The sequence below is a fragment of the Rhamphochromis longiceps genome, linkage group LG1 (assembly GCF_057381845.1).
Source record: "Rhamphochromis longiceps isolate RC_006_pf linkage group LG1, R_longiceps_female_GT1.1, whole genome shotgun sequence".
Classification (NCBI taxonomy): Eukaryota; Metazoa; Chordata; class Actinopteri; order Cichliformes; family Cichlidae; genus Rhamphochromis; species Rhamphochromis longiceps.
The window spans coordinates 11,775,527-11,847,615 of NC_140557.1; the positions used below are offsets into that span (position 1 = coordinate 11,775,527).

Here is a 72,089-nt window from a genome sequence, read left to right on the forward strand (position 1 = left end):
TGAAATGTCATTTAGATATGAATGTATGAAAAATATAGATAGTGCTCAAACTTACAGAGCACCCACTACTAGCGTATGCAAAAAGGTATTCATAATTCGTACATTTCCCTTGGGAATAAGATGTTGATACAGCTAGCTTTTTATAGCTCTGTGCAAGGTGGTAAATTCAGTCTGGAGACAGCAGAGATAAGTCTGTCAGCTGCAAGATTTACATTTTACATGCTCTTAATGTCCTGGTTTGACTGCAAGGATGCCAGAAACTCTTGCCAGATTGCCAAACACCAGGCCAGAAAAGGGCCCACACAGCTACTTTACAGCTGGCCTTCTAGGCTTTATAGTCCATGGTGATGCACTGAGGACACAAGCAAAAGAGAACATTGATTGGCCAGCTGGACAAGGCCAAGATGCCATAACTTCAAACTTCCGACTGATTGATTTTTATCCAAGTTGCATTACAAGCCTATTGCTTCCTTAGGATCAATTTTAATAGAAAAGCAGTAGATCTTTGTTTATAATGCAGCTTGGCAGGTCACCAGTTGTGCTACATCACTTATTCCGCTTTATTTAACATTTTTTTTTAAATGTATAAAATTTAAATTATTTAATAATTTCAAATTAGTATCTATAAAGAGGGCCAGATGTATTTTCAACATAACAAATTTTTGTATTGATTTTGACTCTGTACATTAGCAATCATACAATCAGGTTTGATTGAAATGCAGACTTTGCTCTTTAATTCAGCAGGTTTAACTAAAGATTTGCATTAACTGCTTTGGAATTGGAGCCATTTTACAAGGCTCAAAAATAATAGGACATTTGACTGACAAGCAATTTTATGGCCAGGTGAATCATATTCTATTATAATTCAGAGTTCATTCTAAGTTTTGAACTTGCACATGGTAGCTGTTGACTGGAATTCTGAAAATGACATCCAAAAAAGATGCTAATGCAAGTGATCGCAAGTGGTTGTCACTGGTCTAAAATTAAAATGAAACCTATCAGAGCTATAGCAAAAACATTAGGATTGGTTAAATCAGTTAAGAGAGGGAATGCACTCGTCAGCTTATTAACAACAACATACCCGAAAGAGCGCAGGAGACAGCTAAAATGGATTGCAGAATTCTGTCCTTGGTCAAGAAAAATCCTTCTCGAAATCTAGTCAAGACAAAAAAAATTATCAAGAAGATACGCGTTTCATTGTCACAGTCTGCAATCAAGAGAAGCCTTCATTTATGTAAGTGCAAAGGGTTTACAAGTTGCAAACCACTGGTTAGACTCGAGAACAGGAAGGGCAGATTAGACTTTGCTAAGAGGGGATCTTTGTACAGATGAAACCAAGATCAACTTGTACCCAAATGATATGGATAGAAAAGTATGAAGAAACTGAAAGGGTTAGAGTTTGGAACAGTTTGTGATCTGAAGTACAACCTCATAACATAAAACCTCGTCATTAAACATGGGGGAGGCAATGTTATGGCATGTATTGCTGCCACTGGAACCGGCTCAGTGGTGTTTATTGATAATGTAACTTACTGATAGAAGTAGCAGGATGAACTGGAATTCTGAATATGACATCCAAAAAACATGCTAATGCAAATGATTGCAAGTGGTTATCAATTAAAATGAAACTTATCAGAGCTATAGCAAAAACATTAGGACTGGCTAAATCAGCAATCTGATGATGTGACTTGCTGATAGAAGTAGCCCGATGAATGCTAAGACCCATCCAATTTTACAGCTCAAGAAACGTTGGTAAAAACATTTTTACTGTTTTGTGTGTTTTATTCACCTTTGTAATCTAACAGTAACTAGTTTTTTTGTCCAGTAAATATAACAATAATTGCATGGTATTATAAGAGTAGTAATGAGCTTTAATGAGTTATGACTGTAAAGTATGGCAGGCCAACAAAATAATTGGCTAAGCCTAAAAAAAAATCAAAAAAAAAAAATCTGTGTGCTTAATTATGGACTAAACTTACACGAAAGCACTGAAGTTGTAATTAATTTTGTTTATTCCTTCAGTTTCCTTCTAGCACCTTATTTAATAAAATCCCTCAGCTATTAATCTTTTGACATACCTCTGAGCTACTTTGTGCACTCATGGTGGCTCACTGACAAACCAAGCCTGACATTTGACTAATTGCAGTCATTTCAGAGTGATCACTGCTATAATGTATTGGAAATGCACAGCAGCGTAACACAACATGCAGGCACTTCTCTCTGTCTGGTGACCCACTTTATAGTTTGAGTAAAGGGGAAGCTGTTAAAATGCTAAAAGATTCTTCTCATTAAGTACAGTTGTAATTATTGCAATCAGAGCCTTTTTACAAGGTCCACTCTCATTTTTGCAAACAGAATGCAGGAATCAGTCTATGGTACATGGTCGTGTAGCACAGCTGAACTGTAGCTTTCTCCCCCTCCCTTCTGCTCCACAATGGAACAGCAAAAGAATGACTCTTACCTGTCCTTGCCACCTTTAAAATATCTGCGTTTTTGATGAAGACCTCAGTTAGAGCCTCCTGGGCTAGAGCGGAGAGCTCATTACAGCCAGAGGAGTGGAGGATAGCGGAGAGAATGAACAGAGGGACGTAATTGCGTGTGTTAGTGTGAGAGAGAAGGAGAGAGAGTATAGGGTGTGGACTGTGGAGAAAGTACTAAATATGAGAGACTGGGAAAGCCCTTTGTAAGGTGAAATAAGGGGCACTTGGGGACTTGCCGTATACATTGCACCTGTCTTATCATCATTTGACTCTTATTTGTTGGTCTTGCAGTGCTAAACTGTCAGCAATTCCCTGCCTTCTTGGCCTTTACCTGTAAGATCTCATGGAAATGCTGACAGACTGCCAAACCAGAGCTGTCTAGAAAAGGCTGCTGCTGCTTTTACTTGACTTCCATGCGCTGTCAGAATTAGATCTATATGCACAGACCTGCACTTAGGTAGTATTTCAGACTGACACTCAATTAACAATGGATTTCTCTAAATTATTCTTTCCTTCCCGTAGTTTAGTAAGAACTTGGTAATATCTGTTTTGTGTTCATGGGGGTTCCCTGTAACATGCATCTCCCATTCCCGCAGTGTGTCAGTAATGTTTCCTGTAATTATATATTTTTCTGGACCAATTCAATTGTCTCTTGATGTATTCCTCGCTCAGCTGAGCATGTCATTACACACATCATTTGTGTGCAATTTAATGCAGTATGCAACAAGGTTATATTTCTATGGTGGTTCAATTTGAGGGCTCTTAGTTTTTCAGCCACAATCATTTCTCTCTGTCTTTTTTTTTTCTTCTTTCAACTGGCTTTCAAAAAATTGCCTCCGCAATGATTCTGCACTCCTGCCTTGCTCGGTCATGCCACATTTTAAATTCACATTGGAAGATATTCCAATTATCAGTCAGGTAATGTGATGAAAATGGTAACTTTCTGTCTTTAGCCTGGGTGTGCTGATCAATTATTATCAAGTGCATTACATAATGAAATTATATCCATCTGTTTGGTATTTCTCTTTCCCCAGATGGAGCAGTTGTAGGAATGATCATTTTTCGTTGGCTTTTGACTCTGTGCAGTAACAGGAAAACTAAATACACCCTTTAAGCTTCAATCCGGTTGTTCAGTGATGACGCGACGAATCCTACTTCCGGGTCTAAAGTAGTCTGCGTTTAATATGGCTTTTGTGTTGTTAACATGTTTAATGTTATGTATTTTCTTCTATTTGATCTCAAAAAGCTCCTAAAACAGTCAGTGATCCCTGTTGACCTCCCTCGGCTTTTATTACCGCTAATCATTTATTTAAGCTCAGTTTTTAAAACCTTAGGATGTAACTACAGCCCAGCCCATGCAGCAGTATATGAATGACTAACCTCGTATTATGGATGGATTATCTCAGTTGTTCTCCTGGCTGAAGTTTGGTCCTTTTACAGCATCCTGCCATGCGATTACATTTGTTCCTGACCACCGAGAACACTCATGTTAACTTTTATCGAGTGGAAAACAAGTTAGCTTGTTTATATTATGCTAACATAGCTGTGTCGCTAGCGGTCACGTAGCACATCATTATACACCAGCTAGCCCAACTTCAGTAACCCTACAAACGTCACTGCTGTTTAGTTTTCTGTCTTCATTTATGTTGGAAGTGATAGCAGAGCTGTACGTTTTAATTTGTTTCCAAAACCCTGCAGTCAGGACATGCTATATTGTATTTAGATAGAAGCTAGCGAGCTAACTTCCTGCTAACTTCTAACTCTGTTAAATGTCATAAATTCCATTTTCATGGATGCCTGGATGTTAAACTCAATTGTTACACCTGGTAGAGCAGAACGCTGATCATTTTATTAAAGATGAAAGACTTTAGACAGTTTTTCAACTCTCAGTAATGCCATAGTGATCGTTTGATATATGGACCTGCAGCGGAGTTTAGACCCAGACACGGCTAGTGACGTCAGACTGAACAACCGGATAGGAATTAGGAGGTTAAGTAGCTGCCAGATACTGTTAATTAAATGCACTTGATTTAGTCTTTAATAACTGACTAAACACATTTAAAATATGTGTGTCTGTTATAAAAGCAGTTTAATTGTCTGGACTATTCAGGTGGGGAAAAAGCCTTTTCTCTGGAAAACTGAACGATAACTTCAGTTTTCAAAGTTGCATTTGAACAAACCACAAAACTTTAGGAATTACTAACGGTGGGTATGCACAACTCTATGCGTAAATTGTCTGCACGAGTGTTTCACAGAAAAATGTGTTTTTAAATATTTTTGCGTAATTATGCTTAATTTTGCTTTTTGGTCATCATTTACAGTTTTGCAAGGAATCATAACACGCGAAATGCTCAGAATTACAATAAAAAATGCACGTAGGGAAAACAAAATACTAAACGGAAAGGAGTAGGCTTTAACCTCCCTCTGTCCATTTTTATCCGCTTATCCGGGACCAGGTTGTGAGGGCAGCAGCATAAGCCCAGAAGCCCAAATGACCCTCTCCCCAGCAACTTCCTGAAGCTTATCTGGTGGAACATCAAACACTTCTCTTTAACGATAAGCTCTCTCTTTACCATCTCTTTATCTTGCTTGACTAGTGTGCAGCATTTACATTGCAGCCTCAGTCAGTTTAAACATATTCTGTTATTCCATATCTCATTTCATTGTATCTTACATGTAAAAATGACTGTCATTGCTAGATGTTGTTATCTATGGTATAATATTTTGGCTTCATCGCATTGATGCTTGAGAATCTGGATTTTTTTTTTCGTTTTTCTTTTCTTTTTTTTAATTGCATGTAGTTTCTCATGTGGAGCTAACAGAGATAACAGACTACATGACCCTTGTCCTTTACCTATATTCTTCTTTTTCTTTTAGTCTGTTAGTGTTTTTCATATCATCTTTGATTCAATTTTTTAAAACTTGAGATTGAGTGTCTAAGGGGAAATGATATTCAGAACTCCTGTTATTTTTAGTCTGAAAGTTTCTATTTATTCATTTTGTTTTGTTTCCATTCCTGTGGAGATACTTTGGAAACTTGTGCCTCTTCTGACTTCCTCCTTGGACCTCAGACAATATTATTGAATTTTCTACCGCCAGACTGTCTCCTTATTACTTGCCTTAGATGTGCAGTCTTCTTTCTTACAACATCATCACCAGTTTCTCAGCTTTACCAGGAGGTATGCATGTATGCATTTCCTTATATAGAGAAATTGGGTAAGGCCAGCATGCGGATAGTTAGCAAATTGTATGGAAATTCCACAGGTTATTGGTTCCAACAATTCAGATTTGCTAACATACCCATGGTGGTGAGAACAAAATGTCCTCAATGTCCTGTGGACGTGCAAGAGATGTTTGGCTGCACCTCTCTTTCAAAAACCAAACCACAACAGATTAGCAAACATACCTCATTTCAACTGTCAGTAGGTGGAGGGGAGATGATCATTTGGGCTTGTTTTTCAGCCACAGGGCCTTGGGTGCCTTGCAATCAGTGGGTTGACCATGAACTCCTCTGTATAGCAAAGTATTCTAGAATGAAACATGAGGCCATCTGTCCCACAACTACAACTTAGTCAAATTGGATTGTGCAACAGGAAGATGAGCACAGCACAAAATCTACAACAGAATGGTTAAAAAAAAAAAAGAGAATCAAGGTGTTGCAGTGGCCCATTAAAAGTCCAGACCTCAACCAAATTGAAATGCCGTGGTGGGATCTAAAGGGACCGGTACATACTGTAAACAAATGCCCACAAACCTCAGTTAACTGACGCAATGTTGTAACTCCATCCTGTAAAAATAACTGTTGCATTAGACAAGTAATTTTACTTTTTTCCATATCGCAGATGATAAAAGGACAATTTGCCACCCAAAATTAAGAGTGATAGCGGCAATATGTAATTTGATTTCCTGTCAAGTTTGTTTCTAGGGTGCACATTAATATAGTGTTTCCTACCCATAGTCTAGTACAAACTCTAGAATTTATTGGGTATCTTTACTTGATCAAGGCCATATAGTTATCGTCTCTTTGACCTAGAATAATAATTGGGCTCCTTTGACCTTCCATTGTTTTTTATTACATATATATCATCCTGATAAATCATAATGGCATGGTGTATGCAAAAGTGACTCTCATTAACTTTAATTACAGTGTGCCAAGTCATCTGAAGGCACTGTTTCGTCCCAAGAATCACCCAGATCCTCCCTCATGGCCACAGGCCCTGTCCTTCATCACCTGTGAAGGTGTATCTTATCTATTACTCCTGAATGGCTATTCATTAATCATTCCCTGATTCCAATCAGATGGTACTTGATGGTTAACATGGCTTTGTTTGGCCATCCTTCAGATGGTGGTATTGGTTTTTGGTTGACCATGGCACTATAGATCCTGCAGCCTATTGCTACTGGTACTTCTGTGTGCATAAGAGCAGCATTCCCCTATATATGTAGAAAACTGAGCCATGTAACTATGTGCAAACTGTTCGTCAGGAGTGTTGTGTTCTTAGCCTGACTTTGATATCCAAGTGTTTTAAATATTGGTTGGAGACCATAATCCTCTACTCACTGACAAAAAAACTTTCTACTAGTTTGACCAGAAACTGAGATGCAAAATTACCATCCCATCTCTTTGTCAATCACTAGAAGATGCTTGATGTGACTAATTGCCACAAATAGAAAATGGTGTGTGCAATGGAAGGAGATTGCAGGTAAAGAAAAAAAAAGAGGGAGATACAATAGAAATAGTTTGCTCTTGTGGCAGGATATCAATGGCACAAAGATGAAACAAATCAACCTTAGGTAGCCCCGGCTGTTAGCCAATCCATAGTAATCAGTGAGACTGCATTGAGCTCTCCGCTTCACGGACCCTTACCAATCAGCAGAGAAAACACAGATCTGTCATCTGTTTTCCTGTGCTCACTGATGGAGACAAAGGCCAGTGAGAGTAAAGTGTGGTAATTATTAGGGGTGCAACGATACACAAAATCCACGGTTCGGTTCGGTTCGATACTTTGGTGTCACGGTTTGATGTTTTTTCGATACAAAAAAATGTTCATGCCTTTTTAATTTGTCATTTATTAAAATTATAAATATAGATTTTTAACTTGAAAGTACCGTTTTAAATTTAATGTTGCTGAAACAACAAAATAATAATAATTTTAAAAAATCCATCTGATCGAGAAATCACTCATCTTTGGAAAAGAGAATTTATTACAGAGAAATGGCTCTTTCCAAAATAAAAGCTATACTATCCGCTTCTTCTGGGCTATATTCTCAGCAGCATATTAAACATATCAGGTCCCCATAAGGACAATCATGTGCTAACGGCTGTCTAAATGACTCGGGTAAAGTTTGTAGCATGCGTGCTTTTTGTTTTTGTCTGCTTTCACTTGTCTTTGCACTAAGATGATGTCAGCGTAAATGTGCAGTCATATTCGTTGTGTTCCCACTAGTGCTGTCAGCGTTAATCTCGTTAAAATGACATTAACGCCATAACGCGGCAAATCTCCGTTAACGAGTTACTGCGGATCGCCCCGTGCGTGGGGCTGGACGGCGTCAACACGTTAACAAGCTAACTGTGCTAATGCACTAGTTCCCACCAATTGAGCATTGCGTGGCACATCCGAAATACTGTTTTACTTTTGTCCATGACACACTTACCATCAGGGTCATGCTTCACATGAAAACCAAGATAGTTCCAAAGGCCAGATCTGAATGAGGGTGGGGGAGGTTCAATGTCGGGTAGCGTTGAGGCAGTTGCCATGTTGCAACGAGCTTAGCTTCTGTCTTGCTAGCTTGTGCTGTGCTCAGTGGATCTGCACTCGACAGTGCAGCCTCGGCGGAGTAGTCGAACGCAGATAACACAGGCAGCATCGTCAGAAGAAAAGCTGATAAAGTAAATAAAATTATCTTGTATTGTTCGATACATATGCGTACCGAACCGAAAGCACTGTATCGAACGGTTCAATAGGGGTGCAACGGCCTAGTAATTATATATGAAGGGTGGGTAAGGAAACTGTGGCCCATGTATATTTCTGCCATAATGACCTTTTAAAGTCTTTTGTTCCCCACATTATTTGTCAGTCATTCAACAGTGTCCCGCTGGCTATCATTAGAAAATTGATTAGGGATTTGAACTAATGCATGCCCACTGCTAATGTCATAATGCAGATGGCATGACTCACTTCAGCCTTGTTAAGGAGATTTTGTCTAATCTTGTCTTATGGACTAGTCTGGCCAAATGACTTCCAGAGGGATGTGCTGTGTCTATTTGTATTGATCCCCATTAATTGCTATGACAGGGAAATATAAAATTGTATGTTAGGTGTAATTCAGAAAATACCATGCATCTCCTCAGAGAGTGTGTAGACATAAAGGCAATGAAGATACAGACAGAGACGCACATGCACACACACATTCACAAACACACATCTGTTTTTGTGTCTGGTGGCATCATGAAATGAACTTCCTGGTAGGCAGATGATTTGGCATCAGTGTGCTCAGGTTTTCATAACCTTTGGATGCCTCCCACCCTTGTCCTACAGAGAACCGAGGACAAAGCTCTGTCCTATTAGAGATGAATAATGAGCCTGTTGGCAAAAGAGACGTTGCTAATGTTTTGCCCAAAACTCTAAAATCTGTCCCCAATGATAATGTATTCTATGCCTGTGCCAAACAGGTCTATATTTGAAAAAGTGATTTCATTGCAGATATGACTTATAAAACCTGTAGAGTGGAAACGGATTGTAATATCTGGCAGGTGTGTAGGCATCAAAATAAGGGCTTAGTTTGTTTTCCTGTAATTGATGTCTTTCCTGTGTGGTGGCATAGCTTTGTTTGTTTATGCTAATAAACAACACCAACTTGGGAATGTGGAATAATTCTTTATAAAGTCTTTAGGGTAATCCTTTGAATACAAAGCTTATTTACTTCATATTTTTTGCAATATTTCATGTTTGTTTTTTTTTATTAAGTGGAATAAGAGAGTGTATGGTAGAATAGTATACTGCAAGCAGAGTCTTCCTACCGTGAAAGGTTATGGTCATCAGAGGCAAAAAGGTCAGCTTCATGGGAGACAAAGAGGGTTTTCCTATAAAGACTGCAACATTTAACTTTTTCTTTTGAAACTCCAAGTCAGGGACCATACTCACAAAGCTGTTCCCCAGGGTAGATTATTGCTTTGTAGAAGAAAATCTTTGAACGTTAACGGTCTCTGTTTTTTCACCATCAACTCTCACTCTTGGACACACAGTTTTTGAAATGTCAGTTCTTTAGGGCAACAGTTCTAATTTTTGTTTCGCTTAGTGTAAGTAAATAGATCTGACTGTGAGTTTTTGTTCAGAGATCCCAGGAGAGTGGCATGCATGCTCAGCAGAGAGACTTCTCACTGCAACCTCCCTCGAACATATTGATCAGGAATGCTTATTGGCGTCAGCCCTGTGAATAAAATGCTGCTCTATTGAGTTCAGTTCCCCACTGGGCAACTGAATGAAGAGACAAAAACCTTTAGCACTTTTTTGTGGACTGCTATTCAGCTCAAATCCTAAGCCTAATGACGTCACCGGTAGGAAGAGAAAAATTGAAAATGGCACCTTTGTAAACTGCACCTTTTGAAATGACAATGTATATATCTGTTTTTCTTTTCTTTTCCCCCCTTTCTGTCAGTTTTATGTTATGTGTTGCAGCTTCTCCAGCAGATCGAGAAGAGCGCCGGATTTGGTGTTTATAAAATCAAGGGCAGATAAATAGTGTTGTTCTCCGGCTCTTCACTCAGAATCATTTGTTGACATCAGTGAGAAGAAGAGGCTTGACATGTGCATCCAGATACATATCCCTGCTGGAATCAACCATCCCATTAACATTTAAAACCCTGGAACATGAAAAATGACAGTGTTTATACAGATTCAGAGTACAGAATGAGCAACCTTCTGTATCCACATTATAGCAATTTTTAAGTTATAGTGTGGTGTGAGGAGTGGGAAATAAACTTTTCATATTTTTATTCTTGTGATTTTAAGCACTTAAATGTTGTGGGAAAAATGATTGTTTTTTTAATCTCTGAAATCATTTGAAATAATCCAACATGTTGAGTCCACTCAGTATGTGTTTTAAAATTAGAACCTTTTGATCTGCCTCTAACTTTTCACCCTTTTGATCTGTTTGACTTCAATTCATCGTGTTTTCCCTGAGCCTCAGAATGACTTTATGTAGTCAAGTGATTTCCCATATATCATTTATTTATTTAGTAATTAATTTATTTGTGTATTAATCTATGAGCTATGTATTTAATATTAAATAATGCACAGTCCTTCATGAGATTTTACGATAAACTTCGGGCTTTCTCAGTGGTCCTTTGTTTTCTGTTTGGTTGGAATATAGGGCAGTACAGTTTGGGTGCTCTTGTCAGAGACAGTTTGTGTGCTGCTATTTCGTAACAGTTTTTTGCGGCAGCCGGGGTTTAAGAGACCTTTCCTGGGTAGTGTGTGAGCTCCTGTCGTCCCCTTCACAGGTGAGGAGACATAAGAAGGGTCCAGACAGTTATGGAGGAGTGAGTGCTCAGAGGAAGAACGTTTGGGGGCAACTGAGCTGGCCAGGAGGCTGGGCTCAGTATCGCTATCTGGTGTAGCATAGCCACTCTTATCCTCTTGTAACTCCTCTTGCTCCTCCTCTTCATCATCGTCACAGCACAATGCATGGTACAGAATTTTGTCACTGAAGCGGACTCTTTCTCTTGTGCCAGAGGTACGGGAAGTCTTGTGGCTGTGCGTGGAGCTGCTGGCCTCCTCGCTCGATGAATCTGGAGTAATAATGCGTGGCCCATTGGGGATGGGCAGCCCGCCATTCATCTGAGAGTAGACAGACGCAGTGGTGGGGGGTGGGGTGGGGGTTTGTGTTTGGGTGAGGTTGGTCCCACGACCCATCTCCTGCTGTGGATCTCCTGGTTGCCCGCAAGATCTGCGAGCGGCTGCACCAGCAGCCTCCAGATAACTGCAGAACTCCCAGCTGTCAGAAAGGACATCTGCATTGAGGAAGTCCAATCGGAAGGCCTCTCCCAAGCCCCGCTCACTGCTGGACGTGCTGCTGGCTGTGGCCACGGTCCAGTCATCTGGCTCCAGGTCAAAGTCAAAGTCAGACGTTAGTTTATCGATTTGACCCACCACCTGTGAAAGAGAATAAACAGTTTTAGGTAAAAGATTTTTTAACCTTAACAGCCACAAAGATCCAATCATAAATCTCTGAACAATGGTTCATATATTTAAGAATTGCTACTAAATTTTTTATGTTGTGCCAAGATTTCCAGAGAATGAATCAATAGCCAACTGTAGTGACTTTTACCTCATGACCTCAAGTTAATGATAAACTTCTCTAAAGCTAATGGATTAGTTTAAGCAATATCTGGTGCAATTATGTCTCTCTTAGATTGAATTGCATTTACTTTCCTAACTCCTGTTTTGGAATCAAGATCTAATTCTACTTCTTGTTAGTTTACGACCAAGCGCTTACAAAAATTCAACTTGACCTTTACTTTATGTTTAGTCCTATAGTAAGTAGCATAAAGTGCATTTTACCTCCAATATGTCCTGTTATCATTTACCTCCAAAGGCCTCTGTGTCCAAAGGTAAGCTTACGAAGGCAAAATAATTAGGATAAAAGCTAAAAGTTACATTTCTGAAAAAATGATGCGTAATAATGTATATTAAGCTTTATATACATAGCAAAAAGTGCACGTATCACCTGTTCTGTTTTGGCTGGACTTTTATATGCTAACATAATTAGAACACATTGCATGTGCACTTTTGCCATTTTTGCATATTTATGTCATGAATGCATATTGAAAAAGAAATATTTTTGCACTTGTAGGAAAAAATGCAACGAGGGGATAATGGTCTTACTTTTTGCAGACACAGTACATGAATAGACCGACTCCAATTATATGAAATCTCTAGATGTTTCGCATGCCCCTGAATTGCCCCCCACTGGGAAGTTTAACAAAAGCCAACATTTACGCAGTTTGCCTTTACAGCTTGCCATTACTCTCTTTTGATCCATAAATCTATAATTGTTTGTTCATAGTTTGGAAATTGTCTTTATTTCCACCAAGCTTTTCCTCAGACAGGTGTTAAAAAATTTGCTTCATGTTATATTAAGACAAAATTAAACAATCCTTTGGAATGAGCCTGTAGCATGAAAGAGACTTGAGACAGAAAAGGCACCACGTGCACCAAAGAATCCTCTCAGACCAAGCTGTGTATCCTAAATCCAGTAGCTGATTCATTTTAAAATGAGATAAACCTTCTTAGACCTATAGCTTTACAGTATGAACCCCTAATCCAGTGCTTTTGATGCCTGCACTTTGATGTTAATTGTAGTGCTATGGTAATGCCCATGTCAAACAAAATAAACTCAAATGTTCACCTGCTGCACAGAAATGTACCACAAAAGCATTTCATTTATTGTTACCTCAAAATTAACCTCAATGCCATTGTCATCAGCAGCAGTGTTGAGTGTTTGATGAATAGAAAGCACTTCAGTGGAAATCATGCTGGTTTGCTGACAGCACCTAAAATCCGAGCCCTCTATACTTGACATTTTAGCACCTTTAATCAGCATGTTCTGCTCTCAACAACAATCTATTGTGAAATGAAAACACTCAGCATTCATGTAGCTTGTAAATGATACATTTCCCCAAACTATTCAGCAATTAAGCACAGTGTTTTGAACTCAGAAAACTTTTTTTTAGAATGTGTACACCTCGATTTGCCCTGTAATTGCTGCCGAACAGCAGAGAAAGTGTAGTTTCACCCTGAGATTTGTTGAATATGATCTGTTTTCGCCCCCCCATAATTATTTGCAGTGCTTGCTTCTTTCTGACTCTTATGACTACAAAATGAGTATGCTTGTATCAAAAACTCCAAGTCTTATCTCTGTATGTGGAATTGCTATTGTAATTCATTCTTTGTCCAACTTTAAAAGCTGTAAATTCAAACTTGCTGCTCGTGTGCTCAATAAAAAGCTTAGGAATAAAACTGAATCAATCTTCCATCCTAAATTTGGCTCAAGCATGGTTAGATTCTCCTTGCTGCTGTTTTATCTCAATCCTGAATTTTTCTTGGTGCTGATAAGTCAAAGCACCTGCATTTTGAATCTGGCTGCATACCTCTGCACGCACAGCATTGGCTCATCTGTCAATGAGCTTCTCTGCAGATCTGCCAGTTATGGCATCGTGCACCTCATGAGTACCTGGACTGTGCTTTTCCACTGGCATGCTGCCCGGAGTGAACTAGGCTGTATGAATCCTCTAATCCTTGAATTACTCCACCTGTTTGCTGTGTGATTTGCAGACTTTTACTCATGGAGCTGTTAATGTAAGATGTTTTCAGGGCCAGAGGAGTCTGAATAGCTTTGTTTACTTGATTGCAAAACCTAATTTAATCAGTGTGTTAAAAGAATAGCTATCAGATGTATTTCTCAACCCTGCTATTAAACCCGAATTTATTATTGTTTGGTTAGTAGTTATTGCCATGAGCAACAAGTCATTTTTATATATCTTCTAATTTGCGTTTAAACAGATGGAGCACTTACAGCATACCGTGGTAAGTTCAGAGAAAGGTAACAGGTAATGCACAAATCGAGATCCTAGTTGCCAAATACATAGTGTTTGCTGTACCTCTGCAGTGACCCTGAACCTGCTTATTTTCTATTTTAAAAGGCATTCCTGCATGCTTCAACTGTTTAGCGTGACCTCTCCCTGCAGTATGTAGTGGGCTAATTTAGCTTGATAACAGTTTCAGCCTGAAGGATCTGCTGATTCTTTTTGTTACAATGCTGCACATGCTCAATGCAACAACAAAGAAGTCTAGTCTCTGCTTTTTTTCCTCCAGAGTGTGTGATGAAGGATCTATGGATGGAATTGGATGAGAAGATTCTTTTAGCACAAAGGATGAATGAACACATAAGGAACAAGTTATTAACACTGTGCACAATGTGTTGGAAATAGCAGATGCATTATGAGAATGCATTACGAAGTAATTATGAAACGTGTAACACGGAACTTTATCTCATGTGGACATCACTGCACGTGGGTTATTAATCATATACTGGAAAAATAAATAAATAAATGAAAGCATTCCAGAGATCATGTACACAAACAAGCTATAACCCCCCCCCACCCCCCCCCCCCCACCCCCCCATGTGCGTATGGTTTTTATTGTCTGAAACATAGGCCTACAAGGTAAATAGTTGTTAGCTCATAAGGTGCTTATATTGAGTTCTCTTTTGTTTTTATTTCCTCCAAAAATGTAAAAATTCTGGAAGCTTAAAGTTGTGATAATCCTCTGGAGTCAGGCTGTGTATCCCCAACAGACTTCACGGCACATTCATACTACAAAGTTTATGATGCGGTGATGGCATATCCTTGTGACTGAAAAGACTCCATTTGCAACACAGTTAAGCAGTAATGTGTAGTATAAGCATGGATATAAAGTGCTGGGGATTAGACTTTAACTTCAGTCTATAATTTTCTCTCCATGCCTCTGCTGACAACTTCACTTACTTGCTTTACTGTAAAGGCTGTCTTATAGAAGCTATTAAAAAGTATGATGACTATAACAATAACTATGATTTTCTGTGTGGGAATGGTAAGCAGAACATGATTTGTTTATTTTAGATTAACGGTTGCCCAGGAAGAATCGCACACACAAACTGAGTAATAAATGGCATTGTAAATTTTTTTTCTGTTTCATTGCACACTATCAGCCAGCAGTCACAAGTCAATTGAGAGCATATCACCTGATCAACAGAGAGTTGAGTCATTTCAAAGCTCTTTGAGGTGCTTTAAAAGAGAGGCTGCCTCAGTAGCATCAGGTGAGGTTTTATTACTGTACCTCAACACCTGTCTGAAATGATGGTCTGGGTAATTGAGGGTCAGACTGAAAGAGGGCACCCTCCAGCCTTGTCTGTAACAGAAAGGCAGAGTGACGGAAAAGACAGGCAAGGATTATCTAGCACAGATTTGTGTAAAAACTATTAATGAAGCCCCCCCTCAGGAGTGGTGATTTTTCTGTAATATTCAGCACCACCTGGTCTCTTGATTTATTTATTGTAGCTGGGCACCTGATTTCTTTCTCCCAAAGTGAGTGTCTTTTCTCTCTTACGGCTAATTAAAATTGTACCAGAACATTAGTACTGTAACATTTTTTCCCAGATCTGATGTTTAATATGTTGTTGAAAATTTCAGACAGAGGTCAAAATCAGCAAATGTGAAAATTTAGGTGTGAAATTGCCTCTGATGAGGAGGGTATATTTACCACATGTTCTAATCACTCAGTTGGTCTTTAAGCAGATGTTTAACTGGAATTGCTTGTTTTGATGCGCATTGATGGTTTTCTGTGTGGAAAGATTTTTGTTAGCTGTCTAGTAAACAGATGGGAATTACAATTCTTTGCAAGTCTTACATAAAAGTGCATCTTTAACATGTTTCTAATGATGCCAGTAGAAAGGGTATCTGGTTTTCCATATGCATTACATATTTTAGTGTTTACCAGAAAGTAGAAAACAGCTCTGAAATATGCTATCAGTAGCAATGCAGTTTGTACATATGTAAAAAATAAATCAGGTGTGAGTTACCAAAATAAATGAGACATAACACCCTCACTGGGTTCATTTGAAATGCACGCAGTATGAGTGAATTTTCTGTGGATCACTTCATTACGCTGTGTTCAAGTGGCCTCTCTCCATCTGTTCCTGTGCCACCCGTTCTTCCAGGAGTCATTTTCAGAGCAGACTGAGAGAAGTTTGCAGTGCTTGTTCGTTAATTATGCAGCATCCAGCGTCTAGCATAGCTTTGCTTTTTTTTCATGGGAAAATCTCAAATGTTCAGAGGCGCTATTCAAACAAATCTAAGTGTTATTTCTTTCTCAACATGTCACAATAGATTTCCAGCCCTCCACTGTGCAGCACTTTCAGCACTGAAAGCGGTTAATGCCAGTTAGGAAGTCTCAGCAATTATCAAAATGGCCTTGCATGCTGGCTTTGTAAGTAAAGGCTTCACAAATATTGTTTTAATGCAGTTAACTCCAGCAGTTTTGCAGCTCCTTCTTACTCTGTATCCTCTCCTTATTTCCCCTCAATTGAATTCTCCTCAAGCCGAGAAGAGGGAGGCATCCAAGCCACTCATATTTTTGTGATATGGTTTATCTTATCCCCCAGAACCTAATTTATCATCCCCGACTTACTCTGAAAGGACATATTTACCAGATTCACTAGCAAAATTGTCCAGTGACTTGTAAACTTGTGCAGTCTCTTCCAGACATCTTTATTCACTACTGGATAAAATGGAATTCTGGGAGCATTTTAAAATTTGTAATGTACTGAACATTACCCTGCTGTATGTGAAGAACATGCAAGTATTTCATATCTGCACAGAATGTTGCTTGGCTTGAGAGTTTAGACTTCATTGAGTAAAAGCTTCGGGAAGAAATTTACACATGACATTGTTTGCTTGGAGTGTGATTAGGGTTGCGCATCGGGGCAGAGTAATGCAGTACCATTGATAACAACTTAACCACAGTGTCTCTGTTTCAAAACGGAGCAAACTACAAACTAATTTATGAATCACTTTAATAAAGCTTAACATTTTTTCAGCTGCCCTTCAGAATATATTTTTCCAGACTGTGTGAACTTAGGTTAATGCAGAGGAATAGATGCTGCATCATTCCCCCCTAATCATATGCATGAAAGGAGACGGGGCTGCTTAACAGAGGGTTTGCAAACGTGATTCAGATGACAAATGAATATCCGTTACTCTACATGTCAGATAATATGCACACGCAAGCAAGGTCTTGAAAAATCTTGTGTAACATAAAAAGTGGATGAGAGACAAGATCCAAAGCATTGTCTAGTCTCAGTTTTGTTTTTTTGTCTTGTCAGATCCCCCAGTTTTTATTTTATTTACAGTTGAATAAAAATGTTTTCAAACATACAAAGAAAATCTGTTGATATAACAGGTGTGAAATACTTCCGTTGTGCTGCTTTGCCGTTAGCTTCCCCCATGTTTCCTCAGCTCTCCTGCTAGGTGTGCTAAAGAACAACAGTGATTTGAACAGTTCATCACATTGTTACAGTATCTTATTTATGGTTTTGAATCTGGAGCAGATAGTTATCTGATCCAAATCAGTGCAGTTTGGTGCATCCCTCTAATCACAGCAGAGTCAATGGTGTCGCTGATTTACGGTATGATATATAATACATTAAGTATCTTGACAGACCTAATTTCAGCTTATTTATCACATCAGAATTTTCCCCCTAAAATCTGTATTGACATCTTACCCCAGAAAACCTATTATCACCCAGTGTGTAACTGAATCATTGTGCCACTGATCTTGGACCGTTCTGTGGGACATGTTACAAAAATTAAAGAAGACCTACTTGAGATCGGTTAGCTTCTCATGCATTTCCGTTGTACAAAATTCCATAGTACTTTGTACTAGCCAAGTATATTGAGCATGGTCGGGATTTGAATACAGTTCACTCTGCAGACCAATGAGTCACTGGGCAGAAGACATTGCAGACAAGCTAGGGGGACCTGATTAGGGTCAGGCCATCTTGATTGCTCAGATGTATTGCTTAGTGTTGGCACAGGGATAAATGTCCTTTGAAGTGTTCGCTGGAAGCATTTGGTGTAATTATCCTGTCATGAGAGGGGCTATAAGCTTGAGACTTCATTAGGCACATGCCTGCTGCTTTTTCATCTTTTCTCAAAAAACATTCATCTTTATGGAGGCCTTAAAGTGCTAAACAACGCTGTGATGAGCGTACGGCCAGTACCTCCTGACAACTCACTAATCAAAAGCATCATTACAAACTTCAGCACATAATGGGCCTCATTTATCCCTGTGGGGCTTTAGAAGAGGTGGGCTTCTGAAGTCCCTGTAGGCCTGGGCAATCAACCACTTTCTTGGCCAAATTTAGGTCATTAGACTGTTAGACTGGACTGTCTTGTATTCGAACTCTATGGCAAATTTGGAAGGTTTATCATATCATACTTCGAGCGGCTATGGGTTGTACAATCAGTGAGGGAGGAAAATGGGAAGATTGTCTTCCAGCAATAGGGAGGTAGCAGATGCAGCATGTGTTGGTGCTGGCAGAGCACACTGATCATTTATTGAGGTTCTCCTTCATTGCTTCTATCCGTGTTGAGAGGCCTAGTGCCGGTAATGACCAGAAAAAGATGGTAGGGCCACGCTACGGGGCTCCTCAGTCTGTCTGCTTCCTTGAGATAGCAGGTGGATTAGGCCTGTGTACCGTCAGGTCATGCTGGTCACATGCAAGGAAAAATGGATCATGTGAGTGCAGTCAGGCCACACTGACCCATTTTAATGACTCAGAGTTTTTATTAGCAACATGGTGTCTTTCTGTCAAAGGCCAGTGAAGGTGTAAAGCGATAGTAGTTTATATGTGTTTTTGTGGGTTGGGTTGAAGGGTAAATGTATTTGACCTGCACTGGAAAATGGGGGGAATCTCTTGGGCAGAGGGTAGAATACCACAAACTGCAAGTCTGTCTCCATGCCAGCCAATAAGCAGATAATAAGTGTATCCCGACGAGGGGGAGATGGGGAAATACACAGTCCATTCTATAGCTGCATGCTTATCCCATTTTATGCCAATGACTAATCATAATTTCAATGTTTTAAATAAATTTAGATTTAGCGTACTTACAGTTGATCTGATTTGTTACAGTAACAATTTCTCATGTAATTCCCACTATGGCAGTAAATTGGTGTAAACATGTTACTACATTAACATATCACAGCAGAATATAAACACATTTTCTGGGCTGTCAAAGCTCATTTGCATCAGGCGATGTGCATAGTCGAGCAAACAGTTAATGTTGATGGAATATTAAATATATACCCATCTCATTACTGACTGAATTAATATGTTGAAATAATTGAAGTTGGGTGCATCTTGGGGTTTGAGTTATTTATTTGTGCTGTATTTTAGTGGAGAGCACCGACATATATAAGCAGCAACAGTGGTAGTCCAAGCTTTACATCGTTTGAAATGGTTTTGATCAGCATTGGCCAAAATAGTCAGGCAAACAAAGATGTATATCTGCATGTTAGTCTCCATCTTCTAAATTTGTAAATTCTAATAATCACTTGTAAAACACCTCAGAATCAAAATGATTTTATGAAAAGAAACAGGAAACAGATGCATGAAGGGGCAGACAGATTGAAAAGCCAAACAGAAGGTGAAAGACTGACAGGGAAAAAAATCATAATCTTCATGCAGTTTTATTTTTACTTTTAACTTATTTTTTTATTCTTCTGTCTGCTTTACTCCTGCTTTTCTATCCATCTGTGAGGACATATTCATACCTTTAAAAATATGTTCTACAATAAAACACCATTTGCACCTCTCACATTACCACTGACATGCAGATTCACACATTGCCATTGATCACCTGCTCTCTTTCTGTAATTAAAAGTCCTTACAATGCAGTCGTCTTTCCTGGGTTGTGGCTGAAAATATTGCCTAACAACACATCAGTAATGAAGCAGGAGTTACTTTTTTCCCCCCAACTCTAGGAGTGTAAATGGAATTGCAAACCCAGCACACCAAGTTGCTAAAAAACTAACTTGAAGACAAAGGGTTTTTTTTAAACAGGAGACAACATGTTTTTTTTCTCTTTCCTTAAAAGAATCTGTGGTCAAATCTATCAGCTCAGTTAGTGGAGAAGTAGAACAGGCAGCTGTATGTGTGGTCAGCTTTTGAAAGATCTGATATGTGGATGTGTAAATCTCAATGACTCCACCCACACAGCTTGCTGTTAATCACCCGTGTATCATGTATGCCAGCAACTGAACTTTATTGCAAAATGTCTCATCTTCTGCCAAGACAATGGGTGGTCTATAAAGCCTTTATCATATCACAATATTTCAAGTACAGGTGATTACAACTTGCAGGCAGCAGCATTTATAAATGTATGCAAATTGAGGACATTTCCATCCTTCTTTTCCAATAAGCTACGGCCATTAACATACTACCTAATTTTAAGTGTCAATCTCTTGAAATAAGGTGCTGGGAGCAGCAGCATTATAGCGCAATAGTAGCAATACAGCACAAGTCAAATTTAAGCACAAACGTAGATGGGGTAGTGTTTTCCCCAGAAAGTATAAAATAACTGCTTAAAACTTTAACATAACAAAAATGAAGGTAACTTAAGCCTGTAACTCTTCAGGAACCTCATAAAATTATAAAAGTATTTTCTGCTTGTAATGATGTAACTCTGAGAAAAGTCTGGGAAAAGCCGGGCTTTTTAACCAGTTGCTTACAGCCCTGCTTTACCACCATATAGTAATGATTTCGATCCACTGTTTGCTCTTCCTGTCATACGGAGTGCAACTAGCGGAAGCATTTGGTGGAGTCTAGTCTGCAGTATGTGCATTGACAGTTCATTGTGATAGTACATATTTTGAAGAATGTATTAATACTTTGGACAAACCTACTGAAAACTGCACAGAAATACCATTTTCATATCATGAAATGCTTTCTGAACTATTCCAAATTCATTACAAGCAACATTTGAACCCCTACAATATATATTACACATTAAGTACTGAGAAAGTAAAAGAAGCTGAGAAACAGTGGTGTCTGACAGTGCATAGATGTTCTCTTCCTTTTTTCAATCCTGTCTAAAACAGTAAATAAAATCAAGCAGCAACATCAAAACAACATAAAAAGGACGCCTTACCAAGTAGAAAGGTCTACTAACATGCACTGAGCGCAGGAGATTATGTTCCTCCACCTCTTTGTTGCTACGTTATTGGTGCAAAATTAGTTGCCTCATACTAGATAAATAAGTGATTTGTTAGGGTCAGTGTTTGTTAATAATCTTTGTTTGTGATTTAAGTGATTTTTAACAGCTTGTCATTGTATGGCCACAGAACATTTTCTATTGTATGTTTGCATGGAAGTTTAAAACAAGCCCATTGCTGATAATCAGTGTCAATAAAGTAAAAATGGTAATGTTTTTCTGTCCGATTGATTATAAATGTCAAACATTCATAAATAAATAACCAGTAACACTATCTATCAGGGGTGCAACGATATTCGTATCGATATTGAACCGTTCGATACAGTGCTTTCGGTTCGGTACGCATATGTATCGAACAATACAACATTTGTAATTTATTTTATCAACTTTCCTTCTGATGATGCTGTCTGTGTTGAGCGCTCAGTGAATCTGCGTTCGACTACTCCGCCTAGGCTGCACTGTCGAGCGCAGATCCACTGAGCGCTCAACACAGACAGCATCGTCAGAAGGAAGAGCGCAGGGCAAGCTAGCGAGAGAGAAGTTAAGCTCTCCTTGCAATATGGACCTCCCCCACCCTCATTCAGATCTGGCGTTTGGAATTATTTTGGTTTTCATGTGACGTATGACCCTGAAGGTAAGCGAGTCATGGACTAAAGTAAAACAGTATGTTGGATGTGCCATGCAATGCTCAATTACATGGGTGGGAACTAGTGTGTTAGCGCAGTTAGCTCGTTAACGTGTTGGCCGTCTAGCCCCATGCACGGGGCGATCGGTGGTAGCTCGTTAACGGAGATTTGCCGTGTTGTGGCGTTAAGGTCATTTCAACGAGATTAAAGCTGACAGCACTAGTGGGAACACAACGAATATGACTGCACATTTACGCCGACATCATCCTAGTGCAAAGACAAGTGGAAGCAGACAAAAACAAGCAAGCATGCTACTAACTTTAGCCGAGTCATTTAGACAGCTGTTAGCACATGATTCTCCTTATGCTGCTGAGAATATAGCCCAGAAGAAGCGGATAGTATAGCTTTTATTTTGGAAAGAGACATTTCTCTGTAATAAACTCTCTTTTCCAAAGATGACTGATTCCTCAATCAGATACAGGGCTCGCAATATCGCTAGCCCGACGTCCCGGGGCTAGCGATTTTTTTCAGTCGGGCTACCAAAATCTATCTCTGCCCTGCCCGTAGGATGGAAAAATATATGTCAATGCTTTTGCATTCTTTCAGAAATGTAGCTGGGTAATTATGTCATTGGCATCGGTGAGCCACTGTCAATATGTGACATATTGAAATCGCGTTTGAATTTGCGCTTGTTTTTTTTGCTTTCAATTTGCAATCGTGCGAACTGTGTATAGAGAGCGACAGCACCGATCTGTGAGTGATGATAATTTGTGCACCAATTCCTCTGACATCGTCTTATTAATTGTTAGCTTACTATGCAAACATGACAAGTGAAATCTCCCGCAGCAAGCTTAAACATGTGAGAGGTTGATCGCGCAGAGACTCGCTGAGCTTATGTGAGTGCATGTGTAAAAGCAGCAGGAGAAGTTATGACAAATCAGACTATAAGGCAAAAAGAAAGTGCAGCTTTATGGTTTCATGGACAAACGAATATCTTTGGCTGCAATATGATGAGCTAAATAACCAGGGCTGCACATAAGTGGTCCGCAGGTGTGCATTCGCTGTCAAAATAAAAAACACGCACAAGGGTTAGGGTTAAATTTAAAAACTGTACTTTTGAGTTAAAATATATATTTATAATTTTAATAAATGACAAATTAAAAAGGCATGAACATTTTTTTTGTATCGAAAAAATATCGAACCGTGACACCAAAGTATCGAACCGAACCGAACCGTGAATTTTGTGTATCGTTGCACCCCTACTATCTATATATTTTTACATAATGCATCTGCCATGATGAAGTCTTGAACAAACATTGGGCTAAAGTACGATAAATCAACAGACTACTTGCTGCATGTTTCAGTTCACTGTGACTTTCAGTTCACTTGTTCTACATTTCATTTTGTTTTAACATAAGCTTAGTTTCCATTGCAGCTAAATGTTGTCTGACAATGGCTGAACTGTTCGGGGCTGCGAGAGCAGCAGCTAACCCTACTATTAATACAGGGCATGCAATCAATATGCCAGTGGCATTTCTAGGTTTCCTTGGCCTGCAGCGCTTATCTTAATGGAGGTGTGCTCCCATTTTCTTTTATAGTGTGAACACATATATCATTACCCAACAAATATAGCTAGATCTACAGGCCTTTGTGAAAACACTGAGGCACAGAGGAGAAAAAAACCCCAAAAAACTAATGCAATTTATTTTTATTTTAACCTTCTCTCTGAGCCTTTATGGAAGCAATGATGGACCTCAGGAATATTCAATTGCTGTTTCACTTCTGCTCCATCTTCTTTGGCCTTTAGTGAAGATTGGCTATCCAGTGTTTGTGGCAGCATTATTACTCAGAACCATACCACAGAGGATGATGCGGTGTGCATTAGTGGGCAGAAACACATTTCTGTGGAGAAGCATTTTCATTCATCCTCCTTCAAGCTTACCTGGAGTTTCCTTGAAATGATACATGCTTAGTCAGATAGTACATTGTCCTACTAAAAGAGTGTGACCATGTTCAGGTGCAACTGCTATGCCAGCCAAGGATGAATAATTTGTAGCTCCTGAAAACTTTGCAGCTGTTTGAAAGCAAACTCATACAATATGGACAATGACAATCTTTGCCAGAATGACAAATGCTAACCTGCTAATCTCTATCATAATAAATCAAATCATCTTATGACCACATTTTTAACTCCTGTTGTAGATCAACTCTTTTTTGGGGGCTACACTGTTTACCTGGGGAAAGAAAGTCTCTTCTGACCTCTTATCAACAAAGCATTTTCATCCGCAGCCCTTTAACTGTGACTCACTGTCTGGAGGAGTGAGGTGTTTAAAATAAGCGTGGTATCTTACCTTCCCACAATAACCGCTATGCTATCCTATTTACAGTGATATATATTATCTAAAGGTGTTATTGACATAATCCTCAACTTTAAAATAGTTCCAAAAACACACATCTAAAAAAGACACATCTCATTTAGTACAAATACATTTCCACAGTAAATACGTGATCTTTCAAAAGAAATGTCTCTTTAATAATTGTGCTAGTTTCCCCTGAATCACAGATTGAAGCAGAGAACCCTCTGCACTGAAGGCTTCAAGATATAACAACATGTGCCTGCTCTATTAAGAAAGACACTGCAGATTAAATTTGTGTACTCGTAAAATGTTTGTTTGAGCTCTTACACCCAAATGAGTTTTACTTGTTGAGGTGCTACCACTTATGAACCAGAAAATGTGCCCATATCTCTGTGAAATCACCCTGGCTTCTGTTACTGTGTTCGCAATGTCCAGTGGAACAAATCAATGATTGCTCTCTTGATGACCTAGAGAGAGTTTTGACTATAATTTTTTTTTATAATAGAATTGTTCTTGTGAACATCCATTTAATACTTTTACCATCAAAGGTAGAGCCCAGTGTTTCTCTTGCAGGTGTGTAACAGCAGCATCATTATGCTGGAAATCAAACAAGCTAAGACCATGCACTTACACATGCTTTGACTGAACGATGATAGCGCCCCTCCTTCCCCACCGTGGTTATGAAGTAGGCCACAGATATTGGCGTGGCTTGCTCTCCTACCTCTTTCTCTCAAAGCAATTTGTCATTGCTTCCAGGGTTCTGCCATTTCTATCTGTGACAATCTGTAGGGCGGTCGCCTCAGAGAGTGACAAAACCTGTCACAGTGCGTCACTTTCACTCTCTCTTTGGCAAGCGGCAGGACATCTTTGAGTTGGCAGCACCTTTATCAGATATGGCAGTTCCTAAAGCTCTGCCTATAACAGCAGGCAAGTTGGAGGAAAAGAGCTGGTGACTTTACAGAGACCTATTTGCAAACAAAATCACTGGGAGACATTTCCCACAAGGCACCATCTGGCTGCCACATATACCTGCCTCCATCACTCCCTTGCCACCACCGGGTTTCCTATTTATAGGAACTCTCCTGTCCACCCACCCAAAGAATGCATCTTGTAAAACAGCAACTAAAATCTAGCAAACTGTAGATATTCCTTCAGGCAATCAATCATCAGGGTGACAGATGTCAACACATCTCCCCCTTAATGTGTGGATAACATCTTCTTAACAGTCTGCTGTCGCTAACAATGGAAATGAACAAGCAGCCGGCTTCTTGCCAGACTTCGCAGAGATAGCAAGTCCAGCAGTGACCTTCTTTGTCATTATCTGAACTCTTCTCCTATATTTAGCTTGGCTCTAAGTCGCGAGACAAACTGTGAAAACGACAGAAACGCCTAAACTGAAGGTACCGTGTATGATATAATGTTTGTGTATTCTGGATTTTCTTTAGCAGAATTTGCGATGATTTTGGAAGTCAGCTGTCAACCATCATTGAAGTATCAGAATTATCAATAAAGCAATTAGTGTTTCTGTAAGCGTTGTAGGTTGCATTCTGATTATTGGTATTATGTTATTGAACGTGCATCCCCAAACGAGCACAGAATACTGAGAGCGAAACAGACGTGCACTTGCAAGCTTGTTAGACATTTGCAGTATTTTGATATGGTCCACAGTGACTACGTTTTGAATGCTTTAAGGACACTCACAGCAATGTACTACTTTGATTGGAATGCTGAAATGTTAAATATAATTAAACTTAAGCAAATAAAAACTGCAAAATTCATCCTGACTAATAGATGTTCTCTCTGCCTCCATGCACTCTTTATCATGTTTTTATCTGCACATTTCACATATCCTCCCCTTTATTTTTTTCCTAATCCAAGGTTTTATCATCTGAGAGCAATACTGAACTTTAAACAACTTCCAATGTAAAATACAGCCTATGAATTAGTCATCAAAATCCAGATGTTTTGTCATTGTTCCCCATTAAGTAAAAGCCTCTTTCTTTCTTTCTCTCTCTCTCAGTTTTGGATAGATTTCATCAAGCATCTCGTCAAGAGAACAATTAGTCAATGTGCATGGATCAGTTCCTTTAATTACATATTGAAATACTACCCATAAGCCCAAAAACATATTGATTACGTGCCTGAAATGAGGCAAGAATACATATATGTCCCCCTTGGAGAAATATCACAGCCTATTTTCTGCTTAACAATTCTCTTGATTTGTGATTTAATGTGTCTATCTCTTTCTGTGTGTGTGTCTCTTGATAATTATATGTTGCCGAGTTGGCAGGGAAACACGATGGTGTTTGGAGAAGTGTTACCTCGGTCACACAACCCCTTTGGGCAAAAGGAGCCTGGTAAACACATCTCACAAAAGTGAGAGGAAAGAAAATATTTAACTAGGACAGTATTTTATTGCATATTTAAATAAATAAATAATTTAAAGAATACATTTAAAATTAATATATGCATGACTCATTTGTTTTATACTAAGCCAGAAGTCTGCCCTCGTGCCCTTTGTGGACTGTCAAGCTCAAATACGGCATAGTAGACAGTTTAGGGGCAAGAAATCCACGGCTACCCAACCCAAATATCTTCTGAAGTCTGAGGGGGAAAATGCTGTCTGTATTGACCTCTGTAAACTCTCCTGCTGAGTTCTTGGTCTTAGTCACTCATTTTGAGCCTCATTGAATAAAAAAATAAATATGTTTTTGTAAATCTTTAATAATGTTTGAAAATGGAGACTTAACAGCGGTATTGTTCAACTTGTCCATTGGCTACCAACTGGCCAACCACAATTGTTTCACAGTCAAACCCACCTCACCTTATCACATGCAGTTTTTTGCAACCAAGATGGTGACCTCATCTTAAAGCTTAAAGCAACTTGTGATGTCACAGTAGCTATGTCAGTCGTTCATACTGCCCCTGGTTTTGCTGTGGTATTAATAAAACCAACACAAACACACAGTGCAGCGGGGTTCCCTTTACCTGCATTCTCCAGGGACATTAAAAGGGGCAATTACAGCAGACAAATAACCAATGTACAGTGAAGGTGAACGACAGGAGAGGCAATTTCCCATTCTTTTCTCCTCTCACTTCATCTCCGTTTCATGCGTTGAATTTCTAGTCCATAAACACTGGGCCCATTGTACTGTTGTGTTGACACAAATTGGAAAGAGTGAAGAATGGAGATGTATTGTTCTACGTAAAGCATATTCATCTTTTCAATAAACTTGGCTTTGGCAAGGGAAGAGAGAGTGCGAAGTCAGGCGCAGCATGTAATTAGTTGGTAGAGGTATGGTATGAGGGCCTTGTTGAGCCATCTGTGGAAAACATTTTTGAGGATCGTTCTGACTGAGATTTTGTCGCTTCGTTGTCTTCACCTGCACTTGTCCATGACCCCCTCTCCTATATGCTTTGCTTGCCAGCAAATCCCATCCTCCAAATCTACTGTTTGCAACTCTGCATGATACAACAATCGGTGTTCGCCAAAGCACCTTCTGATACATTCTCCTCGCTTTTCACACACACCGTTCTACAAGGTTCCTGGAAACATTTGAAAAGGGGCTTCATTAATAATCCATGGATTTTGTGTTCATGCATAAATGCGGCGCCAACCTACAAGTGCAAGTCCGTAGTTGGCCACTGTTTTGACACCTTTCATGGGTTTCTCGCTCTCTTTCTTGCAGCCGAGCTTTGATTGATGACAACAAAAGGAGTGGTGAAATCTGAGGGCTGGATGGAGAGATAACTGGCTGGCTGAGAATGACTCAGTCTGTAGCACAGAGTCAGTCTGCTGCAGCCTGGAGGAAGAGACAGCAGTGCAAGAATGAGAGGGAGCAGGAAAGGGAGAAGGTATCACAGGGTAAATGAGGCCTTGCAGTTTGGTAGTGCACATAGCTTCATCATCCTTGGCTCATGTTTGGGAGGCAAACATGACTGGGCTAATGTTGCTTTATTTGAGGAGAGAAACATCACAGAGTCAGAGTGATGTGACCAAACACACAGCAGGGCCTCGCCAGCAGCATTCTATCTAATCAATCTACTGTGGGAGGACAGAAAACACACAAACAGCATGCACTCACAGAACACACACACACACAACACCCCCCCCCCCAAAAACAAACAAACAAACAAACAAACAAACAAACAAACAAACAAACAAAAACAAAACAAAAACAAGACTACAGTATATACACACGCATTCTCATACTCATAGCTAAACTCATATCTTCTGGCAGATACTCATACACCCACACAAACACATGCATCAATCACTAGCTCTTTTTTCCCCTATAAAATAAAAAAACACTGTCATAAAGGCACAACGGATATATATGTACAGTGCACGCCACGTCAGACTGACTGCCAGACTGGCTCATGTTACTTTGATCCTGATGGGAAATGGTGATTATTTGAATGGCAGCATGTCAATCTGACCTCAGGGTTATTGAGATGTTGTTTTTTAATAGACCAGATATAACCCAAAAAAAAAGCATATGGCAGCCCTGACTGCATCTATGACATCATCATGCAAATTCCCCTCTTACGTGACCTTGGATTTATCTGCACGGACTCAGAGAACACGTGATGTGATCAGGTCAGTCACGACAGAAAAAAATGTCCCCATCCCTTGGCCCTTTGTAGTCATCGCTTATGAATCGTATTTTTTCTCAAAAGGTGATGGCTGCCAGTAATGTTATACTGGTGGGAGGTGCAGTGTGGACATTGGTGTTGGGGGCTCTGGCGTGCTCTCCCTCTTTAAATAGCCCCAGATCTAATCTGCAGACAGCAGCAGAGTTCTGACAGATCTTGCCTTGGTGCCTCCTCCCACTAGGTGACACATTCTTTATTTATTTTTGCTCTCCTCCGCTCTGGTATTCACTCCATGGAGCACTAGCCCCTCAAGCTATTGTCAGTTCTGTTCTCCATCCATGTCTGAAAAACCAAATGGATTTACAGGGTTTACTGTCAACCCCTCCCTTTTTCTGGGCTTATGAATGTGGCACAATCTTCTCTTTCCAATCTTTTATTTCCACACTATCTATCCCTTCATTATGACTTGTTCCTTCTTCACTTTGGGCCACTCCACTGACACTGCCTTTTCTTTGTTTGAGCATTTCTTTTCCGAAATGAATGTAATAATATGTCCTAATCTGAGCATGATATAGTAGATTATCTTAATAAATAAAGTTTATAATGCATTAACGGTTCTCATGAGCGTTTTAAACCTTAATACAAGAGAGTGCCTCTTTTTTTCCCTTTAAAATCAGTAAAAACCACAATTCTCTCATTACTCTGTAATAAAAATGATAACGTAGGTCTAACCTTAATGAAGTATTCATTTTAAATCAAACTAAACCTAGCCAAAATGTAACTATCATCTTGGTAGATCGTAATATGTATTTGTTTTCCAAATGGAGATTGACAACAGCGATGACAAATAATGTCATCTTGTTAATACGGGTGTCAGATCAGGAAATAGTTGTTGTTCTGAAGGGCAGTAATTTCGTTAGTCAGTTTGGAGGACTTGAGTGGTTGACACCAATGTAAAGCTTCTGCTCCCTTAGGCTGCAAATCCTAAAATCTGCAGTGAACATCACTTGTCGGATATAATCAATGCAAATTAATAAGTGGTGGTAAAATTGACATTTTCAGTTGCACATTTTTCATATACTAGATAGAAGAAGCACCTTAAGTGGAACCGCACACTTTATTATATGGCTGAGAAATGACCAGATCTGCAGATTATGATGGCACATAGAAAACTGTTCGCGCCATGCAATTCTAGTCAAAAAGCTGCTATCATTTTATAGTAGTGAGATATTTTCCTTATAATCTGTGTGAAGTCACTGTTCAGTATCAGGTTCACTATTGCACAGCCACAGTTCTCAAAAAGTTTGGGAGCAGAAATTTAAATAAAAACTGAATGCAATGATTTGCAAATCTTATAAACCCATATTTTATTTACGGTAGAATATAGAAAACAAATCAAATGTTGACAATAAGAAAATGTGCAATTTTAAGAAAAAAATAAGGCCATTTTAAATTTGATGACAGCAAAACATCTCAGAAAACTTGGGACATTGGCATGCTTACCACTGTGTAGCATCCCTCCTTGTTTTAACAACAGTCTGTAATTGTCTAGGAACTAAAGAGAACAGTTGTTGGACTTTTTAAGAAGGAAAGTTGTCCCATTCTGATGTAGGATTCTAACTGCTCAACAGTCTTCTTTGTATTTTCTTTTATTTTCTTTTTGTTGCTCCAAATTGATTAAATTGGTAATAGGTCTGGACTGCAGGGAGGTCAATTCAGCTCCTGGACTCTTCTAATGCAAGAGCCATGGGTTGTGTGATTTAGCATTATTTCACTGAAACCTTCCATGAAAAAGATGCCACCTGGATGGGAGCATATATTGCTCTAATAGCTGTATACATCTTTCAGCATTGATGGTGCTTTTTCTCATATGAAGGCTGCCAATTTTATAGACACTAATGCACCCCTGTACCATGAGAGATTCTGTCTGAGTGAGAGGGTCCTTCACCACCTTTTCCATGTTTTCCAAAAAGAATTTCTGAGTTTAACTCATCTGACCAAAGAGCAGTTTTCCACTTTGCTTCAGTTCAATTTAATTGAGCTTTCCCACAGAGAGGATGGCAGTGTTTCTGGATGATGCTGGCGTATGGGTTCTTTTCATGATAGAGCTTTCACCTGCATTTGTGGATGCAGGTGAACTGTTTTCACAAACAGGGATATCTGGTGTTTCAAGTGTTCCCGAACTTATGCAATGATTCCCATGACAGAATCATGCCTGTTTTATTGTTTTTTGGCCTTTATGTGCAGAGATTTCTCTGGATTTTGATTTTTTTTAGATGATGACTCCAAAATGCTTTTCTTATATCAAATTCAAAATAAGATTTTTTTCATGCAAAGAGTTCTTGTTGAACCTTTCACGTTTTCTTTTTGTATTGTAAATAAATATGGGTTTATGACATTTAAAAATCATTCTGTTTTTATTTTCATTTTAACAGCATCCCAACTTCTTTTGGAATTTGGATTTTAAAAGCCCTGCAGAGACTGGCTTTAACTAAGGTGCAGACATGAAGTTGGCCATAAATAAGTGCAGTCACTGTAGAAATGCCTTATGAGGAGTAATACCTACTGTCTATGCTCCAAAATAAATTAGCAAACTGGCAGGAAAAGCAATATTTCTTAAACTATATTTTTTCAGACTTTGATTTCTTCATCCCAGAAAAATACCTCGGAGTTCACATCACGCAGGACCTGTCATGGTCCTGTCACATCAACACCGTGGTGAAAAAGGCCCGACAGCGTCTCTACCACCTCAGACGCTTGAGAGACTTCCAACTGCCCTCCAAGGTGCTCAGGAACTTTTACTCGTGCACCATAGAGAGCATCCTGGCGGGAAACATCTTAACCTGGTTCGGGAACAGCACCATGCAGGACAGACGAGCTCTACAGAGGGTTGTGCGGTCAGCTGAGCGCACCATCCGCTCCGAGCTCCCTGACCTGCACTCAATCTACAGCAGGCGGTGCTGGACCAAGGCCAGGAAGATCGTGAAGGACCTCAGCCATCCCAGCAACAGACTGTTCTCTCTGTTGAGGTCAGGAAAGCGATTCCGCTCCCTGAAGACCAACACAGAGAGACTGAGGAGGAGCTTCTTCCCGCAGGCGATACGGTCTCTCAATCACACCACCACACAGTACTGACCCACACATATGGTTCTTACACACACACTGGACTTTCTGGACTTTGGTTTTGCACAACACTGGTCACTATATTCTTCATTTCCGGTTAATACTTGTACAGCTGCTGTTATTGTGTATATATTTATTTATATTTAGATTTCTTCATACATTCTTATATAGTTCTATATTGTGTATTGTGTATTTTGTTGTACAGTTATTTTATTTTCAACTTTAATTTATATATTTATCTTTATCTTATTCTTCCCAGTTAAATTTACCCTTCATTCTAATTTGTGTTGTACAATTATTTCATTTTTAACCTTAATTTATATTTTATTCCTTCCTAGTTAAATTTACCCTTTTTAATTTTTCATATTTATTTCCTTTCTTATTCATAGCCTTTTCCTTTTTTGTTTTCTTTAGGTCACGAGCAGTTGTCCAAGCATTTCACTACATATCGTACTGTGTATGACTGTGTACGTGACAAATAAAAATTTGAATTTGAATTTGAAACAAACAATTGGCAATTGCGAATAAAGATTCTGAATCATACAAATTTGTTTGTAACATCAAACCAACATGCACATTTTTCAGTCTGTTTCTGTCATTTAAGGCAAGTAGCCCTCCATTAATAATTCCTGCTAAGTTTCATCTAGGGGTTTAAGTGTTCAGGCAAAAGTAACCACTGCATCAGCAGAAGACTTCAAAGCCACTAGATAATCCTAAGGCAGTGGTTTCGTCATGTGTTTCCTTTTTATCTGTTTCAATGTAAATACTGTACATACCACCCCTATTTATTCTGTGGTGACAAGCCTGGAAACGAGCTCATATACAATGCCGCATCATATCTTTGCTTTGCTTTTCCGTGTTTTAGTAAAGGCAGCGACCATGTGCACTCTGCTGTGATCAAAGACAAGAAAACAAAGACTATAGTTCTACTTTATACATTTGTGTGATGACGTGGTGAAATCCATTTCTATGAGATATTCTCTCGACCCTCCTCACTCCATGCACAATTAATTTGATACAAGCTAGAAGCGTAAATCCTAGATGATTATGCTGTGTTCAGGACAACAGCAATGAATATTTTCATCTTCCCAGGACTCAAGAACAGCAGGAGATGAGGAAATTAGTTTTGTTGTATTATGTAGATGCCTGCTCATTTTGCAGCATCGGCAGGATTCAGCAGTTGAGACGGCGGTATTAGGGATGGGGTGGGAGGTTAGGCAGTTAAGGTTGTTAACAGTAAAGCACACATCAAATTTCACAGTACACACTTTCATCTCATATTTTCTTTGTTTTTTTGGAATGAGAGGTATTCCACGTGTGGTCTGTGGATGATTGTCAGATTGAGTCTCTTGGGCAGTATATTATTGGAATAAGAATATAATCGTTGCAGACCACCCAGTCTTCTCTCCTTAGACCACAAGCACAATTAAAGGCACAGTCTTGCAAGCTGGGAAGTGGCCAGCTGTTCTGGGTTAATAGATGGGTTTGGCCAGACGTCTGCGAGGTGACCGCTAGCTGGCAGCCTGCTGCTGGATAAGGTTGCAGATTGTAAGTGGACATGTACTTTGCTTCCCTCTGTGTGCAGTTGTCGCTGAAGATGATGAAGCACCCTGAATTTTCCCTCCTTCACTGTCTGCAGCTCTCTTGTCTCGCCCTTATTCTACCCTTCCTTACCCTTCTTTCACTAGCCAAGGCCGAAGCAAGCATGCTGACAAGTAGGCACTATCCTACTGTACCAGCTCCCTGACTTCAGACCCCAGATGGAGTGTCTCTGTTGACTCAAGGGAATTCAAGGACTGAAAGAGCATGATAATAAGAAAAGCAGAGCATGAGAGAGACTGCAGAAGGCAGAAACCATGCCCTTTTATAACCCACGTCCCATCTTTGAAAAGAATAACACATAGTGTCAACAGTGCTTACTTGGCACTGTCCTACTGTACTTATACTTGCACTTGCCCTCAAACCTGGAGTTAAATCAGTGAAGGCACAGTCATGATCCACTTTAACCTGGAATCACATGAAAGGGCATGCTAAAATATGTACATTGCTCTAAATATTCACCCAGTGTGTCCTGGTTACAGCTATTTCTTATTTCAGCACTGCTCTGCTTAGCTTAGTGGTTTCATTTGGCATCTGCTCTCATTACCAGAGCAAAAAAAAAAAAAAAAGGAAGGAAGAGAGAACAAGATGGGGGGTTGGTGTGTTCGGTCAGGCACTAATCTTACTCTAGCTTTTCCTGTAGTTGTTGGAGTAGTCTTGTTATTGGTGTTGAACTGAGGCCTTGGTCAGAAATGAACAGTCCTGTGGGCTTCAGGCTGCACGAATAACTAGCGAGGGTTCCCATCCAAGCACTTAGAGTAGAATGAATTATCCATGTGTTACTTTTATGTTATTAAAAATCAAAGATTAAAACATGCTATGTTTGATTGACAAGTCTTTTAATATGCACAAAGGGTTACCATTAATCACAACACAACAGTTTTATTATGTCAAAAGTTTGTCTACATCAGCAGTGTCTGTAAATGTTAGATTACAAAAAATTCTGAATCCAGAAATATGATTGATCGGGAAAAACAAAATGCTGATTTTTTTCCATCTGCAACTCTTCAATGATGTATGTGACTATACTGTATCTGCTCAATTATTTACATAGTCAAACAAATGGCTGGGCTTCAGAAGTGTTCACTGCATCTAATGCAAAATGAAAGGAAATCAGAGTATGCTAGTGGAGCAATGAATAATAGGTAATGTTTGCAGAGTGTCTGATAGATCCCATCAAAATGCATATGAAATATTCATTTAATGGGCTACACTTTATTTGGATAGTCCAGTGGTGAAAATCGGCATCCCATTAAGTGACTTTAATGTGTCGCTAAAATGCCTAAGGTGTTTCAAAAGCTGCTCATAATTGTGTGAGAAGGAGTCAATATATCTCAGGGCTACAGTTAAACTTATGGTTCGGGTTACTTTAGTTGTACGATGTTCTGAAAGCCTGAAAGCTTTAATGCAGTAAAAAAGAGGGAGGAATACAGGAGCGGAGTCTCTTGCAGCTCTCTTTGGCTTTGCACTGGCCTTATTAGTATTCTGTCTGCAGCAGAGGACAATGGTCTAAATTTAACCAGAAAAATTTAAGGAACTGGCCTCACCATCTTTAAGAGAACAGAGCTGACCAGACCTGCATTGTTCCCACACCTGCTGGAGGACCAGTGTTTGTGTTTTTTGCCTGTGGTCATAATTCCAGTACTTGAGCAACAGTCCTGTATCTAGACTGGATTGGGTGCTTCTAATGACATGCCTCAGTGCTGTTGGCAGGGTGCTTCAGGCCCACACTTACACCAGCATATCCTACTGTTGTATTGCTGGGATTTTGCTCAGAGATGGCTCATTAATAAATACGTACTCTCTCAAGCTGCATGTCATTATTGAGATACACTGATTAGTAAGTAACTTGAAAATGTATCTCAAGACCTCCAGTATGCAGACGATTGTGATTGGTAAACTTGTGTTTACAACTGCAACCATTAATAAGTCAGCACTTAGTGATAGGTATTGTATATAACCAATTTTAAATTGGTTCCAGTACCAGACTTGTCTGCACTAAATTGCTGATAAACACCTAGACAACAGTAACGGGTATCTGTTAGGGTTAGAATGTTACATATTCAAGAAGACATTTGTTTTCCAGCGGAAAGGTTCTAATTGATGACATTTTCTGCAGGTATCATTTTCCTCTCTCTGACACATCACAGGCATCGAAGAGATGATGAATCATGGGGACAATTCAGAAAAAGTCAACAATAATATTCTTCACGTCTTAACAACTACTCCTTTTACAAAAATCTTTGAGAGTAAAAGGCCAGTAAAAATCATTTTTTCACAACACCTGCCCAATAGCGCTTAAATAGTTACCAAAATGCTACTCTGTTTTACACAAACGCAATGGCTTGTTAGGCTTATTGAATCAAGAGCAGGCTGACATGAAAAACCCCACCCCAAATAGTTTAAGCTTAGTGTGAGATGTCTAGACTAGTACCAATAAGAATGTCAGTGAGGAGTATCTATTGATAAAGTCCTAACAGTACGCAAATAGGACAAATGGAATAAATGCGAGAAAAAAGAAATCAGAGTATTCTATGTAATGTCAGAGCAGCCATAGCTTTTAGTCACTCATCTTTCTATTGTCACCCTGAACATGTCACTACTGCCAGATAGCAAAGGCATATCCTCATGCAATCACTGCAGTCCACCCAACTCATTAGCCTCCAGATATCCAGCACTGATCTCAGAAACTTACCGTTCTGCTCCGAGTAATGAAAGTGGCGATAAATGGAGAGCTATGTGGGGAGTGGGAGAAAGTGAAAAAAGAAAGAGCTTCCATCAATCAATTAAATGACAGGGGCCAGAGTGTATGTGGTGAATTAAGAGAATTCGATGGCCTATTTTTCCTCTCACAATGGAAATCATCAACACTAAATACAGCAATAGCAGATGAAGGCAGGAAATCCAATAAAGTATAAAATAGATGGAAAATACAGCCACTGGCTGCCGCAAAAGTTTATAGCAGGTTTGTCATGAGAAAAATTCTCTTCTGCTTTAAAACGAAGTGTCACTATAAGAAGTTGCTTAGATGCGGTGTGGTGCACCTTTCATCAAAGTAATGATGTTGCTAAATTGAACTGCTATGTCAGATAATTTCTTTCTTTATTGCCCTCAATATTGTGAGCACACACCACCACTCGCAAAGGCCAACATTTTCTCCAGCAGTTCTGAGCAATGAAACACTTCTGACAGTTATTTTGACAATCTGGTGTGAAAGGAGGGTAAGAAGTGGGTGGGTGGGCTGTGTGACAATGTTGTTAGCAGTGCCAGCGCTCCTTTTTCCGTCCTTTCCTTGAAGCTTGTTTTCGCTTTTAGTGGTTCGATGCCCCTCAATGAGATGATACCCGAGGCAGCCTCCATTTGTTTGTTTTTGTCTTTCCTCTTTTTTTTTTTTTTTTAAGATTATCAAACTGAAATTATCTGCTGCTTTTCCCTTTGTCTATCAAAGTGAGTTACATGCATATTGAGAGTGCAAAATAAAATCCAGTACATTGATCTTTTTGGATCAGAGGTTAGTAAAAAAAAAAAATCTAATAATTTTCAACCTTTGTATATCTTATTTAAATAAACTGTTCACAATGCCTGCATATATTATTTATTTAATTGTAATTTTGTTCAGGGATGTGGTAGAACGCATTTTGAAGCCCCACATACAGATGATGTGTTTTGATAGGCTATGTAGCTTAGTTTAGCTGTGAAACAAAGTTTATTCCTCAAGGATATCCACTCGTGTCCGAGAGTTAGAGATCAATAGTGTATCCTCCGCCTCTACTAGGCTCACTGATTTTTAAAAAAAGAAAAAGATGTATATTTGTGAAGTGAAAGTAGCATTTATTGATCTTTATCCCTTTTTTTTGTGTCCAAGTGCATAAAATCTGATGCAATCAATTTTAAGTAATTACTCAGATTGCAATTTTTGCAGCAAACAGCATGACAGGTCAGATGATATGTATGAAAGAAATGTACGATGAATAGTATTAAGCCAAAAAACATGTATTAAAAACTGTTAACCCGTGTCAGTAATAGTAACCACCTCTACATTATCTATCATCCATCCACCATGATTATCTTATCTATTAAGACAGCCTCAGAAATGAGAAAAGCCATAGTTTATGGCTGGTTTGGTACTCCTTTCCACTTTGTGAGCACAAACTCATACATATGTATAGGCTTAGGCAGGCAGGCAGGAGTGGGCTGAGAACAGCATGAGGCTGTGTTTTGCACTGTGTATATCTAATTGCCTGACCACCAACAGTTATAGCCAGATTCAAATCCAACACTAAATGTTTCCTGAGCTGTTCCCTGCTTCCCAATCCCAAAGCCAATCTCCCTGGAGCCCCATGGTGGCGGGGCAAAGGCCCATCTACCTGTGGCGCATAGAGGCCGCAGTCAACCTTTAGCAATCTGTCAATCAGGCAGTGACTGTCAGAATGAATTTCAGCCCATCAAGCCCCTGCTACTTCTCCTGCAGAAGTTGGCTTCAGAATCCTTGCCCAACTGCCAATGCTATGTCCCTGCAATTAGGCTGAGGAGAGGTAATGGTGTCGCCCCCCTCCAGGTGTCTGGATGGGCTGCATCTGGTCAAAGGAGGATAGGGATGTTGACAGAGTGCACATTTCTCAGAGGTGTACTTGTACAGGAGTGCCACAAAGCCTTCATGTGGTTACGTCAAAGTAGCAATTAAAAAAAAACAAATCTTTTTGCTCCAGGCATCAATTAGTGGAGTTAAAGAGCTTTGTGTGAGATTTACATTCACAGCTATGTTATGTTCAAAGGTCATCCTGTCTCCAGCTTGTTTCAAAGCAGAGCATTAAGAAAAGGTTTTAAAATTACAATCTTTAACATGTCTCTTACTCTTTTATTTACATATGAGGCCTGATGGTTAGATGCCTTTCCCTGAACTTCACTGACAATAAAGTAAAAAACACTTTGTAACAAGTTATTAAAGAGTTAAGAATTAGCACCAAGTTATCTTTCTTTAATACATTTTAGAGCATCATAGTGACAGCTCAGCAAAGTTGGGGCTTTATCTTAAACAGAATGAGAGGGCACATACATCAGAACAAATTTGTATGTTAAGTGCTGTATGTACTATGTGCACTAATATTTTATAAATATCACATATTAAAAGGAAAAAATAATCTCCAGTAAAAGTCATTGTGACTTTAAACGCTTTTTTTAGTGTTTGCATTGTCCTTCGTAATTTAAACGTACAGAAAACACAGATCCCTTTAAAGTGTGTGTGCGCTATCATAAATTTAGCCACTGGCAGCCCATTTAATATTTCCTCCATTTAGGTCATAGCAGATGTCATTGACTAAATGTAGACCACTGCTATTTATGGTTGTTACAAATGACTGTGCAAAGCATTAGTGACGCAAGACAGATGGATCCGATGCTTCTTGGGGGCAAAGGACTTGTGAATTCCAGTATCAGTTAAAATATAAGTAACGTCTACAAACAAGCAAGCGCACAGATGGGTAAAGAGATTTTTTTCTTTCTCCTTTGTGAACCCTGGCAAATATGCTTTGATTAACAACCTCTAGTTGTCAGAAGCTGGAATGACGTGTTAAATGGATAGCTGTTTATTTTTATTCTTATTATTTTTTGAGCATCTGCAACTGACTTGCAATCATAGAATTATGGGATGAACTGCTGACCCTCTGGCTCATGCACCCCAAAGAGACACCCCCCACCCTTTTTCAGAGCTGCGGCTCTGAAAAAGAACTGTTGTCTGCAGGCCAAGAGATAAGCCTTCACTGTGTCTGTCTCTCTTTTCTTTTCCCCCCGTCTGTCTGTGGCTCCACCTCTCTCCTCTTCGATTTCACACTGCCGCCTTCTCTACTTCATCTCTTGATTTTTAGTCTGTAAATATTTTCTCTCCACAGACAGACCCCTATACAGTCTGTTTTGGACGTCGGATGCTGTGCTGTTCTGTATCCTCGTCTTCTTTGTTTTGTGCTGACAGATGCCTCCCCAATCAAAACCACCAACGGGTGACCTGTGTCTTCACCCTCACCTGACTCTGAAAGTCCTGACTTTGGGCAAACCACTCCATCAAGCTGCCCTCTTTGCAAAAATGAACAGCTGATTCTAGAAGTTATAATTTCAGCTATGACCTTAGCAGCCGCTCCTGAGGTCATCAGTGCAGCTCAACTCTGCTTGATCATTCCTCACCACCTCCTTACAATCCATATCAATGGCTCTAAAGCCAAACAAGGACGGCCTCTAAACATTAGGACAATTAGTCACGTAGTTTGCCTTTTGGGAATTCACAGATGCACACAGAATTGGTAATAAACCTCAAGCAGCAGAATGAGCTTTACGATTTATGTGGTAGTACAAAAAAATGTATGACAGTCATTCCAGTCATGATTGACCCTTACGGTGTGTTCACACCGAACGCGATGGACGCGAATAGAGCGTCAGGTTTAGTCCTTGATCACATGGATTGTAAGGATTTTTTTACACTGGTCCACACATTGATAATCATACTGTTTTAATGACTAAACTATAAATCTACCATTTTTATTTTCAAGAAAGACCGCAGAATGGATTAAATATAGGATATAACATTTCTTCATTGTCATCATATGTCACCATAGCAGCAAGTGTGGTTTAGTAACTTAACACTTAACAAAACCCGTCCATATCTTCTTCCAGCCAAAAGGTCATTCTTAGTATCTCTACCAACCATCTGATTTCCATCTGTATTTGTATGTCTGACTAGAAGCCTCAAAACTGTGACTCATAGTTGAACTGAGGGTAGCAGAGAGGGTCTACTTGTCAGGCTCTTCTTTTTTTTACATTCCTTACCACACACAGCATGCAAATATAGATTTTACTGTGTCAAAGTGAATGTATTGTATGTGTTATGTATGGCTTTACACCTGAGTTGGTGTTTATGAATATGAATTTGTCATGCATAATGAATTCTCTAATGAAATGACCACAGTTAACCATGGACTACCGTAGCAGGGTGGAGGGTTTGATTATATTGTGTGATGTATTTTCAGTGTAAGCTGAAAGAATAAATGAAAGTACTAATTACACGAGGTCAGTACAATCCTGCTAATCAGTCAGTCAGCCAGTCAAGCTTTAATGACAGGTATCAAGATGAACATCACATCAATAAAATCTTAAAGTGGCTTTTCTGTTTTTTTTTTTTTTATCTTAAAATCAGTACACTTAGTCATCCAGAAGACCTTAAAATGCAGCTGTTGTTATTAAGGGTTCACTGTTTTTCTATTGGAGCATGCATAAGTGCATGGGTTACATCAGCCCATGCACTCAGCAACAATTTTTTCAGTTTAATATATAATATCTGGGAAAATATTTTTAAATTACCTGACTACCCGAGAGCACAAGATCTTATTGAATTCATTTTGTCATGTAAAACATTTAGTAACATTTAGTTTGGGGACATTCTATGTATTCTATGTACTACTAATCAGCATCTTCTCATTAACGTTAGCATTTATTCCTTTCTTTGTAAGTTATTTAAATTAAGATACCTCATTGAGTGATTATATGCCTAATATTCTCCAAATCCTTATTTCAGAGATGTTAAAATGCATTAATGGTTTAAGTAATAATTTAGATAGCTGGATGGTCATGCAATTGATAATTACAAATCTAGCTAATGAGGCTGAAAGTTTTTGTATATAATAGAGTCATTTTACAACAGAAAGGGCTTCCCAGAGATTTGAATAAAAAAAAGTGATCACTGGAGACACAAGTGGCCATAAACAGTTTCTTTATGTGACACTACAACACAGCTGTCACTTATTTCACACTGAAATGAAGCGCCGGATCATTTGAATCCTGCTCAGGGCAAGAGACAGAAGATATTTTCTATAAAAATGCATTAATGAGCATTATTGTATCAAAAAAGAGTCCATGACATAAAAGAATAAAAATGCTTACAACAAATGATTACTGTGCCCACCTTTCTCAAAAAGGGGTTTTGTTGTCCTTTAGTGTATACGTTTTTATTTATAGTCAAACATTTGACATAATGCAGACATTGGGTCTGTGGATAATTACAAATGTGAGTTTGCTTGATGCCATGTAAAAAGGCTGAGGTTCAGTATTTGCACGATTTTATTAAAATTGGGTTCTGGATATAAAGCACGGAAAAATTATATTTCTTTTAATCTTCCTGTTACTTTAACCTCTTTCTAGGAATTAATATATATGGGGTTTTTTCACATGAAAAATGTATGAAAATATATCATTGGCATAGCACAATTATGAAAATAGAGCAGACACATAATTGTTATTTTTAATCTATTTTTGCATAATCATAATGAGTATTTTTCCAGTGTTTATCTCTCTAATCAGAACCTTGTAACTTATGGTCCTCACAGCCCACACAAACCTGCAGTCCCCTCGCCAGACAATATCCTTAAAAATAACAGCAGACTTAAGACTCATTATATTTTTACCCTCTTACACCTTGCTGCATTGCATAAAAGTCCGTATTCTTCGTCATCTTATCACCATAAACCGCCAACTACACAGGTGACTGCGCAGATGACAAAAAAAATTAATCACCCAAACAGTTTGTTGACAAGTTATGTCCCCTTCTGCTCTGAATAATTAGCCTGTCCTCTCTGCTGTGCGTGTTTCATTTTTGCCTGCCCTGCATTAGATAGTGTGTTGTCATGCTATTGACAATGACAGTGGTGGCAGCCATCCATGCCGTGCTTCTGTCAGTGTGAGCTGCCAGTGCAAAGCAATGAGAGAAACAGAGTCAGAGGACGGCTCCAAAAACACAGAGCTGCTTTTGAAGGCATTGAATTTAAAGAGATTTGAAGGTGCTGTTCTTTAGAATGACTGTAGTATGTGTTAACATTACCAACATTATGAGACAGCCGAGATGTAATGACCTGCCATTACATCTTGCTTTTCAGAGAACAAAGTGTTTCTTCTATCACAGAAGAGCTGAATTTATTCTGGAAGTCTAACTCATTCTCATGGCCAACTTATTCACCTGCAGCCTCAGCACCTGCTCCACCAACACTTACTGGCACAAGCCTCAATCTATGTTGGATAGATGGCTTCCCTTTGGATACCATCCGCAACAAAACCTAATACCAGCTACCCGGTATGCAAGCCAACAACTAGCCACCTCGCCAAAACCGTTAAAGATGTAGTACACAAAGAAGTAGAGAGGAAAAAAAAACGCATTAATGTAGGAATGTAGAGACATACACACGGACTCTCTTAAGTACTTGTTAATTCATTCAGCTCTCAGTATGCAAAAAGGCTCCCTGAGTGGACAGGTGCTACGCCTTGATGAAGATCTGTGTGTCATTCTGTTTTGCTTGGCTTGTTTTCTATATGAATGCTTAGATTTTGTGATTCATAGATTTAGTAAAGATGTCTATGAGGCAACTTTGCAGGATTCACTGTTTTTGTGATGATTAATATGGTTGGCTCTGTAGTACTTGGAGCACTGTGTAGCTGGAAGGTAATGATATCATCCCAAAAACTGCACATCACTTAAGGTCAGTAGACATCTGCATTCTTTCTCATTGTGAAATATAAAACTTGACTTGCATACTAAATGAAAACAAAAAAATTGAGATTTATTTGATAAGAAGGTTCTGCATAGGTCCACAATGGAGATTAGCATAGCATCAGACATTGTAGGCCACCTGCTTAAATATTCAGACAGATCAACTCTTTACAACGTGAAGTAATTAATGACATTTAGATGTTAAATGGATCCTGGGCTAGTTGGCATTAATTAGGGGATTCAAAATAATCCCAGTAAGAGAATTTAATGTTATGGTATTTGTAGAGTTCCGATGCACACATTGCAAGGTGTGTTACCTTTGTATTTCCTATTATTCCCAGAGCCTGTGATCTTGCAATCACAGAACCGAGTGCAAATTCAGCTAATCCTATTTGCCACCACACACAGTTGTGTCAGTTTTATGCTGAATTTCCAAAACAGTGGAAACAATATAAAAAAAAATCTACTTGAAGTAAATGTTACGAGTCTTAAATTAAATTTCAACCTTACCAGACAAACTTAACTGGCCACTAAAATCCTGATCTAAAGAAAAACCTACTCTCAGACTGTGAAAAGCCCCTAACAAGCTCTTCTACTTCAAATTTAAACAAAGCATTTCCAAAGTGAGACAAACATCGACTAAAACCAACCATTTTAGGTAGGAACTTCATGAAAGAACCAAACAGGATGACACTAGGCATAAGCTTATCCCTCAAGAACATTTGCATTTCTAGTTAGCCGTTGGGGGAAATAAAGTAGCTGAGGTGTTTAAACATTAAAAAGGATAAGGGTGTTTCTCTGAGAACATTTTTCAAGATGTAATTTAATTTCCCTGTTGAGCAGACACTGAATTAAGAATTTAAACTAGTTTTTTAATAGTATTTGTAATCTGTTTTACTGTATATAGTACACCACATCTGCTGTGATTTGTATCAGTAAAAGAAACAGATCTTTGTGTATGTTCAAAAGAACATAAGGCCTGCATTGCACAGTAACGTAGCATTTTTAAATTGTATAGTTTAGTGAGGAATTGTTTCTATTCTAAATACTCAGTTGCTAGAAATGGGTCTGGTAGTTTTGTTGAGGAAAAGCACATGGTGTCCTCAGTGACTTTTTACTCCCATAGTGTTCTCATGTTGCCTTGGCAAAATGCTTTTCAAGAGCCAAATTGAGCCTTCGATAGGAGACATGCCTCTTTTATACACTCTGTTATCATAGTACTGAAGCAGTAATTTTTCTGCCGTCATTTATCCCCAGAAAATTCTCTACAGGTTCTGTACCTATATTCATCACATATCCAAAGTTATTTTGTGTAATAGTAATGAAATTAAAAATATGCAATATAAAAAACAAAAAGATACATATTGTCAGAAACTTATGTTTGAATGGTAATAAAACGGCCAGATTCAAAATTAATGTATAACTCAATAACTTTCTTACAGAATAATTGACCATTTGTGTTTTGTGATACTAAAAACTGTACAAGTTATCACATAAAGGTGTTTATGGGATAATGGAGAATAAAACCTGGCTTTACCTTACCAGAGGACTTTCATCCTTCTTAAACTCACAAAGTGTAAATTCATCAACTATATAAAAGAGCGAAAGAAGTAAAGACAACACTGGCTTGTCCCTGAATATGATAAATGTTCCTTTATATAATTATTTTTTGTGCAAGACCTTATTTGTTTAATTGTGACAGATTACTGCCAAATTTTAGAATCCTTTTTATTATGATTCATTCTGAGTGATACAGTTAAGTGGGCTGTTGCTCGAGCACTTTACAATTAAAAACTTTGCTCAGTAAACTTTCCACTGTACAAAATGCTACTTTTGGACTAATTAGTAAGTCAAGTAGGGATCTTCTTCTTGACTTACCTTGTTGCCACAGCAGCCATGTAACCCTAGCATCCTCCTCTATCATACCAACCATTGCAGGTACCTCTCTCTCTAAATCCATGACTCTTTTCTGTGGTCTTCCTCTTTTCCTTCTCCCTGGCGTCTCTCCCTCTTCTGTACATGACCAAACCACCTCAGTCTTGTCTCCAGAACTTGGTTTCCAAATTGCTCAACCTGAGCTGTCCCTCTGATATTTGTACACATGAAAAAATCAAGTTAGATAGCTTTACAAACTAATAGCTGATACTGATTAAAAATAAAACACCCAATTGCATTGTCACAGCTGCATTCTGGCTCTATATTGTAAACAACACATTTTTAATTATACTAAGACAGTGTGCAACATTACACATGCCAAGCCAGAATTAGAAGTGAGTCATACTGTTGTAACTTGTCACACAGTTTCTGGCAGGATTTTCTAACATGCATAACAAAATACCAGATGCACAATAATTTTCCTATGGTGGAAATATCAGAAATGCTGAATATCAACAGCACTAAAACACCTGTTGTGTGTTATCTGAGAGAACCTGTTTGGTGTTATGTGTCAGGACGGATGTGTAAAGACTTGAGCCCTTGAAAGGCTTTAGAAATGGTCCAGTTGCTTAGTAGTGTGCCATCTAACTTGAGCTATTTCTGCTAGTGAAAACTGAACAATCTCATTCGAAACTGGGTTGATTTACGATGCATCACAGACTATGGCTAAAAATAAAAGGAATGACAAAAAAAGCCTCCTGATGATCCCTCAGTATAACACAGTTCCAAAGATTGTAGCTGGATTAAGCTGCACCGCTGGTGAGTGGGTTGGTCCATGCTGCCCTGAGCGTTTTTACAGGCAATGGAAATAGAGAAAAATATAGCGCCTCTTCAAAATCTGATCATAATAGTAATCGGTTTATTTTACATTATGTGTATCTCAACAGTAATAAAATCACATATCCACACCTTAGTAAAACGCAATCTGATGGCCTAATGGAGAGAAAGCTGTCCCTCTGCATACAGTATGCTTTGACACAATGAAATGATGTAGCTATTCTTGGAGGCTGCTTGTGCACTTCGATGGATGCCATTTTTCACACCATTAACTACAGTCTACTGGTTTTATTCACAGCACAGAGATAGGCCAAAACAATCCTAAACACGCCCACGAACGAGCACAATTGCAACAATTGATCTAAGCTGTTCCACCCAGTCTATCGCAATTCTGTGCAGCAGGAGAAACCATTATCTCCATCCGCCCTTCATCTCTCCCTTTCTCTCTCTTTTTTCCCCTCAGTATTTCTTTGCTTTGCCTGTAACACCCTTTTTTCATCCTGTTCGGCTCTATCCTTGCCTTGGGACAAGCAAAAGGGTTTGTGGCTGAATCACAAAGTACAAACATGCATGGTAAAAATTTTCACTGTAACTAGCCCACAGTAGGTGTGTTAGCTGATAAAAATCACTGAACACAACAAGCACAATTTTTGGAGTGTTTATCTCAGCAGAGGTCTAACCTAAAGCCCTCATTACAGTCTGTGCTGAGTGCAGGGTTCATGGAGGGAGGCAGAGCTCAAAGGGCCAACTAATCCAGTGGGTCTCATAGGCACGGTGGGCTAGTCAATATGCTGGGCCTGCATCCGAAAGAATGCTGGAGCTCCACAGCAGAGCTAGGTAAAAGAGTCTCTGGGGAATGCTTTGCGTGGTGCAGTTTTTATTCTTTCCACAGCTCTCAAGGTTAGATGCCGTTTAAGTCTTAACACATTGTTTACCACTAGTCCTTTCCTTCTTTGATCCCGTTGCAGTTCTCAAAACCGCTTACTTTTAAATATTGTGATCGTGCAATTAAACTAAAAACAAAAGGTAATGTCCTTTTATTAAAGCAGTGATCTTTTTGTCACTTGCTAACAACTGTGGACATATCCGAATTCATTTAAAATCAGCCAATTGTTACGTGCGCGTGTTGTTGGTTTGTTTCTTAATGTGTGTATGCAAATTCACCTGTGCAGGGGCTCGGCTGTGATTGGTGGACCTAAGGAATGGCCTGATGTAACTGGTTCCTGCCGTGGACGTAACTATAAAAGGACGACTGAAGAGCTGCGGTGTGGGGGGTGTGGAAAACTTCCCGTGCACTTGCCTCAGGTCCAGACGGAGCAGCCGCAGCCGCAGCCGTAGCCGCAGCCGCAGCCACTTAGTTAAAGTCGGGCATGTGTGTGAAGTGCGGATCAAGTAGGGGTGAGCTGCCGATTATTTTGGGAAACCTTCTTTTCTCCTGTGTACTTTGACCAGGGAGGTCAGACTGTGTCACTTCTTTGTTTTCTTTTCCTTGAACAGGTCAAAGGGGAACCGAAGCCTAGGTTGGGTTTTGTTTGTTGTGTTGGCCTTAGCTCACCCTGAAATCATACACTTCCACTACCGTGTACTGAGTGCCACTGCTGTGAATAAATTATTGTTAAAAGTCCGATGCTGTGTCTGTTTGGGCGTGGGAAGTCGCGGGACACCCCGCTCTTGTTACGGTCATTTCGAGCCGGGTTGTAACACAGTCAGCAGATGATCTGGTTTTTCACTGAATCCAAAAGAGCAATTTCTTCAGTCCTGAGAATAATTGAACCCTTGCTTCCTTCCAGGAATGGACAAACTCATGGGGAGCTCAGCTCAAGGCAGCAACACAGATGTGGAGATGGCAGGGTGTTCTGAATTCAGCCCGAAAAAAAGGTACCTGCTTTTTCTTGTTTTCCTGAGCAAGGAGAACTCTGCTGGAGGCACGTCACCAAGTTTAATTTAGGAATTTAATTTGCACACACAAAAGAGGTCAGTCAAGGAAGAACAAATTGACAGACACAGCAGGCGGGTACTTGTCATTTCTTCCAAATGGCTTTTAATAAGATGAAACACTTTGGCCCAGGTATGTCAGGTTGAAGGGCACTTTTCTCTCTGTGTGTTTTTACGCTTTTACTGTTGGCAACTGAGTATCGTTGACCTGCAAGGAGCAGCTGGTCGGCATGTTCACATGTCAGAGACTTGGCCCAACCCTGCCTCAATCTAAAGTAAATGGATTCTGTAGTGGAGAACAGGCTGGGCCATCCTCAGTGGAGATCACTGGGCTGTGGTTAACTGGGTAGTAAAATCCACAATGCAGTAAGCCAAGTCAAAATGGTTGTTTTGTGGAAAATGATACATCAGAACACAGCTTTGTGACTTATTACATTGTAATTTCTTATTGTAGGCGTCTGTTTGGACAAACAAAATGAATCCCATCCACGTGCCAAGTTGATTAGCTATCATGAGTATTAATAGAAATAGACTGTTTTTTTTGGTTTTTGCTCTGTAGTAAGTCCAGCACGATGGCATGGATGTCTTAGAAAAACATTTTAGTTATTATCCTGAATTTTCCCAAGATTTCATTTATCATTACGGCTATATTTTTTAATTTGTTGTAAAGATATTTCATTAGACACGTGTCAATTGGGGTCAGATCTAAAATTTGGAAATAAATGGAACTCATCTATTTTATCACATCACTCTGCAGTGGCCCATTTTCCACACAGGGATTTCCTAATGCCATTGCTATGCCCTTAAATTTTGCAAATATTCTCTAGTAATAGGCTCAACAATGTTATGGTATGAGAGTGTGTTTACCACTGTCCTCTATATTGTTCTACTCACTGAGTTAAAGTGCTAGTGATTGCAAGAGCCACTCTTATGGTTAAATGTTGAAGTGTTCTTGCTAAGCAGTTTTCTGCTCCCTGCTCTGCTCAGCAGCAGCAGCAGGGGAGGGAACAGAGTGAGAAGAGGATATGGCTTCTTCTTCTTCTAAAAAAAGAGAAAAAAAGGCCCTTTGATTTTGGTTTGAGTCTCCCTTGGGCTGCCTCTGGGTTTGGAACAGATTTCATTCAGCGCTGAGCATGGTAGCTTCAGCAGAGGGGCACTGTGCCCCCACCCCCACTTCGACATGTGTCATAACTGGTTTCAGACTTGATCAGGAGACACAACTGGCTTGTTGGCTTGGCAGATGGCTCTGAGGCTGAGGCCAGGTGCTTGGTTACCTCACTATCCACACCAGGCTTTAATAACATGGCATTTACGTATGCCTCGCACATGAAAACAATATAGTAGCCTTCCCGATCAGATAATTTACATGGCAGTTTTCTTTGACAGACTCCATTTTAGCACAGATGTCTTGATTTGACAGCCAGGCCAGAGGGATCATGCAGATGGTATTGGGTGATGAATAGAAATTAAATAGACCACCCATTTGTGCCGCATGCATCTGCCATTTAGAGGCGAACTTAGCTTGTTGAGCACAAGTTCTCTTGTTAAAAAACCAGCAAAAATTAAAAAGTAAAAGATGCTGGTGCTAATCACAAGGAAAAACGGTGATGACTGCTTTTTGTTGTTGTTTTTGTTTGTTTTTGGTCACTTGGAGCCTTTAATGACACACTGAAATCCTTATTATAAGATTCTGAAACGGCTTATTGACCAGTCCCATTAATGGAACTGTTACTTAATACATCATCACTGGGGGGGGAAAAAAAGCTGACATTTGGAGTACACAGATTTCACCTGACGCTTGCCTTTTGTTGCTGCCTCTGTCCTCCTCCTTCAGGGTAGTTAGTCGCTCTTAAGCATTACATGAACATATGCATAAAGCTACCAAAAGCTACCATCACTCTTATTGCCTGTTCTTATAGTCCTTATCTTCAACGCTATGCTGCTCTGTTGTTTGTTAATTGTCCCTTGGGGATAAATAAAGTCTTCTGATTCTGATTCTGAAAAGGCTGACTGATCGAGGCCAGTTCTCTGGATGTGTTATCCTTCTGATAATTGCCTGTTTTTCTAGCTTATATTCTCTGCTCTCTTCCTGATTAGCTTCCTGTGTTTAAATATCTTGAGCTTCAATATAATTTGCCAAAACCTTTTACGTTAGTTGATTCCACTGGTGCTTTTTTATTAGTCCTTTATTTATCCAAAAATCGAATTCCCAAGAGTGACTCATGGCAGACGTCATGGCAACAAAAGTCAAAATACATGTACCAACATAAGTGCATTTAAAACAAATACAATACACTTTTCCTCTGCCTCATTTTTATTTCTGTAGCACTTCATTAAATTCTTTTAATTTTAATCTCCAATTTCCCAATTTTTCCAATAACCCTCACGGGTGCACTCTAACATTTGCATTTCTATATTTGCCTTTTTTTTTCTTTTAAAATTTTTATTTGAGCAAAAGTTAGAACTCAATAACTTTCAGAGGTTACTTTGCATTCTGTTTGCTGCCATTTTCGCAAAAAGTCCAAGGTTGACATGATATCCAAATGAATTATTTCCTCTAGTCTCGCCACTCCTGCCAGTATTATTACTACAAATGGAGTAGTTTATCAGTATATTACCTTCCAATGTCCTTCCTTTAGGTCCTTTTCATTTTACCTGTCATGGAGCCTTAATGGGATTCACAAGTAAGACAGGCTGCAGTTGACAGTAATAGGCTTTTGAAGGGAGCAATCTTGAAAAACTACTCGTGCTCCGTGTTACATCTTTCTTCAACATGTGAGGAAGATTTGCTGCCTGAGACATTGCTGCAGCATGGAAAGGAAAACCTTGATGTTTTACACACTTCCAATTTCAAGATTTGTACCATAATCACATTTTTATGTACACTAGGATTATTCAGAATTTATACTGGATAAGTTCACGGTTATATTGGAATGTGCTTATGGGTAGTTTTAGTAGTATTATCATAATCGGTTATATTTATGTGAGTATATAACCATATGGCATGGTTTGCTAAAATGTTTAACACAAGATCTGAGGAACTATATGTATTGTTCTGTGTGCAGCTGGTGCTTTTTCACTGGCTGCCATGTTATTTAATTTGTATGACTTAAAGGTGATTGTAGTGTTAATGTTTGAGCCAAATAACTAGCGTGGAGAAGAATTCTGTATATTGTGTGAAGATTTTGCAGAAGCATGCCTTTATATGAAAATTTGCTTGAGATTGCTTTTTAATTTAGCAATCATTGAGTCTTTCCTGAAAGTTTCCTGAAATAGCTCCATCTTTGTGAAATTTGTTTCCAGAAATATTTTGTTTTCATAACAAATAAAAAAAAAACTGAATGGCATGCACTTACTATACTGTAAATTTGCATAATACGGATTTACATTAAACTTGGTGAGTTTGTTTAGGCTGTATGGGTGCTCAAACTGTATCAACAATTGCGAACCTATATTTGCTGTCATTTAAGATGTTGAGCACATCCTCTGTTGAAAGAATCCTTATTGATGGGGATGGTGAGGTCTGAAAGTCAAAACCAGTAAGACCCAAAAGTGACCCCATGTTAAGTCTTTTTCCCGCTTTATGAGAAATGGTAGTCACTCGTGGGAAGACTGAGTGAAGGTGGAGAAAAGCAGTGAGTCATTTTTAAACTGTGCCTTATTTTCCTCGTGTATAACAGCACATTGACTGGGTTTAGTGTTTAAACAGCAATTTAATGGATGTTTATTCGTGCCAATTATCTAGTGTTATATTGAGTTGAGAACCTAGATGGTGATGACGTCTCTTGGTGGAAGGCTACAATTCTGCAGTGATACTTATTTTTAAAAGAAAACCTATATTTTTCTCGAAGAGATTCCCCTTAGAATTTTTCTTGGATTTTCCTCGGTGCTTTTTAAATCTTATTTTATATAGAGTATTGAAAGTGTTCTCCTTTTTTACTTTACCGTAATCGACTAAAAACGCAGAGGATACATTATTTAACTGTAGGTACATAATACTCTAAAATCCAGACAGTATAATTAGAAAACCTCCCAAAAGTAAGTGTTTTAATTCATGTGACATTTAACGTCATTGACTAAATGATCTAAATGAACACTGCAGGCAATATGGAGGAAAAGAAAATTAAATGTAGGTAGATTTCTTTTTTTTTTTTTCTTTTTTTTTTTTGGCAACGTGACTAATAATGTGTTAAAATTAGATGTTTTAATCGCTTCTTGGTTTCAGCTTTTGACCAGCTGGCACAGTGACATGGTACATATGTGATCTTGAGCTTTGAAAGCGGTACCATGAAGTAAGTTTAGTAACACACTCGTAGGTTCCCAATATCTGGGCAGCTTTTTCCTTTAGAATGTCAGCTTTAACTCCTCAGAGCTCTTTCTTCAGCTCCCCAAAGACCTTGTGGGTGATAATCAGTCATTACCGCTCCTCCACTGAGTTATTTATTTCACTACATTCACACTGCAATTCATCATTTATTTATATGACAGTTGTTGTCTATTATAGTGTTCCTTTCATGTGGCCAAGAATGAGAGATTTTGTGGAACATTAGGCTTCCATGCATCTGATAGCACAACACTGATTCTATTTCTCCATTTCCCTTTGATACAGACTCCCACCCCAAAGGTCAGTTAATTGTAGGATATTTATACCAGTATCACAGTTGCTACTTCAGTTAATATGATTCCTTAACCATTTTAATATGTGGGAATGTGCTCTTCCAATAAAAAATGACATTTGAGCCACTTTGCAGAGCCTTCTCTAATGGGGTCTGGGATAAGAATGGTAATATGCACTGGAGCTGGCAGAGGCACAGCCTGTGTTTTTGTTTATAAATAGCTCCAGCCAGCATTATTCCACTTGCAGTTGTCCCATAACCATCAATCACTTCTGCTCATGGGCCGACTTCTGTTGTTCACCAGAGAGAAGGTGCACTGCAAGCGGTGCCCTTGCACCTCCAACTGTGCAAGTACATAAAGTAGAGCGTAGTGAGTAGGACAGAGCTGGGAGTCAGGGAGAATGTGGGGGGGAAAGGTTCCTGTGGGGTGATGAACTCAGTTATGATAGCCACCCACACCCCCTCCTTCTTCGGGTGATTATATGCACCAACATCCACCATTTTGCCTTTTTAACACATTTAGACACACGTGTCGATCCCAGAAGCAGGTGGGAGGCTAATCATGTCATGAGCTTGGAGGATATGGAATGGGTCGGACAAAACTGTTTACTGAGGTTTCATTTGTCTCTGTCTATATCTGCCTTCATCTCTTTCTGCAGAAGAGCTTTCCAAGAAGAGCTCACATCTTTGAGGACACTGCAGGATCCTACAGAGATTTCCCACATAAACAGATGTACTACTGATTATCAAACATCACGCAGATTTTTTTTAAGTCTACGTGGTTGTACGTGCATATAACAACACTCACAGTGTCTCTTTGAAGATCCTTGTTCAGACCTTGTGGCGTATACACACGCACACACACTAAAATGCACATATTACAGTGTTACCATGGCAGTTTCAAAAATACAGTAAGAATCCAGCTGATTCTTAACAAAATGGTTATGTAACTATTGCAGCGCTAAGTCATGTATCTTATCTAAGCCTGTGTCTGTATTTCCTTTCAGCCTGGCTTTGCTGCTTTTCAGCAGCTTTTCACATCTACTGTACCTCCCACAAGACGCCAGTGAACACATGAAGGACATTTGTAATTGCCCATAAGCAACTGTGTTCTTGTGGGCTTATTTTAAGAGCAGAAAAGCCTTGGTGTGGTTGTAATAAACAACATTCTTTTGTTACAAACACACAGAAAAGTTAGATCTCATCACTGTCAAATCTTAATCAATATCTCTATGCTAGAAAAAGAATTTTACACTTAATTTAATGCAGCTTACAAGAGAAGCACGCCCACCTGGCACCCATGATCTCCCTGCCTGCTTGTCTTCCTTACTATAGTCCTCTCTAAATGAAAAAGCGTGATATTTATAAACTTATTTTGATGCTCACCTCCCGGAGTTCCTTGGCCACATCCTTGAGCTCTTTGAGAATTCCTTCCAGCTGATCAATCACCATCTTCATGTGGCTGCGGATGCGTTCTCTCGGGCTGGGGGTCTCAGAGGTGTCCCGGGCCTGAGCTCTGCTGAGGGACATCCTTTACAGGGTGACGTGGAGCCAGTGGCCAACAGGCTGAGGGCGTGGGGGAGCCGAGTCGGGGTCCATGTCTTTGGCTACAAGGAGCCTCAGTGCTACTGATCCGAACAGGGGCCCCGGCCACGCAGGGAGACCTCAACATCTTAAAAGCACCTCGGCAGCCAAAACACCTTGCCTCGCCAGCACTCTCGGCACAGGGTCACACTCTGGCATCCATGCCTTCTTGAAGACACTTCCAAAAATGAAGAGAAAAGGAGCATGGGAAAAGTCAAATGCTGTAAATCCATCGAAAAAGAAGAGGGAAAATTCATGGGCTAAAGCTGGTATGAAACTCTTACATAATCATGTTGAGCCAACTCATCTCATGTGTCAGTGTATATATTTGAAATTGTTCTCAAGGAGATGCTATTTAAAATGCCTGTCTATACAGGGAAAAGACTTTTTCTTTCTTCCATTTGTCCTGAACACTCTTTTTTACATGTAAAACACAGTGGCATAATGGCAGGCTAACATACAAAAGTGAAAACAGGAAAAGGGTTCACGATAACCGTTTTGAAATAGAAAAAGAAAACTCCCAGCAGTGGCTCGATTCTCAAAATGATCGTGTTCTATTTTATTGGTAGCGGGCCAAGATTTGCCTTCTAAAAATAGTCCATTAGTGAGGGCTACTGTTTAAAAGACAGAAAGGACAGCTCCTGTTTAAAAAAGAGATTATTCCTCTGTCAAGTGTGGTGTAACCTCCTCTGAGGAAAAAAAAGACTCTCAGTAGAAACTCACATCAAAATAAACTCTGCTTCTCATCCATTTTCTTTGCAGTTGATGACCTAATCATGTTGTCCTTCATTTCTTGTCCATGACAGGGAGAAATGTAAAAGTGGGTCTTTTCACACAGTGTCAAATCTCCCCCAAAATGCAGGGCTCATTCCAGGTGGCGTGGGATCAAAATGAAGTGATTTCTAAGCCAGTGCAGTGTGACTTGCGATGCGAATTTGTGGAGGCATAACAAAAAACTCATTGTGCCAATGAGACACAGTAACAAGCTGACTTGAAGGCAAATGAGCACCTTCCTCTGGAATTTCGGTGATAGCTTGTCTTATGTAAAAATGTTTTTGAAGTCCTTTCTCAAAAGACTGACCCACAGCTGTCCACAGGGGTGTGCCCAAAAACCAAAGGAGCAGAAAGAGAAAAGGATTCTCTCGTCTCCTTCAGTTGTTGCTAAGGGAACCCGGTCTGCCTGCTTGTGCTGTGATTGGATAATTATTTTACTTCTTATCCGTGTAATGTATGTTTTCTCTGTGGACTCTTTTCAGAGAGGCAGAGAGCTCCGTGCCATCCAGCAGGACAAGATAAATCCCATGAAAGCTTCCCAAAGGAGCCCCAGAGAACAAGCAGGGGGGAGAGCTTCTCGCCAAATCCAGGGCGATGCCACTGCCACAGGGTATGCTGGCCAATCACACATGGCACCTGGTCATACAGGAAGGAAAGCAATCACTTATTCGTTCATGTCTCGTCTTCTTTTCTTTTTTAAAGCTTGCTCTAAATCATAGCAGCATGAAAAGCAGCATCAGTCGGGTGAATAAGACTCAGATATGGTCAGGGATTAACTGCGTTGATTATTTCTTGCTTCTGTTAGAATGCATCTCGTACTTCAGCAGCACTTGCCTCACCTCCACATGCTCACACACGCTCACACACGCTCACACACATCCGCTGGGACGCACACCTACTCACCTTTTCTGTGCATCACTTTGCTGTTGCTATGCCCAGAGCTTACTGTCCAGGCACAGCAGAATCACTGAAGCTACACACAACCTGCTGGTTCTTTAGAAGTCCCTGTGTCGCACACACCAACATCTTCTCTCCTTCTTGCCGTTCTCACTCCCTCTTTTTCCTCTCTGTCTTACACACGCAGACACACTCCCTCTCTCCCTTACACACACACACACAGAGTTCTCCCCCCTCCTCCCGTACTTACTGTCTTGACAGAGGGAGAAGCTTCTATTAGCAGGGTTATTTCACTCTGAGGCTGTGGCTCATCAGAGGAGGAGTAGAAGTGGAGGATGAAGCTGTGGAGGAGGAGGAGGAGGCAGGAGGCATGAGATGGGAACGATGAATGGCCCTGATAGCACTCTGAGAAGGGAGAGCGGACGCCGAAGATGACTAAGAGCCAGAGTGGCAAGAAGAGCCCCTGCTTCGGATTGTGATGCTGCTGCGGCCGCTACCATCACTCAGATAGCTATGCTGCCGTAACACACCACCCGTCATCCCCTTCAGCATTCGCCTGCATCGGGAGGCAGCAGACAGATCAACTGAGCTGCTACTGTGAAAAAGGAGCTGTGTGATTCTTATGACAGCCTCTCCCTCTTTGTCTATCGGCCTGGTTTGTCTCTCTCTGCCTCTCTCTCACACTTCCCTCTCTTTCTGTCACTCTTTCTCCATCCCTGTCCCTCTGCCCCTACGCCCTCACTGTGTCCTCGCTCACTGCCGGATGAAGGGAAGCTGATGCCAGAGTTTATCGTTGGGCTCAGGCTCCTGCCAGCACCACTCGGCTCTTCTGCTTGGCTCTGTGGAGGAGGGGCTTGGTGCTTTAAAGGGACAGTGTATCACACAGTCCCTCCTCTGCCTCCCTCCTGTCCTGTCTTCTCCTCTCTACTGGTGTCGACACTCCCTCACTATCTCCTCTCACACTGCCTATCTAGCCTTTGTCACAGTTCTGTCGAGGGTGTTATCTCTCTTAAATCAAGATGAAGTCTTCCTCTGCTGCCAGACAAGCAGTCTCCAGGGACAGGGTGTCCAAAGAACCCTGGCTGTTGCATCATTAATATACAAAGCAGGTTGGTGTTTGATGACCTCATCTCGCTGAGAGACAAAAATAGGAAGGGAGGACCAAGCTGACTTTTTCCCCCCTCCCTTGTCCTCTTTATCAAAATTTATATTTCTACACAATGCATAGCCACACATAACACAACCAGAATCAACCTAAAATGAAACTAATATTTTAAAAGCCAATTGAAAATGTCAGCTTCCTGAAAATGCAGTTTTTGGCAGATAGCTGTGGCGAACAGACAGAGGCTCTGTGCAGATGCTGATATATAGCTCTGTGGTCACAGAGGTCTGGTAATTGTTTTTAGAGTTCAGACATAAGGTCTGAACGGAAATACAACCAGAGCAACTATATTTAAAAAAATAATTAAAATCATCAGCTGTGACTGTGTGACGCTGATTTAAAAAAGTGATAATAGCTGCAGTGTCTACAGAGCATTTTTAAGCCACATTAGCTGTATGCAATGATGTTGTCCTCAATCTTTTTATTTTGTTTTTATAGCTAGCTAATGTAACCTCTAACATATAACGTTAGTTTAGTCATCATAATCATAGTGTCGATACTGTTTTCACACACCTGCCTTACAGTAAACAAGCAACTCAACCCTATCACTTCCACCTACAGTAGTATGCCCCAAAAGTTGATTCTGTTCATCTGGACGCAGCGTTTTCAGTGGGAGAAACATTTTGTCGCTCATCCAAGTGACTTCTTCAGTCTATACTGGTATATATAGGCTGCTATGTTCAGTATACTCGTATGGCTTCACATTCTTTGGTATAACTGTCATGGGAAATGCCGAGTTGATTCAGGGTACTTGGGTCTTTCATGCAGAGGAATTTGTTTTGAAGTCTTCTGTGGTTTCTAGTACCAGCATCACAGACATTATGCTGATGCTGTAATCCTAATTACAGTATTAATTATCTTTTGTTGTTTTCTTTGATCAATAAGTGATGTAGTTTGGCTTAAAAATAATGTCATAAAGAAATGCTTCAAAGTCTGCATTATACTTTCCTAAGTACACAGTCACGCTGTGTCATCCTAGGACTTCATCAAATTTTTAATATGTCATCACGTTCAAAAGTACATTGTGGTTCCATGTGGCGATAAGGGAGTGGATCCTGTTCCTTTTCTTTTTTCATTCACACATGACTGGTGCAGTGTTGCACAGACAAGATGCTTCTCACAAACTGCTCCCTGCAACGAACAGGTGTCCTTGAGCATGTTTCCTTTGTAGCTTCACTGCTTCGTTTCTCTGCACATATGGGAGGCTTCCTTCTTAGAACACAGCAACAGTTTGCAGCACTTTTTCCCCCCAGTCATTTTCTTTCTTTGTGACATTGCAAAAATCCTTTTTTGCTTGGGTATGCATGGTGTATTTAATAGAGCTGTGCCTAAAAGAGAGAATGTAAACTAATGACCTCTCAGTAGAAAGGCACAGGTGCACAACGCAGATAGCTCCATGACAATGATGCCTTGGCTGGAATGGAGTTGGATTATTCCCCCCTGTAAAATATATATTTTTAATGCTAAGATCATCACAAGTTGTGAGTTTTACTAGAAATCTGGAGTGAGTCCAGCAAAATATTGGTTCCACTTAATATTTCTGCCTTGGATTTATTGTGCCATGCTGTTTATAGAGACGTTTTATGGAACGTAATTTTTTTCTAGTTGGGCACAGGCTGACAAACACAAAGATGCATATACACAGAGATACACACGAATACGTGCAGGCAAAGACCCACAAACGTACACACCAAATACATATATAAACAGCAGAGTGGGTAGTATCTGTGAGAAACTATAGTAATAGTTTCCAACCATAAGAATGAAGCCAGGAGAAATTTTATTTGCATTGCATTGTGTATTTCCAAACAAGTTCCAAACCAGTAAAGTCAAAATATTTCTCATTTAAAAGACTCAAGATGCTTTTTTCAGGCTGTGGAGGGGATTTGATATCTTCATTACAGTTGGATGTCTAGGTAGGAGGAATACTATAGTATCTTGGAGTAAAATATATAACCGGAGGAAACAGAGAGGTTGGCTATATTCTAAAATAATGAATTCAACCTACCAGTGCCACAGAAATTATATGTTGTCTTTCCTTTCTTTGATTTCCACAAAAAACAAATGCATTGTTTCTTTTTGTTGGCCAGGTTCAGTCTTGGTAGTCTTGTCATCACCTTGAGGTTGCCAGGAAATTGGCAGAGACTTCAAGAACTTACTGTCATTTGGATAGAGGTAGGCTAGCTGTTTCCTCAGTTTTCCATATTTGTTTGAAACTTTGTCCTGGCTTGTAATTGGTCTCATATTTACAGTTCTACACAATAATACTGCAAGTACATATAGGCTACCCCATCTTGGATAAAACACTAGCACTCTCTGGGAAAAAAAGATTTGCATTGCATAATGAAAAACATCTGCAGAGAAAACTGCCCCAAAAGGTAACAGATGTGCAAACAGTTGTGGCCAAAAAAACTATCAAGCCATCAAAAACTTGGATGGCAAAGTGTTTTGACTAGAAAATATACTTACATATTATTAAGTTTAATAAAGATACATATACTGAAAAAATCTTAAAAGTAACTTTGTTTATCACCTTGTTGATCTGTATGGTATTTGTTCTCCCTCTATGCTTCTGATTGCACACCCTCCATTCCCTAGCAATAATTTTCTTTTCCTTAATTATCAGCTATTTACTGCTGATACGGAGCCATGCCTTCTGCAAAGACATAAGTCTTATGTGCGTAAACAAAACTTGCTTTTTAGTGGACCACAACTCTTAATGCTTTCATTTTTTTACAGTAGCAGTGGCTGACATTGTCCCTCTCCTATTCCATTGAATTTCAGAATACAGTATGTAATTATGCAGCTGCCCATTCATAATAAAGTGGTCCTTCTGGTTTGATGCTTAAATAAACTAGCAGAATTCGATTCTCTTTTTAGCAACTATGTTTGTTACTTTGTGTGTTGGACCTCCGCAGTAACAATCAATTTCTTTTGGTAGAGATCCCCCATTCTGATCATTCATCAAATAAATCCCGAGCTGGTGTTTTACTCTACTCTGATAGATTTGTTGTAATATTTTTGAGATTTTTAATCACTTGGAGACATATGAGAAAACACTGCCTCCTCCCTCATCTGCCAAGTGATAAGCTACAATCTAAGGTATTGTTCTTTTAATTAATCCTTATCCATTATGCTTTTCCCTCTCCTGACCATTGTGTGGCGCTGTTGTGCAGTTGTGGCATGTTGCATTTTATTTGCCTTGATTAAAGACTAAAATGGTCGACAGACATTAAAAAAGTTGAGCGTTTCTTGTTTTTTGACTGATGACCTGAAGTGATTATTGTTACAGGGTACATCCACTGTGTTAATAAATCAGATGAAACCACGATGCACGAACTCTGGGGATTAATGGACGTTTCAGTGCACATTCACCATATACTCATGGATTAAGCGCCACCTGGCACTTAGTTTGTGTCATAATTTTGTTAAATGTATGTATAGTTATAGCATTTCAACTGATAATTTGCACACTCTCTAAGAGGTTTAAGTATTTTTCTATGTAATCTCTGCAAATCATAGTTCCGTATTTGGATTTTTAGCTTTATGGTGACTGAGACGGATTTGAGAATCTAAGGAATTGGAAGGCGCATCTGGCATTTAAAATATGCATGGATAAACATAGACATTAAGGCTTGTTTACAATTTCCAGTGTTGTCCTTGATTTCAAACAGACAAACACTCGGGGACAGAGAGCTAGGACCCAGCCTGTCTTACAGTGGCACCACCATATCCTCTTGCCTGTCTACTGACCTTTTGATATTTCATCTGGCATCCTGTGTGTGTTCTATCTCTGGGTGTATGTGTTGTGTGTCTGTGTGTGTGTGTCTTTTTTTGTTGTTTTTCTTCCCCCATCTACAGAACTGTGCATGTAGACAAAAGAACCCTGTGATGGAGCAATGCTCTCAAACAGTGAAATGAAGCTTAAGTGTTTGATTGATTTTTCTTATTTAAAGTGTGGATGTTGCATGCAGCTACACTAGGGGCCCTGGCAAAAGAAAACCTGTTGTCTCATTAAAAACCATAGCCCTATTTCATATTCAAGCCACGTTTGGAGTTGAAATTTTCAATTGTGCTATGTCTGTTAATTGTATTTAATTATAGCCATGCACTATTTACAGTGTGGCTTGGCTGGGGTGGGGCCATTAACAGCAATGATAAATTTCATGCTAAAAGCAAATGAAATTTTTTTTTTTGCATGCTATGGTTGTGTTGTGTTGGAAATAAAAACAGAATACAATGGCTTGCAAATTACAGACCCATATTTTATTCACAATAAAACAGAAAACAAATCAAAAGTTTAAAGTGAAACATTTTACTATTTAGTGAAAAAAAATTGGATCATTTTGATTTTGATGGCAACAACATGTCTCAAATTGGGATTGGAGCTACAAAAAGATTAAAATGTAAGTAGTACTAAAAACAAACACCTGGAGGAACATTTTCAACTAAGCACGTTAATTGGCAACAGGTCAGTAACATTACTGGGGTTTTTTTTTGTTTTTTTTTAAAATGGTGGAATATCTAAAAAGTAAAGATAAGTAAGATACTACATGCATTACTGACTATATAAACTTCTGTGTGGATAACACTGTACCTACCAGGACTGTACGGTGTTTCTCCAACAACAAACCTTGGATTACCCCAGAAATTAAAACCGTCCTCAAGCAGAAGAGGAGGGCCTTCAAATCCAGAGACAAAGAGGAGTTGAAAAGGGTGCAGAGAGAGCTGAGGGGACTGATAAGGAATGGGAAGGAGAGCTACAGGCAGAAGATGGAGAACCAGCTTCAACAAAACAACGTTGGTGAAGTCTGGAGAGGCCTCAGAACCATCTCGGGCCACAAACAGCAGAACTCTCTGCCTGGGAGGGATGTGAGATGGGCAAATGAACTGAATCATTTCTTCAACAGATTTGACTCAGCCATGAGGCAGTCTGCAACATCGGCTGCAGACTCACCCACCCCCACTGCTGCTGTTCCACCTCAGACACTTCACACCTCCTCTATTCACCCTGCTCACTCCCCCCCACCCCCAACAACAGCATCCAATACACACTCAACACAAGGCTCCAGCCTGTCTCTCTCAACCACCCAGGTTAGGAGGGAACTGAGGAGGATTAATGGCAAGAAGGCAGCGGGCCCAGATGGCATCAGCTCGAGGGTCGTCAGGTCCTGCGCGGACCAACTGTGTGGGGTGATGGAGCACCTCTTCAACCTGAGCCTGAGGTTGGGAAGAGTCCCACAGCTCTGGAAAACCTCCTGTGTTGTACCAGTGCCAAAGACTTCACGCCCCAAGGACCTCAACAGCTACAGGCCGGTGGCTCTGACATCCCACCTGATGAAGACCCTGGAGCGGTTGGTCCTGGCTCAGCTTCGGCGCCTAATAAGCTCATCACTGGACCCACTTCAGTTTGCCTACCAGCCTGGCATTGGAGCGGATGATGCCGTCATTCACCTCCTACATCGTTCCCTCGCTCACCTGGAGACCGCTGGAAGCACTGTGAGAATCATGTTCTTTGATTTCTCCAGTGCCTTCAACACCATTCTTCCCTCGGTTCTAAAGGACAAGCTGGTGAACTCTGGAGTGGACCATCACCTCACTACCTGGATCCTGGACTACCTCACCGACCGACCACAGTATGTGAGGACTCAGGGCTGTGTGTCGGACAGGGTCGTCTGCAGTACGGGGGCCCCACAGGGAACGGTTCTGGCTCCGTTCCTCTTCACCATCTACACTGCAGACTTCTCCCACAATTCCACCCAGTGCTTCCTGCAGAAGTTCTCTGATGACTCTGCAATAGTCGGCCTCATCACTGATGGGGACGACAAGGAGTACAGAGGTCTGACCCAAGACTTTGTGGACTGGTGCCAGCTGAACTACCTCCAGATCAACGCCAGTAAAACCAAGGAACTGGTGGTAGACTTCCGCAGGCACAAGCATTCTCCACTGCAACCACTGAACATCCAAGGTATGGACATTGAGGCTGTGGACAGCTACAGGTACCTTGGTGTTCATCTGAACAATAGACTGGACTGGACTCATAACTCAGACGCCCTCTACAGGAAAGGGCAGAGCAGGCTGTACCTGCTGCGGAGACTCAGGTCGTTTGGAGTGGAGGGCCCACTCCTGAAGACCTTCTATGACTCTGTTGTGGCTTCTGCTATCTTTTATGGCGTGGTCTGCTGGGGCGGCAGCATCTCTGCTGGGGACAGGAAGAGACTGAACAGGGTGATCCGAAGGGCCAGCTCTGTTCTAGGATGCCCTCTGGACCCAGTGGAGGTGGTGAGTGACAGGAGAACGGCGGCTAAGCTGTCATCCCTGATGGACAACATCTCCCACCCCATGCAGCAGACTGTGACAGCACTGAGCAGCTCCTTCAGTGGGAGACTGCGGCACCCACGGTGTGGGACGGAGAGATTTCGCAGGTCTTTCCTCCCCACTGCTGTCAGACTCCATAATAAAGACTTTAACTGATCAAGCACACACATCCATACATATGCAATAATACTAAGTGCAATAATCCTTTCTGTCATCGTTGTATTTTTACTCAGTTGTATATAGTATTTGTATTTGTATTCTATTTTTATCTTATTGTATATTTATTTTATTTTATTCTACTGTATATAGTATTTTATTTTATTCTATTCTGTACAGCTGTGTACTGTATTTATTCTTATTGTATTCTAATTTTTGCCTCATAACTTTTGCACTGTCCACTTCCTGCTGTGACAAAACAAATTTCCCACGTGTGGGACTAATAAAGGTTATCTTATCTTATCTTATCTTATAACAGAGGTTCACCACACTGCAAAAAAGCCTTCTTCTGATGTTGTTTTGATTTGCCACTGTATAAATTGAATTCAATTGAACTGAATTGTGATCCAGCAACATTTGCCAGAGAAGGCCTTCCTTATTTCAGCAACACAGTACTAAACCGCATACTGCATCTAGTAAAACGCCATGGCTTCGGAGTAGAAGCCTCCAGGTGCTGAAATGGCCTGCCTGCAGTCCAGAACTTTCACCAACTGAAAGAATTTGGCACATCATGAAACAAAACTAGGAGAAAGAAGAGCCCTGGGGGCTGTAAAGCAGCTATAATTGTACATCAGGCTAGAATGGGACAGGATTTCCCTCCCAAACAACAATAACTGGTCTTGGCTTTCAGACATTTACTGACTGTTGCTAAAAGAAGAAAGGGTGTTACAAAGTGGTAAACATTGCCATGGGGCGGGCGGGGGCGTGGTGTGGCGGGATGGGGTTTCTTGAAATTAATGTGTGTTCCTTATTTCTTGAAATATATGACAATGTTGCTACTGTTAATTTCAGAAAATAAAGTGGAAAATTAAGTATTGATATATATTATAGATAAACTATTATGACAACTCAGCTACATATTGCTTTTTTTTTGTGATGTGGGCTTTAGTAGTGTATTAGATTTCATAAGCTTATCTTAAGTTTTTATGTGACATTTTGAACAGAAATGTACGTGGTAAATGACTGCAACTGTAGCTGAGTGAAATGTACCACATCTGCCTGTGAGCTTTAAATCAAATGAATTCCAAAAGTACCTCAAACTGTACTTGAAGCTTTTAATGTGAAATGGCAACAAAAAGTGCTCAGCTCCCATTAACTCCACCACAAGAGCATGAGCACACATGACGAGCCCATCAGTTAACTGTGACTTGAACACAGCACGATTGAGGATGGGGACTGTCATGGTTCTTCCCTGCTTATTATGGGTCACTGTGGTTATCTCCTCCTGTGAGGATGCAGTGGAAATAGAAATGAGCCCAGCACGTTGAGACATAATGTGGCTTCCATTATATATGCTTTCACTGCCTTAAGGATAGAAAGCCATATGCGCTGAAAAACATGATTGCAGTATTCTTCCTTCAGTAACTGTCATTGGTTGAGGCAGGGCTGGACTGGGACAAAAAATCGGCCCAGGCATTTTGACTAGAGACCGGCCCACCAGGTATTATAGGAAAAACCATAAAGCCTTTGAATGAAAACAAACGCTGTTGTCACAGTGATGTACGCTGTCTTGTTGGTATATATGCATCAATCTAATAAACTTAAACCTACAACATCCTCCCTATTCTGGTATTCTAAACAGTACCGAAAAGTAGACTGCTTGGTCGAGTTAACCTCCTGAACTATCTACAACACATGGTGAAAACCTGAAATTAAGACAGAGAAGGCTAGAGGTGAGACATGATCATTACTGATGACAGATTTAGATATATTTTCATAAACCATTCATTTGCCACATCAATAAACAGCATGGTAGGGCAAAATATTTTTTCTAACATGGCAACCTTTAAAAAGTGAAAGGAGATAGAAAGACAGGTGAGAAAGAATAAAACTTAATTGACTTTTTGATGGCATTTTACACACAGTACTGGTACATTATCTAGAAAATGTGGGAATATACTGGCATCATATACGGTACTTAGTTACTTCTGAAGAAAATTTGATGGGACCCTAAAAAAATTAGTATGTGCAGTAATGGATTTCTATACATTTTACATCAGATGAAAATGTTTGTTGTAAGATTCAGATAATTATTTGTTAAAAGTAAGACATTTTAAATGAGAATAAGAAAGAAAAGTATTTCTTTGTGCCCCCCTTTTCCCTGTTAATGCCCTACCTGGGCCCCTGGCAAAACTTTGCTAGACCCGCACCTGCACAGTTACCAGCTGTTGGCTACTTAGAAAAGGATCCTGGTGTTATTTGTCTCTCAGAAACAGTTCATAACTTCCCTTCAACTCATTCATGTCACCTAAAAGGTAAACCTGTTTCTCCATCACAGCTCTGATGATTCAGTAAGGACATCTCCTGGTTTCATCTTCATGTTTCCCTCTCACCACATATCCAAACCGACATCATGACCAGCAGCTTTACAGCTGTGGCTCCAGCAAACATCAGCTGATACTAGAAATTAATATTAAATAAATTCTAACAACAGCTGATCAAGCTTAAACGTGCTGCTGTTGTTTAGCGCGACATCCACTGGTTTCTTCTTTCTGGCGCAAAGTGAGCGATAAACAAACGAGAGAAAAGCCGATCAGCTGATCATTGATCAGTTTCATGATTGAAGTAGAAACAGGAGAGGGAGAGAATGAGAGAAGAAGAGGCAGCTGTGCAGCTCCAGCTTTGTGTCTTTTTCATTGTAGCTGAAGTCCGGGACAAACTGCGTTCCTTTTCACCTCAACACGAAACGCGCAATATTTTCTCTGAATACGAGACGATTCCGTTTTTTAAAACGGAAACTCTAATAACTAACCTTACGAATAAAATAAGATAAAACAAGTTCAACATCAATAACATCATAGCACCCGCCCAGCAGTATAGAAACTCCGTCATGCTAGCTAGTACGCAGTACGAGTTATTGTAACTGACTGTAATAAGTCAGCATAACGAAAATAAACTACACCTAAACTTGGTTTATATCTGACCCAGATAGACTGCAGGTCATAACTTCTTACCTGAAGTTCAGTTCACCGCCTCGGGTCTCTGCTCCTCCTGCCTTTCCATCATCCACCTGCCAGTGTGTTGCATCTGCTGGCCTCCACCACTTGCTAATGTTACTGAATCTGTGGAAGCTCTGCAATAGCCACCACCAAACAATTGAGTTATTTTTACACACCTCCCAGCATCTGGCCAATCCACCACCTTTCAGTGTTTATATCGTTACGGGGAAGAAAAAAAACAAAAAACAAAACAAAACATCGGCCCATAAAAACGAAAAATCACCATCGGCCCACCGGGCAAATGCCCGGTATGCCCGATGGCCAGTCCAGCTATGGGTTGAGGTATCTCTTGTGAATGTATTTACTGCTGTACTGAAAATCCATGTTGCATCTATCTATATGTGAGATGTGCAGACTGGTCCTGTTTGTTTAGGTGTTTTGATGTTTTTTAATCATGGAAAAGTTACAGTTTAGTCAACTAAATTCTTCCCATACACAGTTGAAACCATTAGTAATAGTGTATTAAAGGGTTAAGGCAGATAACCGGTAGGTTTCTTGGTTCATCTTTTCTTGTGTTGGCAGATTGTCTTTGATTTATTTTACTTACTTTTACTTTTACTTACTAATTGTAAAGTGAGTTTTGAATGAGCTTCTAAGAAATGTACAATTGAGCAATTTAGCAAAACAGTAGCAAATTTCTTCATCTTGCACTTCTGATGGTGTTAAAACTTTACATTGTCACATGTGTTTATGTCTTGTCAAACCATTGTCTGTCTTTTGTCTGTGATCCAAAAGATGAATGGGATATCTAAAGGAGAGGAATTCAAAACTACAGGTCATACAAAATACCTTGAATATAAAGTTATGCAATTTACATTCATTCATTGAAATTGCTGTTTAATCTAGCAAAGTATGTTTTGTCATTTTCTTTCATTTGCAATGTAAAGAAACCTCCACAGTTTAACTAATAGGGAAAAACTGTTGACACCTGCAGATGTAAACAGACAAAAACCACTTTTTTGTGTGTGTTCATATGTGTATGAAAAGAGTTGCTAATTTGCAGGTGCTACTCTCATCCCCAGTTTGCTGCCCAGAAACACTTACATTAGTTGTGACAGCTGGTATCTCTCATACGTCCACAGAAACTGGATGACCATTTGTCATTCAAAAACATTGTGTTCATGGAAACCAATGACATGTTTACCAAAACATTCACAGCATACGTAATAAAGGCCCAAATTTACAGAAAGCTTAGAAGAAAACATAAGCCAAAGTAATATTTAATCCCATAATTTTTGTTTCACTGTTTTGTCCTATTATCATGCATCAGTATAAAAGTCAGCCCAGTTCTATCTGTATCTTCCTTTCTAGTCTTTCTTCACTTCCCCCGCGTGTTCACTTTGCTCAGGATGCCCTCTGTGTCTCCTTGTGAAATGCTAAGTAGTCATCCCCCTTTAACCCTGCCCTTCTCTGAGAAGCTAAAGTATCTTTTGTGTTCGGTTTGCCAAGAGCTATAAACAAGTGTAATAGAATTGCAGAGGGGTTAGCCGAGGTAGCCGACTGTGCATCTCCCATCACCCCTGGCTCCCCAGCCGTGTGCTAACAAGCCCAGCAGCATCATTGTGAATTCATAACAACTCGCACCAATGTGGGTCATCTCTGCTGTCTCCACATTTTCCTTGTTGCCCCTCCTTCTCTCCCTTTTCCTCGTCTTACTTTTCTTTTTGCACACCTGTTTGCGTATTTGACAAGTATGTTTTGTCTCACTGCTGCAAAAGACTTGAGAAGACAAATATTATTCTTGTGTAAATCTACCTCACTCAAAGAGAAAATAATCCTCACTATCCTCACTAGGTGTTTGTCACCTGTTCACGCAAGCTTAATTAAACAGAGTGCTCTGAAGTAGGATATTATGGGGGAAAAGCTTCAACAGAAGGAGAGAGAACTGCTGTCATTTTTCTTGTGTCGTATCTGTTTGATCTGTTTGATTTGTTGTACAACATACTGAATCATCTCTGCCCTCCAGGTATTCAGACATTACCTGTGTAATAGAATTGCACTGCTGCTGTGGCAAACGTGGTTTATCTTTGTTGATAAAAAGTAGGAAAAAGGTGTTGAACAGTGTTGATCTTTTATCCTTTGCATTAAGGGACAGAATGAAATGAGGTCTGATTAAGATTCCAAAACCTTACTTTTACTCCTCCAAACCTACCTCTTGTCATTGTGAACTATTTGGAAATAGTTCAGTCTTTGTCTTATCTAAGAGTTACAGACTGGATGTGCAAATATTATGTGCGTCAAAAATATTTTTCAGACTCACCTGTTCTTAATGCTGCCATTCTGACTGTCTAATCTTACAAGATGATATTTTTTTTTCTCGATCAAGCTCGAGTTTTCAGATTTTTTTATGCCAATAAACAGATTTGACTAGTTGGACCACTGCATCTGTAGTTAGTAGAAGTATAGATATGTGTGTTTTGTGCAAAGCTAACTGAACCCTTTGCTAAATTAATATATTAATAAAATAATATTAGGGCACTGAGGTGCTCTGAGGTTTACCGCTCTTTCTGGATTTTCTCAACTGAATTCAACACGACGTAAGCAGATGTTTCATGAGTTGTCCTGGCTAATTTCCACTACACTGACAGTATACTGTTTATGCTGTCTTTATACTAGATGCTATTAAGATAGATACAATGAATGAATCTAAGCATCGGCAGTTTAAATTCAAATCATTTCTAACCTAACTCTTATCATGAACACCACAGCAGCTGTGCACCAGTCCAACACAGTGCTTTGCTGTAAATTCCTCCAAGTACAGAAAGCTAACCTATAATATTTATCTTGCACTAAACTGAAGAGCATTGACATTCAACATTTGAATAACACAAAGTTTGTATGCCTCAGTTTGTTCCCAATATTAAAAAAACATAACTTCTCATCATATATAAATCCAATATCCGATTTAACAAATCGTGTACGTGTGTACGCTTTACATTTACATTTGATCAAATACCACTGAGCAGGGCAGTCCTTTCATTTAACTATAACCTCTCTTCTTCCTCTCCTGTCTTACTTACATCTTACTCCATCTCTTAGTGAAGTCATATCTCATTCTTTTCTCTTCCTAGTAAACACGGCAGCTGTACATTTAGCTAGTAGACACAGTGTGCAACAAACTGCACACAAACAGTTTGTGTGTTTGCTGATGTTTATGAAGCTGATGGAAACGCTGCATTTGAAATTACTTGCCACTTAAAAACATTAGTCCCTTTATGCTCCTCTTCTGTAGCAGGACCTTAAATGCTGAAGTACCATAACCACAACTTATGGACATCTGCACTCCTTCTGGTGTTGTGCCAAAAAAAATAAAAAAGCCACCAGCTCACTCTGACTGTAGCTCTATAAATTATGCATAAATTATATGGTTTTGCTTCCTTCATCTTTTTCCACGTGATTGATTTCATGTGTTACTGTTTAGGCTTAAATCGGTTTGATGTTTGAAGGGGTGAGGTGTTGGGAAATAATACCTCCCCTTAAATGTTGTAAACCTAAAGTAACAAACCTGATTGAAAATGTGAGGAGTTGAAAGTACAAATATTTATATTAAAATTTAGGGATTCAAAGTAAAAAGTTAAATAAAATTTAAAAGTACTTACCAATATAAGAGAAAGTATTTGCACTTCATTACTTCTCACCACTGCAAGTATGAATATCTGAAGCTTACACAATTAGCATCAAACTTTAAAAGGTCTTTTTGTTAGTAATTGTACAGAGACAGAAAATATTAATTGATAATTAAACTATATTTTCGTCCAGTGTTATTGTGTTTATTGGCTTTTTGAGGGTTTTCTTTTTCAGTAGAATTGTGTTATCTGCCTCACTGATCTCTTGAAATACCATAATTACCATTTAACTGCTACAGAATTTCTGACTTTGTGTTGTTCTTTGTCTTATATCAGCAATAATAATTTGCTGGCACTATTCAGGAGGACAAAGGAGGACAAAGGAGGGGGGAACAACTAAGCTGTAGTGCCTCTTCACCTCACTGTGCAATACCTTTTGTGCAATACTTTTGTAAATAGTCAACGGTGCAATAGACTCAATACTTGAAATGTGCAATTCACTTGTATTTTTATTTTTATTCCTATTTATTCTATTTATCCCCTTCGTATATTTTATTTATATTGTCTCTGTATTTATATATATATATATGTGTGTGTGTGTGTGTGTATTATATATATATATATATATATATATATATATATATATATATATATATATATATATATATATATATATATATATATATATATATATAATATTCTGTAACTCTGTAACTTCTGTCGGTGCTGTGCTTTTTTGGAAATCGAATTTCCCAGAGGAACCCACCCGAGGGATTAATAAAGTTCTATCTAATCTAATCTAATCTAATCTATTCAGCAAAGCACAAGTGCACAGGGAAATGCTGTAAATTAAATGTGCACCTGGTGTCATTACTAATGGCTTTGCTCTAACAGATCAACCCCTGAGACAGTTTTCCTAATCAGCATCAACAAAGTCCTCACAGTACATCACACCAAACCTTTAGGTGGTGCCTTCTCTATTCCTCAAGAGGAGTCAGTTAATTCAGCTATTTTGGGTCTGAAAGGAAAGATGCAGTCAGGCAGTAGAGGAGGTAGCTTCTCAAGTGAACGTGCCAGTGAAAATGAATGTGAATATGAAAATGTATTGTGAGGCTAAATTATTCAGCTCAACCCTGATGTCTACTGCCAGTTTTGTTTCATGGCCTAAGGCACCCCAAGTTTTTCTCTCATTGCCATGGTCTGGAATCTAGCAGGAAACACCAGACACCACCAAAAGTGTGATCCTCTAATAAACATTTGCACTGTTAGGTTGCAGGCAGCCATGAATTACATTAATCAGTAGAACAGTGGATCAGTGGATTCATTATCATCTCAAATTCACTTTTTACTCACGCACTCCGCCTCATTATGGTTTCATGGAAAATCTTTTGTTTGAAAGTTTTTTCTTAATGATGTTCACAAGCAAAGTAATGCCTATATGCTCCTTTACATCAGTATTATCTTTGCCTTGGCTTGACTTACATGGTTGCAGTTTTCTTGTAAAAGCTTTACAAAGCTGTAAACATAGCTTAAAAAAGCTAAAATATTTCTGAATAATGTTGATCTGACTCACCTGTGGGGCATATGAAATATCTCCAATTGTTTCAACAACAAGATTACAGATTGTTACAGAATTGTCATGTTGCTGTGACATTTCTCATTTCTTTATCTGGCTTTTCTTGTCTTGCAATCAAGGGGCTCACACCTGCGGTTTGCTAGAATTTGAACTTTAAGCTTATAATAACAATATATAATGGTCCATGTTCACTGAATGGAGTGGAAGTAATGGTTAATGTTGAAATGTACTCACTCACTTTTTATTATTATTTGTAAATATGTGTACAAATGGTTGGTTTTTTGTACTGTTTTTATCAATAAATCTCAGCAACAAAGGACATACACCCATGTGTGTTGATTTCTCCCTAAGACGGCAAACTGAAACACTCCAAGTTGGTGACTTTTGGAGATTTATTTCCCTGGATGATTGAGAATGCATCAAGATGAAACACAAAAGGAAGTTCACAGCTTTTAGCAGCTCCCCCACCCCCTCATCCACACACCCCCACTCCCCTCCCTCCAGAATTCCCAGCTAACAACCTAATATACATATGAATGACTAGCCAATTTAGCTTCCACTTGGCTGAAGCTAAAGCTTAGCTAAAAGCCATTTGGCTGCTCTCCGGGTTTTAAAGGTA

At 39.6% G+C, this 72,089-nt stretch overlaps 1 protein-coding gene across 2 annotated transcripts; it reads right to left on the minus strand.

Annotated features, from left to right (window-relative positions):
* Positions 1–10,700: 10,700 nt before the first annotated feature.
* Positions 10,701–56,381, minus strand: insyn1 (inhibitory synaptic factor 1). 2 transcript variants are annotated; one of them, XM_085410933.1, is made up of 3 exons: positions 55,884–56,381; positions 53,765–55,372; positions 10,701–11,635 (listed from the first exon to the last, which is right to left on the minus strand). In XM_085410933.1, the coding sequence occupies exons 2-3, from the start codon at positions 53,906–53,908 to the stop codon at positions 10,817–10,819; spliced, it is 963 nt and encodes a 320-aa protein (XP_085267059.1). In that variant the 5' UTR covers positions 53,909–55,372; positions 55,884–56,381; the 3' UTR covers positions 10,701–10,816. The 2 variants fall into 2 exon arrangements, with proteins under 2 accessions (XP_085267059.1, XP_085267063.1); XM_085410937.1 differs by lacking the exon at positions 55,884–56,381 and adding an exon at positions 55,640–55,794.
* Between the last annotated feature and the right edge of the window lie 15,708 nt (positions 56,382–72,089).

What these genes read in the sequence shown, in the direction of transcription:
- insyn1 (XM_085410933.1), bottom strand. Translation starts at nt 53,908, where the DNA reads ATGTCCCTCAGCAGAGCTCAGGCCCGGGACACCTCTGAGACCCCCAGC. An exon ending in TGGCCAAGGAACTCCGGGAG is followed by an intron (nt 11,636 to 53,764) that starts GTGAGCATCAAA and finishes TCTCTTTCACAG; the next exon opens with GTGGTGGGTCAAATCGATAA.